Source organism: Lactuca saligna, chromosome 8, assembly GCF_052625555.1.
Source record: "Lactuca saligna cultivar CGN05327 chromosome 8, ASM5262555v1, whole genome shotgun sequence".
In the NCBI taxonomy this organism is placed as follows: Eukaryota; Viridiplantae; Streptophyta; class Magnoliopsida; order Asterales; family Asteraceae; genus Lactuca; species Lactuca saligna.
Genome location: NC_136424.1, coordinates 74,673,353 through 74,745,441, shown reverse-complemented (window position 1 = coordinate 74,745,441; position 72,089 = coordinate 74,673,353). Strand labels below are relative to the sequence as shown.

At 36.1% G+C, this 72,089-nt stretch overlaps 5 protein-coding genes across 7 annotated transcripts; all 5 read left to right on the top strand.

Moving 5' to 3' along the window:
• The first annotated feature begins 11,153 nt into the window (after positions 1 to 11,153).
• LOC145008173 (ethylene-responsive transcription factor-like protein At4g13040) lies at positions 11,154 to 13,670 on the top strand. 3 transcript variants are annotated; one of them, XM_078966796.1, is made up of 7 exons: positions 11,154 to 11,301; positions 12,004 to 12,060; positions 12,454 to 12,569; positions 12,697 to 12,781; positions 12,890 to 13,064; positions 13,144 to 13,265; positions 13,358 to 13,670. In XM_078966796.1, the coding sequence occupies exons 2-7, from the start codon at positions 12,021 to 12,023 to the stop codon at positions 13,489 to 13,491; spliced, it is 672 nt and encodes a 223-aa protein (XP_078822922.1). In that variant the 5' UTR covers positions 11,154 to 11,301; positions 12,004 to 12,020; the 3' UTR covers positions 13,492 to 13,670. The 3 variants fall into 3 exon arrangements, with proteins under 3 accessions (XP_078822922.1, XP_078822920.1, XP_078822921.1); XM_078966794.1 differs by lacking the exon at positions 11,154 to 11,301 and adding an exon at positions 11,344 to 11,573; XM_078966795.1 differs by lacking the exon at positions 11,154 to 11,301 and adding an exon at positions 11,549 to 11,573 and having other exon boundaries at positions 12,700 to 12,781.
• Positions 13,671 to 14,809: 1,139 nt separating this feature from the next.
• Positions 14,810 to 17,381, top strand: LOC145013307 (Pentatricopeptide repeat (PPR) superfamily protein). The gene has a single exon (XM_078972110.1). The coding sequence runs from the start codon at positions 14,863 to 14,865 to the stop codon at positions 17,305 to 17,307; it is 2,445 nt and encodes an 814-aa protein (XP_078828236.1). The 5' UTR covers positions 14,810 to 14,862; the 3' UTR covers positions 17,308 to 17,381.
• Positions 17,382 to 18,253: 872 nt separating this feature from the next.
• Positions 18,254 to 19,836, top strand: LOC145008283 (Mitochondrial import inner membrane translocase subunit Tim17/Tim22/Tim23 family protein). Its single transcript, XM_078966908.1, has 4 exons — positions 18,254 to 18,394; positions 18,900 to 19,013; positions 19,172 to 19,276; positions 19,364 to 19,836. Exons 1-4 carry the CDS (start codon positions 18,310 to 18,312, stop codon positions 19,630 to 19,632), a joined length of 573 nt encoding a protein of 190 aa, XP_078823034.1. The 5' UTR covers positions 18,254 to 18,309; the 3' UTR covers positions 19,633 to 19,836.
• A 2,119-nt stretch (positions 19,837 to 21,955) lies between these two features.
• Positions 21,956 to 23,395, top strand: LOC145008172 (DNA-directed RNA polymerases I, II, and III subunit RPABC5). Its single transcript, XM_078966793.1, has 4 exons — positions 21,956 to 22,112; positions 22,210 to 22,268; positions 22,683 to 22,777; positions 23,094 to 23,395. The coding sequence occupies exons 1-4, from the start codon at positions 22,077 to 22,079 to the stop codon at positions 23,117 to 23,119; spliced, it is 216 nt and encodes a 71-aa protein (XP_078822919.1). The 5' UTR covers positions 21,956 to 22,076; the 3' UTR covers positions 23,120 to 23,395.
• A 4,021-nt stretch (positions 23,396 to 27,416) lies between these two features.
• On the top strand, positions 27,417 to 29,725 carry LOC145011766 (uncharacterized). Its single transcript, XM_078970497.1, has 2 exons — positions 27,417 to 27,913; positions 28,151 to 29,725. Exons 1-2 carry the CDS (start codon positions 27,660 to 27,662, stop codon positions 29,451 to 29,453), a joined length of 1,557 nt encoding a protein of 518 aa, XP_078826623.1. The 5' UTR covers positions 27,417 to 27,659; the 3' UTR covers positions 29,454 to 29,725.
• The last annotated feature ends 42,364 nt before the right edge of the window (positions 29,726 to 72,089 follow it).

The following is a 72,089-nucleotide window of genomic DNA, read 5'->3' as shown; positions in this document are numbered from 1 at the left end:
GAACTGCAAAACAGAGGAAACGATCATCTTTTTAGAGAGAGAAAGAGAGAGAGAGCAAAATTCAAAATAAGGTATGGATGATTGTGACCTTCAGAGATGGCTGTACACTTCTCTAAACCATATCAGGGTGAACCCATACCATCTAGAACTGCAAAACAGAGGAAACGGTCATCTTTTTCTCCAACCCATAATAAGGTTATTGTATTTTGAAAAGACATTAAGAACAGTACCACAACTCCGATGCATCCTCCCCTCAGCCTTAAACTCTATTCTCTCTCTTTCTGCTCGTTTTTTCTTTTTCTTTCCCATTTTCTGTTCAGTCTTGCCGTGCATACACTAAGACCATCTGGGAAGTAAGGTGATGTCAACGATGGTGGAGGTGATAGCCAGCGGTGGCTGGTTTAGGGCTTTTAGAGAATATGAGATATTTTTGTTTAGAGAGAGAAAGTGGAATCGATGAGAATGTATGCTTCGGTTACTGGATACCAAAAAAACCGATGTAAGCTTGAATGAAAGTAGAATCGATGAGACTGTAGAGAGCCCCAAATTGAAACCTTGTCCACTAGAATCGATTTGAGAGTGAGTGTTGGATTTATTGCTTCCCTTTCCCGGTTCGCTTAACGTTTAGTTACCCTAGTCGATCGATTCAAACTTTCACGAAAAACCCTAGGTAGCAACCGATAGAGACAAGAAGGATGGGGAGAAGGTAGTATTGGATCCGATTTCAAAGAGTAACAGTAGATTTCACTGAAAACCCTTTCCCGGTTCGCTTGACCTTTGGTTACCTCAGTCGATCGATTCAAGCTTTCAATAAAAACCCTAGGTAGCGACCGAGAGAGACAAGAGGGAAAGGAAGGAGCAATCGATAATTAGGGCAGGAGGGAAAAAAGAAAAAGATGCAGGGTTTTTAATTTTTTAGGATTTCATTTTCTACAGGATGGAACACGCGTTCCATTAAAATTTATAAAGCGACATCTTTAGACGACGCATATTTTATTATAGGTGCCTTCCGTGTTTTTTTTAGACACTAATTTAAGGGCACGCAATAATGCGTGACATGAATCCTTTAATTTTTTGAAGAGACAACACTTTTTTGATGTCACTCTCTCTTACGTAACATAAATTAATGAGTGTCGTTGTTTGCGCGTCGTAAAAGGGTATTTTTCTTGTAGTGAAACAAAGTCAAAATAGAGAAATATAAAGACCTCATTAGGCCAACACCAGACCAGATTAACAAAAATACATATTCTAATTTCAAAATGGCTATAAATACTTATCGATGGATATCATGTGCAAATGAATGGATGAAATATTTAATTCAATCATTTTAACTAACAGTTGGTGGACAATATTTAGATACCTTCTGAATTTTAGAAATTACATTAAAAAGAATGGGTCTTGCACTGGGAGTCTTTGGAGCTATCCTAAACACTAAAAAATGAAAATAGCTGATTAAATAACTGTCTATATTTGCTTAAGATCAACAACTAACATAAGGACCGTCTCACCGGAACAGTATGTGTCACCGACCTCCATGGTGGTGTCGACAGTTTTGGTGGTTTTTCAAATGAATTCTGTTCAGATAAGGAAAAGAACTACCTGAGGTCGATTGAGAAGAAAGGAAAAAAATGACTGGGATCTGTTTGAGAGTCAGATAAATTGAAGGCAGGGAGGAGAACGGGTGAGGGCCACTGCTCCTTCTTCTTCAGTGAACTGTGCTGACAGGGCCTGCTTAGGATTGGGGGTTGCTTCAATTGGACATGATGCTGATTGGGCTAGTTTGTCATCAAAAATAGCAGGAAGAAGAGAGGTTGGGTTGGAGATAGCAACAATTTCGGTTGATGTTGGGCTCTTTTTTGGTGATCAGGAGGAACATGGGGATGAGGGAGTTTAAGGAGATGAAAGGAGGCAAAGGTATATCGATGATGTACTGAACAGAACGATGATTTTTAGGGTTTAAAACAGTGTTTTAAAAACCGGTTCGAATCGGGAACCGGAGGTGAGGGCAGTTCGATTTGGACCGGTTTTATAATGATTTCCTGACCGGATTGAACCGGCCGGTTTTGGTAAAAAACTGGTTCAACCGGATGAATTGAACCAGAATAGACCGGGTTGAACCGGACATTCTTGGATTTTTGTGTTTGTTTTGTTCTTCTTTGTTTGATTTTGACTTCTATAATGATTGTTTTATATGTTGCATTCTATTTACGTTTGTAATACTAAAAAGATGACAAGTTTTTGTAATCAATGTATGCAGGATAATTAAAAACATATAAAAATATAGAACCGGTTTGACCATCCGGTTGAACCGGAAAACGTCACTCGACCGGTTCAATTAAAAAACCGGTTTTTAAAACATTGGTTTAAAATTGATTTCCTTTATTTAAATGGGGTATTAAATGTTTTCAATAATTACTAAAATTAAATAAGTAAATATTACTATTATACCCCCAAAACAATTTATTAATTATTTAATATTTTCTGAATTTTGATTGGTTCTAAGAGGCACACAATAGTTGCTAGAAACATTTGAACCTAACTCTCTCTCTCTCTCTCTCTCTCTCTTTCTTTCTTTCTCTCTCTCTCTCTCTCTCTATATATATATATATATATATATATATATATATATATATATACACCATCTTCCTCCTACGGGAGATTCAAGCCTAAATATTATTTTTTACCGGATGTTACAACTGATTTTGTATATATTGTTCAATAATCATTCACATGAAAAGATTAGTCTCCGACTCACTTTTACCTAAAAGATTATAGAAACAAGAGACATAATAACATTATTGATTTTCTAATGCCTTCCAGATCCCTTTAGCTGCAGTTTCTGGCAATAAAGCCTCAAGCTTGATCATTCTTTTATTAGATCTATACACTTCCATTTTATGTTAGTTTTTAGTCCAAGATTGATAGTTTTTGGCAAAGGACCGATATTGGTGGGTATTCTTCCGGATCTAGTGCCTAGAGGGGCTATGATGACATAAAGGTGCAAACTTTATGCCCTTATAATCCCCATGCAAGTGCCAAGGACGTTATAATGGCTTTTTGAGCTTAAAAAGGCCATGCATGGAAGCAAGCTTGAGACTTTTCGTGGTTAACTGGTACCTAGGCTCTAGATCTAGGTTTGCATGTTTTGGTTTGAGATGCAAGGGATTTTTGGACAAGATTTATGTCCTAAAGGAATTAGGGTTTTGTCTAAACCCTTCAAGAAGAGCTATCAACGAGTAAATTTGGAAACTTTACCCTTAGAAAGGTCATTTCGAGTGAAAAATCGAAGTATGGGCTTTAGATCTATAGAACAAGGGCTTAATTTGTTAAGATGGCCAAACAGACAGGAGGACTCGTCAAGTCCATAAGGGAATTCGATGAGTCGGGTCGCGTTGTCCCGTTCCAATTTATGGTAGAACTCGACGAGTCTGTAGAGGGACTCAACGAGTTGATTCGCTAAATCATGACTATGAGCAGCACGGTATGACTCGATGAGTTGGAGGATGACTCGGCAAGTTGAGTCGCGATTCCAGGATTTCTGAGTTATAGAACTCGACGAGTTGAAAGGTTGAATTGGTGAGTTGGTCAACCCAGAGTGTTGACTTTGACCAGAGCATTGACTTTGACCGGGGTTTAAATGGTCATTTTACCGTAGATGGATTTTTAGTTTTCTGACTAAGTATTGTTGTATAGAGTTAGCCAGGGAGTTGTAGGAGCAGCCAACAGAGATTCCTCACGCACGAGATCAACATCCATTTTGAGAGGTGAGTTTTCCTCTAGTAGGAGCGGATTGAAGGCACCAATGTCGGCTCGTTCATGTATGTTAGGGTATGCAAGACTTAGGTCCGATGTCGGGGATAGACCAATGCAATTTATATGTTTCGGACTCCGGTCTGATGTCGAGGCCAACCTAAGGAAAGTTGCATGTTTGATGTCTTTATGATTCTTACATGTACTTGTTTGTATGATCCGGACTTCGGTCTGATGTCTGGGCAAGCTCGATGAAGATTTAGCTTATATGTTATGTGGTATGTGTTCCGGACATCGGTCTGATGTTGGGGCAAGCCCGAGGAAGCTTTACATGTTATATGTTATTTGTTTATGTGTTATGTGTTGTTGTTATGATATATGTATATCGGACTTCACTTCGATGTCAGTCGACGCCCGATACCGAATTTTGATCCGATGTTGGGCAGGGCCTGATGCCGGACTTCGGTTTGATGTCAGACGGGGCCCGATACTGGATTCGTCCGATGTTGGGCGGGGCCCGATGTAGTGGGCAAGGCCCAATATATGCTATTATGTATTATTGTATGGTATGTGGTGGTTTAGGGGAGCTCACTAAGCTTCGTGCTTACAGTTTTCAGTTTTGGTTTCACGTACTTCTGCTAGTAAAGGGAAGGGCTCAGGATGATCGCATGATACATCACAATCTTTAGCCTGGGATATTTTAGACTCTGATATTCTGATACATTATTCTTGATATAATATTTGAGATACATGACATGTGATTTTATTATGTTGTTTGATGAGTTATGAGTTTTCTTTAATGATTTAAAAAGAATTTTTTTGGGATGTTTCAAAAGGGTTATCTACAATAGTTTCAACTATAGATTAGATAATATATTGGTTTTATTTATCTATTATTCTGTTGTATCAAATCCTATTCTATAGTATCTAAAGAGTGTAACTATATATATATATATATATATATATATATATATATATATATATATATATATATATATATATAGACACACACACACATACACACACATCCTATCTTCCTCCTACAAGAGATTCAAGCCTAAATATTATTTTTAACTAGCCGGATGTTGCAACTGATTTTGTATATCTTGTTCAATAATCATTCACATGAAAAGATTAGTCTCCGACTCACATTTACCTAAAAGATTATAGAAACAAGAGACAAAAAAAACATTATTGTTTTTCCAATGCCTTCCAGATCCTATTTATAGCCTTCAGAATTCTACAAATGAATAACTACGTCTTCACGGATGGGAGTATGGTGGATGACGATCTCTTGCCTAAATACAATTTCAATGCCTAGATTAGCGAAGAAAGTCGTCAAAAAGATCATGTGGGACCTCTAACTCCAATTGATGGTGAGAGTCCATTCACCTAAAGGCACTATGTAGTAGACATGAATATCTCACTTGTTGAGTCCATTTTCCAGACTTGGCGAGTCTGCCAGTCTGGATGAAACCCTAAACCCCATGGTTTTTACCCTATTTAAACATTGTTATAGCCTCCCATTCCAGCCTCCATCACCTCTAGAGCATTTTGTTGTAAACCCTAGTCCCCATTGTTGAGCTTGATTGTTTTGTGCTAGCTTGGAAGTTGTAGAAGAGAAGGAAGGTAAGAAGACCAATAGAAGAAAAAGGAGATCCAACAACTAGTTTCCATTTGCTACTTATTATGGTAATAAAGTTATCACCTTGCTTATTCTCCCATTAAACCCTTTTTTATGCTTATTCATGTTTCTCTTGGAACTTTATATGATTCAAACTCGAGAATTGAACTCTCCTTAGGATGGAGACCATAGATCTGGATGTCATTGAGCTCCATGTAGCTACCTTTATACAAATATAGCCTTGTTCCAAACCCTAAGTGCTTATTTTTTGGATGATTTTGGTGTTTAAGCCCCATTCTTTTGTGCATACACGTAAAGTTGAAAACTTTACATGTAAAAACATCCCTAGAAGCCCAGATCTATGAATTGGATGCACTTAAATCAACTAAAATCGACTGTATAGTAATGACATGCATGAGACTCGATGAGTCGTCTTTAGGACTTGACGAGTCGGTTCATGCCTTAAGAACAGACTCGACGAGTTGTTCATACAACTCGGCGAGTCACAGACTGGATGTGTTCATATGATGAATGAGGACTCGACGAGTTATTCATACAAATCGGCGAGTCGAATTAAGTTAGACTCGTTGTTAGTATCTAAGAAGGACTCGGCGAGTTCGGTCAACTGAAAGTTGACTTTGATCAGGAAGTTAACTTTGACTAGAATGTTGAATTTGACCAGGGGTAAAATAGTCATTTTAACTTGAGATTAGTTATCAATATTTGATTTAGTGTTTATGGGATTTGTAGCCCGGGAGTTCCGGAGCAGCAGTCAGACAGTTTCAGATTTAGCATCTCAGCAGCCAACGTTACGAGGTGAGTTTTCCTTCTAGTAGGAATGGGTCTACGACCACAATGCATGCTCGCTTAGTTAGCAGTAGTTCCGGACTTCGGTCCGATGCAGTAGTTCAGTGTGCTTGATGTCTTTGTGATTCAAGCATGTCTTTGTGTTATGTGTTCCAGACTTCGGTCCAATGCAGTATGCAGTATATGTGTTATGCTAGTAGTTATGATTATGCTATACTATGTTCAGTCAGTTTCCGGACTATGGTCTGATGCAGAGGGCAAGGCCATGGTTAGTTCCGGACTTCGGTCCGATGCAGTTTCCGGACTTCGGTTCGATGCAGTGGGCAAGGCCTAGTAGTTGCTTTAAATGGTATTGTATGGTATGTGGTAGTTTGGGGGAGCTCACTAAGCTTTGTGCTTACAGTTTCAGTTTTTGGTTTCAGGTACTTCCGCAAGTAAAAGGAAGAGCCCGAGATGATGACATGGCACACACCACAACTTCAGTTTATCCTGGGAGTTTTATTTGGATGTTTTTGATATGTTTTGACATCAGTTAATTTGACACATTCGCTTTTACATTTGAGACATGCGATTCGTGGTTTTATTATATGATGATTGATTTCACGATTTTAGTAATATTTAAAAATATATATATTTTCGGTTGTATTTTTGGGATGTTTCACAAATCCACTATAAAATCCATTGAAATGTCTTCCCAAACACGTGTAGGAACAGGTAAGGGCTGGAGCAACCCTGCAAGAGATAAAGTTTCATACTTTTGCTGTTGGCAGGTCACACATTGTTGAACAAAAAGACGAACATCCTGCTTCATTTTGGGCCAAAAATATTGGGCTGATAGACATTTTAAGGTCTTCAAAAACCCACCATGACCACCCATTGGAGTTGCATGAGCCTCATGTAATAATTTGTGTCTGAGATCGAAAACATCAGGAATCACCAAACTTTTTTTTTTTTTTTTTTAAATAGGAGTTGACCAGTGAAAGAAAATCTAGGAACTGAAGTCGGATCAGATGCTAGTTGGTTGATTATGTTACTGGTGTAATGGCAAGAATGTAAACTATTCTTGATATTAGCCATTTCAGAACAATAGGGCACTGATAGTGTAAAGAAATCACCTGTGTGGGGTCGACGTGATAAAGCATCAGCTCCTCTGTTCTCCTTGCCAGCACGGTGAGTAATGGAAAAGTCATCAGCTCCTCTGTTCTCCTTGCTTGGTAGTTGTAATCCGTTGTTCTAACAAAAACTTTAGAGTGTATGATCTGTGCGAATGAAGAAATGCGACCTAGCAAGTAATGGTTCCATTTCTGAACATCCAACACCAAAGCGAGTAATTCACGATCGTAAGCAGATTTAACACGGTTCGCAGGTGAGAAACCCTTACTGAAATATGCTACTGGGTGATCCTCTTGAGAAAGTATAGCCCCCACCCCGTTTAAGGAGGCGTCATATTCCACCGTGAAAGCTTTTGAGAAGTCAGGTAAACGGAGAACCGGAGTAGACATGAGAGCTTGTTTTAAATTCTGGAAAGCTATCAAGGCATCTGGGGACAAAAAAAACCATCTTTCTTAGTTAGAGCTGTAAGTAGACAAGCTATCAACCCATAGTTACGAAAAAACCTCTATGGTATCCCGTGAGCCCCAAAAATCCCCAGAATTCCTTTACAGAAGTTGAGATAGGCCATGATTGAATCGTTGAGATTTTTTCTTGTTCCACCTGTACACCTGCTGAAGTAATGACATGACCCAAAAACACAACTTAGGATTGATCGAAGCAACATTTGGACAGCTTGGCGAAAAATTTATGGTTATAAAGCAGTGTAAGAGCTTGCTCTAAATGATCAATGTGTTGCTCCATGTTGTGACTATACATTAGTATGTCATAAAAAAACCAATATAAAGCGCCTCAAATATGGTCTGAATAGATCATTCATTACTGGCTGAAAAGTCGAGGGAGCATTTGTCAGCCCAAAGGGCATAACATTGAACTTATAGTGCCCCAAATGAGTTCTAAATGGTGTCTTTGCCACATCGGGTGGATTTACCCTTATTAGGTAATACCCAGCTCTCAAATCAAGTTTGGAAAAAACTTTTGTCCCATACAATTCGTCCAATAATTCGTCAATATTGGGTACTGGGTACTTATCGACCATTGTAATTTTGTTTAGGGCCCGATAATCTACAAACATACACCATGTATTGTCTTTTTTCTTAACCAACAAAATAGGACTTGAAAATAGGCTCGTGCTAGGTTGTATGAATCCGGCTGCTAAGAGTTGCTCAACTTGCTTCTAAATTTCAGTTTTTTGAGAATAAGGGTAATGGTATGGCCTGATATTAGGTGGGGTGGATCTAGGTAATAATGGAATAGAATGGACATTGAACGGAATGGAGGAAGGGCAGTAAGTTCTTTGAAAACCTCTTGATAGCTAAGTCTTGAAAAGAGGCAGATTTTTTGAGAATAAGGGTAATGGTATGGCCTGATAGTAAGTTCTTTGAAAACCTCTTAATTTATTCAGTATGACAGGAGCGGTGTCTGTATCGATAGCTAAGTCTTGAAAAGAGGCAGATTTTTGAGGACGAGAAGAAATACCTTGTAACTTGTATTATTTACCATCCACAGTAAAAATCATGAACATCTCATTGTAGTTTGCTTGAACCGTATTGAGAGTTGCTACCCATTGAACACCTTGAATAAGATCTGACCCCCCCCCCCCAATAGAGAATGGGTAAAAATCTTGAGTAATCTTTAGATCAAGCAATTGCACCAGAACATCATTGCATAGTTGATTACATTTGATGATATCTCCATTCCCAATTTGGACGCCAAAAGGGTTAATGAATTTGGTGGTCATCTTCAATTCACGAACCAAAGTATTGGATATAAAATTATGGGTAGACCCACCATCTATCAAGATCAGTACTCCAGTCGTCCCAACGATACCATAAAGTTTCATTGTGGTTATCTGTGATTTGCCAAAGATGGCGTGTAAGCTTATTTCAACAAAGCCCTCTTGATCACCTGATTCCTCTTCTTTATTGGTATTGATGGGTTCATCTTGTTCTTTCGAAGCTTCCGATAGTTTGAATGTGCCAGCATTGCAGCGATGATCCAATCCATATTTTTCCCCACACCCCAAACACTCTCCTTTAAGAAATTGGTTTTGTTTTTCAGTATCAGAGATTCGAAGGGGTGTTCGTTGGGATATAGGTTTTTGCGTGTTAGGGTGAACGATACTTTTGGTATCATTTGAAAAAGGTTTTGGGCTTGGGCTCAATATAGTTCCTCTACTGGGTTTGGAAACACCCGCTTTAGATTCATACTCTAGGGCTAAACTCGATGCATTATATACAGTACGTGGTTTTTGAATGCGCACGTCGGCTTTGAGCTCTTCTTTGAGACCGTTTAGGAAAACTCCCAATAAACAATTTTCTGGCCAATTAGAAACCCTAGCAGATCGTTTAGCAAGTTCTTGTCTGTATTCTTGAACAAATCCTGTTTGTTTGATGCTACAAAGGTATTCATTTGGAATTCGGAACTCCGCTGGCCCAAAGTTTTTTGGAATGCGAGAACTAATTCTTCCCATTGAGTAATGGTTTGATCCGCTGAGAGCCATGAGAAGAGATCTAAAGCATCACCCTCTAGATGCATAGAAGCTACATCTACTTTCTCGGCATCTAGAATTTGGTAATAACGAAAATATTTTTCTTCTTTTAAGACCCAACCACGTGGATCTCCCCTATTATAAGCTGGAAAATCAATTTTTGTAAAAGTCATGTTATGTTGAAATCTCCATGAACTATCCCTTTCATCGTTTTTCCCAGAACTGTTGTATGATTTCCCTCGTGGTGTGTGGACTTGATTTTTGAGGGCTGCAATATCTTCTTTGAGTGTTTCTATGGATTCCAACCGAGCAGAGATCTCAACCAATTAAGATGCAATTGGATCGACATCTCCTTTATTTGTCGAACCCCGGGTGTTAGGTGCCATTCGAGTTTCCCGATAATGGAAACAATGATAAAATCTGAATAATTAGCAGATAAATAGCACTTGAATTAAAAAGATAGGGCCCAATTCGAGAGGGGCTTAGTCTCCAATTACATAACTAAGTCTGAAGATGATCTAAAACAGAATGAATGAAAACCAAATTACGAGGCCTGCTGAGTCTCATAGCTAAACACAATTAATTAACTGATCCTAAAAAGTTGCTAAAAAACTGGTTGTCCACTACTTCTGTTTTCCCGCCAGAGAATGGTCAAATAAATAAGCTAAGAATGAATTAAATTGGTTCTTTTCGGCTGAAGCTTTGACCTAGTTCTTTCTTCGTGAGTAGACCTGTAATGAGGTTTCATCAGAACACTTTGAAAATATAATATTTCGTAAATGCATTCTTCCAATAGTAAGACTCTTAGGTGTAGGTCACACCCATACCTATACCACATCATCATCTTCTTTCTATTTATTTACATCACATTTTTTGGGGTGGTCTTCTAATCCTTTAACGTAATTGTGAGGCCAAGAAAGAAGAATCACAGAGGAAGGAAGAAAGAAAAAACGGGTGTTCCCTTCGTTACCACGCTTGCCTTATACTTTAACGGGAGTTAGGGATGATGTTCCCGATGTTGTGGAGGTGCCAAATAGGTATAATGGGCTTTGCTATTGCCCACACCGTATAGTATAACATCCGAAATATTACCCTCAAAATTTTACCATATTTTCCAAATTTATGGAAATGTGTTTGTAATTTTTGAAAATTGTGGTTATCAAGTAAGATGAGTTTTTTTTATATGGTAAATGGGGTAGATATCAAATATACATAACATAAATTTAAAATAAAAATAATTTTATTATAAAAAAATAATGACATAAATGTAAATTAAAAACAATTTTATTATAAAAAACCGACACAAACGATACTACATTAAAGTTTGCAAAGAAAATGGCCGAAGTGTTTGCCAACTTGGGGCACCCCCTTGGCCCCTTCGGATGTCAATTTAAACCTATATCTCAACTTTCTCTCTCCAACCTCACCACCTTAACTTTGTAATCCAATTACATTAAAACCCAGTTTTCTCTTTGGTTTGTTCGCTTCTTCTTTCCTTTCGTCACCTTGACAATCACAGGTAACAAAACTCACCCCACCCTCTTACTCTTTACTCTGCAATGGCTTCTTTTGTCGCTCCTATACAACTCTGTTTTACCTTATTCGCCGCAAGGGTTTCTTCATAATTGTTCTTTTATCCTAAATGCATTCGTTAACAGATGCTGTGATTATGTATTTGGAAGTTCTTTTTCTTTTTATCGTGTTGTTATGTGGGGTTTGCTTGATCTATTGGTAACTAAAGGGTAAAAGATTGGTTTCTTGTATTACCCCGGCTTTCTTCCATGAAAGGTGGTAGGTTGGTGGCAGGGTTGACTTACTTTTCGAACACAATTTGGGTTTTTCTTTACTTGTAGCTCTTCTAGTTTATCTGATTGACATCTCATCTGGATTTGATAGTGTATTTGGCTTTAGTTATTGGTTCATTCAAGTTCAGAAATCCTCCCATTCTTTTCCATTTGGGTGTTTGAAACTTATAATTATGAACAGATGTAGAGATTCAGCCACATTTCCTGTTATGATCTTGTAATTATTTTGGGGGTTTTGTTTCTCTTTAATCTTGATTAGGGATAAATCATTCATAAAATATCAGATGATTATTGGGTTGACTTTGAATATTCTTCCTCTATGGGTCTTTTTTATTTCATTAGATAACAGCCATTCACTCCTGTGCATCTATTATGTGTATATATGCTTATCTTCTTGTTTTTTTGGATGATTGTAGGATCATCTAAAGACACTATGGTGAGCATCCGTAGACAAAGACTCATCAAACTCTATGGTAAGACCATGTTTTTAAAAAAAAAAAAATACTGTGTTGATAAATGATAATTAAAAAATCTGAAAAAGAATAAAAGAGGGTAAATTTGTAAAGAGTTATAAGGGAAGCATTGTTTCCATATTAAGTCGGTTTTTCTAGATTAAGTAAAAAAGCAATATGCATATATATACTTTTACCAGATTAAGGTTATGTTTCTTGTTTCCCCCCATTAAATCCAATATGGATAAAGTGGTAGAACGCGTGGTGTACATAAAGTTTGTTTTTTATTTTTCTTTGAACTGAATGACACACTAAATGACCATTTTACCCTTACACCGGATATTTAGTTACATCATATATCGGTTTTCTTGTTTGTTCTTTTGTTTATTGATGATAGTGAATGGTAAATTTTAGGGAGAACCCCTTTTCTTGATTTTCTTTCATCATATGGAAACGGGAAATCTCCTGGATGTTGGGTGCAAAACACAAGATCTGCTGGCATGCATCTTTCACCTTTGGTTGACCTTGAGGTAAGCATGGAAATCATGGTTAAATCTTTATATTGGAATCCTTTTGAGGAGTGATGGAATATTTTTATTTTCCATTTCTTATTTGCCACTTGTTATTGAACAAGATTCACATTCTGCATGTGTTTAGCAGAAAAACACAAAATCCGAAGAACCTGAATCCTCAATTGTGAATGAATCTAGCTCATCTTATAAGCAGCCCGTTTCTCATCCAGGTTAATTTGTTTACTTATTTACATCATCTTTTCTTATTTTGTTGAATGCAATGCACATAGTATAATCATATCATGTGTAACAAAATCTTTTTTGTTATATATTCCCAGAGTTCAAGAGACGAAAAAGACACAGAAGAAAGCATTTCGAGAATCAAGAAGCTTGTGTGATGAGAGGGGTGTATTACAAAAACATGAAATGGCAAGCTGCCATTAAAGTTGAGAAGAAACAGATCCATTTAGGCACAGTCAGCTCTCAAGAAGAAGCTGCTCGCTTGTATGACAGGTAATCATTGATTCTAGGATCACAAATAGTAACACCTGTTAAGGGCAATTTTGTCATTTTTGAATTCGGGTCCATATAGGGCTGCTTTCATGTGTGGGAGGGAACCGAACTTTGAGCTCACTGTTGAAGAAAAGGATGAACTGAGTCAACTCAGTTGGGACGACTTCTTGGCAAGGACTCGCTCTGCAATCAACAGCAAGAGTAAATTATATATATATTTTTTTGTATTTATTATTTATGATGCAGAAAATGAGCATATTTTTTTTAAGGTATTTTTTCAATGATTTTATCAGAAAGCCAAAGAAGGGTGAGTTCAAGGATGAAGTTTGAGAATCGGCAACAGAACAACAGTGACTCAGAAGCAGAAGCAATGGAAGGAGGAAATGGTTTCTCGGGTTCTGATGATGCAGATGCATCAGTAGCTTGATGATTTCTTTTATATTTATTCTTTAATTATTATTATTCTTTATCTGGTGGAAATGATGTTGGAATGTAAAAATTCATAACATTGTTTGAAGTGGGAAAATTCTCGCTCATTTATTTGTATATAGAGGGAGTGTATTGTTACTTGTTATGATGGTGGTATGAATATTGATGTTTCTTTTATTTTGGTGACCCATAAACATAAACTGATTATCTAAGTAATATGATTTTAAGATGTAATAACAAGTTTTAGTTATCGGGTAGTTATAATTGTATTGAAGATTATATGATTATATATATAAGGGTCAGAATTGGATTTAAAATAAAGGCAAGGGTCAGATAATAATTTTTGAATAATAGTTCTAATATTAATTGTAGCAAAATTGATGTTTCTTTTGATTCGGAAAGGCAGGTTACATCCCAGTGGCATAGTTTTTATTTGGATTACTGAAAGACAATATCAGAATGGGGGAAAAATCTTTGTAAAGAAAGATTACATTTTAGGGGTGTTTCCAAGTGCTTTTTGAATTTTAAAGGCCTTTTTAGACAAAATTGCTTATTGAATTAGAGCGTGTTTGAGATTATTTTTTAAAGTGGTTTTTTTGGACTTTTGGCTTTTTTAAAAAGCTATAAAAGTCTAAAAAAGTGTTTGACAATTCTGTTTTTTGGAATGATTTATTGCCAAGAAAAAAAAATTGTTTTAGAAGCCAATAATTTATGATTTTGGGTGACTTTTGTTTTTTTTAATATTGGTCTCCTTCAAAAGTTATCCGAACACATTTTAAAAGCTTCTTTTGAAAAAAACTATAAATCAAAAAAATATTTCTATCAAATTTTTTAGATTAAAAAGCAATCCTAAACACCTCCTAATAATGGTTGTAAAAAAAATTTAAAAAATGTTTGGATTAACTTTTTACGGTGAAAAAATCAATAACTCAATAAGTTAAAAAATATATTTGGTTTAAAAACTTATTTTTGAATTATTTTGACTAAAAAGTCGTAAAAAGTTTCAAAAACCAAAGTTTTACATACTTTTCGAAAACAGTTTTTTTAAATTAAAAGAAAAATAAGAAATTAAATATATACTTATACTTTTTGTTTCTATAAATCTTCTATCCAATTAAATGATTACATGTGTAATATTTAATGTTCATTTAATAATATTATAATATATTAATGTGATACATGTAATCGGTTAAATAGATAGAAGGATCGGTAAGAATAATAAAAGATAAAAATATATTTAATTTGTTATAAACTCTTTTGATAAGTATTTTTAAGTTTATCAAACATTTTTTTTTACGTATTTTCAAAAAGCCAATAAATACCCCCTTAGTTCTTTACGAAGCAACTTCATACGATCATCGTCTTTCATATGAGACTTTGCAGATCGGGTACAACAACTACCGCATATCGGAAAAGAAGATGGTTACCATTTCCATGCTCCCACTACACCACAAACACCATGGACACTACAAGAATCAAAACAGGCTTCCACCCAAACACATCACGCTCCAACTTCCAACTCAAAGATCTTGTGGCCAATGGCCAACTAGCCCAAGCACACCAACTGTTCGATCAAATGCGCCATAGAAACACTCACTCATTTTACACTCTGATTTCTGCCTATGTCAACTCAGGCAATCTTGCTCGTGCAAGAGCCTTGTTTGATGACATGCCTGTTAGAACCGAGGTGTCATGGACGATATTAATTGGTGGCTATTCAAAGCACAATCAACCTGTGGGCGCCTTCAAGCTGTATGCTGAAATGTGCAGATGGGGAACACCTCCCGACGATGTGACCTTTACAACGCTCTTCTCTTGTTGCAACGAGACCCTGATGACAAAAACAATAACTCAAGTGCATTCCCATGTTATCAAACTGGGGTTTAATTACACCCTTAAGGTTTGCAACAGTTTACTTGATGCTTACTGCAAAACTGACACCCTTGAGTTGGCTAATCAAGTTTTCACAGAGATGCTGACAAGGGATTCCGTGACATTCAATGCAATGATTACCGGATACTCAAATAAAGGCTTGAACAACCAAGCGATAAACCTCTTCATAGAAATGCAAAATTCGGGTGTGATCCCATCTGAGTATACTTTTGCAGCAGTTATATGTGCCACCATGGGTCTAAACGATGTTCCTTTAGGGCTTCAATTTCATACTCTTGTAATCAAATCCAACTTTATTTGGAACATATTTGTGTCAAATTCCTTTCTTGACTTCTACTCGAAACATGATTCTATAGACAATGCGAAACAACTGTTCGATGAAATGACTTTGTTGGATTGTGTTTCTTACAATGTGATCATCACTGGATTTGCATGGGCTGGAAGATTGAAGGAATCACTTAATCTCTTCCATGAATTACAGTTGACTAGCTTTGACCGGAAACAGTTCCCTTTTGCAACAATGCTAAGCCTAGCAGCAAATGAAACTAATCTCAAAATGGGGAGACAAATCCATGCTCAGATTTTAGTGACAGAGGCCAATTCGGATATCCAAGTCAGCAATGCATTGGTCGACATGTATGCAAGATGTAACAAATTTGAAGAAGCTAACGTCATCTTTTCATCCCTCCTCAACAAAAACTCAGTTCCATGGACTGCTATAATCTCAGCATATGTTCAGAAAGGATTCTACAACGAAGCTCTTGATATTTTCAAACAGATGCGTGAATCCCATGTCTATGGCGACCAAGCAACTTTCGCAAGCACGTTAAGAGCTTCTTCAAACCTAACGTCTCTTTCACTAGGTAAACAATTACACTCTTGTATGATCACATCCGGTTGCATCTCAAATGTCTTCTGTGGTAGCTCTCTCCTTGACATGTATGCAAAATGCGGACACATAAAAGACGCAATCCAAGTGTTCGACGAAATGCCACTTAGAAATATAGTCTCATGGAACACCATGCTAACAGCCTACGCACAAATCGGGGATGGTGAAGCCACAATACAAACCTTTAACAAGTTGGTCAACTCCGGGGTCAAACCCGATTCGGTTAGCTTCCTCGAGGTTCTAACCGGTTGTAGTCATAGTGGGCTTGTTGATGAAGGTCTTTCTTATTTCAAATCCATGACTCAAATTGTTGTGAAAAGAGAACACTACGCATCGATAGTTGATTTGTTGTGTAGATGTGGACGATTTCATGAAGCCGAGAAAATAATGGACGAAATGCCGTTTGACCCAGATGAAATCATGTTGACTTCGGTGTTGAGAGCGTGTAGGATTTACAAAAATCAAGATTTTGCTAAAAGGATGGCGGATGCTTTATTCAACATGGAGGTTTTAAGAGATGCGGGTGCGTATATCACCATGTCTAGTATATATGCAGAAGCGGGTCAATGGGAAGATGTTAGCAAAGTGAAAAGGGAAATGAAGAATCGCGGGGTTAAGAAGTTACCCGCGTATAGTTGGGTTGAAGTTAACCATGAAGTTCATGTTTTTAGTGCAAATGACCGAATTCACCCTCGAATTGGTGAAATTTGGGAGAAGATTGATGTTTTAGGGAGGAAGATGGAAGAGGAAGGGTATAAGGCGGATACGAGTGTGATTGTTCAAAATGTGAATGAGGATGTTAAGTTGGAATCTTTGAAGTATCATAGTGAGAGGCTTGCGATTGCGTTTGCGCTTATTAGTACACCCGAAGGGTCGCGTATTGTGGTGATGAAGAATTTGAGAGCTTGTGTGGATTGTCATAGTGCAATTAAGGTTATTTCTAAAATTGTTGGGAGGGATATTGTGGTGAGGGATTCGAGTAGGTTTCATCATTTTAAAGATGGATGTTGCTCATGTGGGGATTATTGGTGATTTTATTGGTTAATAAGATATAGCAATTTAGTTTTTGATGTTCTTATTCTATCGTTATACATATATTTCTTCTTGTTAATTGTTATACCGTTGTCCTTTGAAAAATCTATCATTTTATGGGTATCATCATTACTTCGATAAAATGATGGATCTTCTTTAGACATGTCTAACTTATGTAAACAAAAATTATGATATTTTGTGAGCATGTTTGATTTATGAAAGTAGTGATCTTTTGTACAGATATTTGATTTACTGTATTTTGCTTTTAATTTGAATAAATTCGATAGTAAAATAAGAAATAAGTGTCTCATAAAAAAAGTTTAACAAAACATTGAAAGAATAATATTTTCGCCACCTCAGCAATGCATTACATCTGGATTTCCAATTTGGACAATCATATTGCATAATTAAAAATTATAATAATGTAATAAGACTAAATGAAAGCACAATACATTGATAATTCTTACATTTATCCTAGTAACAGAGTTCAATTTAGACAAAGCCAGGTTCAGCTAATTGCCTAATTTCCACTTTTTTTATTTATTTATTTATTTTTTTACATTTTGATTCCTAGAATCCTAGTCCGGTTCAATTACAACGACTATATGACATAGGTTAATGTTATCATGATTAAAAAGATATTTGTTTTTCTATTCAAAAACCATGTTTTTTTTAATGCTATTGAGAATGTAACCAACTAAAAATTTATCTTCGTAAGATATCATTATTAAAAAAATAAAGAGTGTTAACCATTTACAATACTTTATTAAATGCTAATTTCTTATAAAAAGGAAAAAGAAAAATGATTGTTGCTTGAGTTGAGCCGGCCCACTTTACACTAGCAATATCGTGGGCTAGGATTTAACGAATTGAACCGGCCCACTTTACTTTCCACTTGTACGATTATTAAACCGGTTTACTGCTTTAGTAGACCGATTCGAGCATGAAACCCGAAGCACCTTTTGATCGATATTGAGATTTGAGAGTCGAGTATGCTCAGAAATGGAATCGGCCGATGAAATTAAAACCCTAGAAGAAGACGGTATTAATTGGAGAAGTCGCATACTGTATCCTACTCTCATCGGAGGTTTTTCTCTAAGTTTATTTGCTTTATTTCCATTTTTTTTGTAGAATATGAGCAGCAAATGATCGACACAAAGGTTTTAGATGTATTTGATTATTTATATTTTATATGATAATGTTTTCATAGTGTTTTTCCGATGCCGAAACTAGGTACGAGGTATCATAATAGTGAATTTCATTTTGCATTTACAGTTCTTAGAGTTGGCTCTTCGTCATTCAACTTCTAGTTTCAAAATTTGAGATAGGGTTTTGATCAAACTGGCGACGAGAAACTGTTCCATATCATGTATTCATGCCGTGTCACTGTTAATGCTCATCGTTTTTTACTGTATTTATACCATGAATTCATAGAAAGTTCCCAGTTTATGTATCGAATTTATGCGTCTTTGGAGTTCATTTACTTGAAAATTTTGTATTATTGGTCCAATTCTAGTTCTAATCCATGATAGAATAACAACATCAAAAAGTACAGTCTGTAACTGTGCTGTAAATATTTGTTTGTTGATTAGGGATCGTTGGAGGAGGAATTGGAGCAGTATCAAAACATCGAAAGGTTCACGGCCTTGCAAACATGTCTGCAACTTATGCCACTAATCTTGCCATAGTCACCGGTTGCTATTGTGGTAAACCATCACTCACTATTCACTCCTCCTTTTTCTATTTATTTCTATATCAACACCTCAAACCACTTCAAGTATCAACTATTGAGTAAACCACTAAACTGTATACATCATGATCATAGCTTATAGTCATAGACACTTATGATCTTGAATGATGACAGGTGGTCGGGAGATTGTAAAAGCTAGCCGACATTCAGGGCCTGATGATCTCCTTGACTCAGCCATTGCTGGATTTGGTACTGGTGCTATTCTCGGGAGATTGCAAGGTTAGTAAAAGACATGAATGCCCTTCTCATTCTCACAATTGAAAATACCAAAACTAACAGAAGATCTTGTGAAACTATTGATGGCAGGTGGGGTTAGGGGTGCGATTCGTTACTCGATTGGGATTGCGATTGTGGGAACTGGGGTTGATTATGCAGGTATCAAGTTAAGGCCTGTTTTGAAGGAGATGTATGAATCAGTAGTAGGTGGTGAGAAGAAAGACAGCTGGTTGAGATGGCCAGAATGGCTGCCAATCCAAGTTCTTGATGAGGAAGCTATTGCTGCAAAGCAGGCTCGAGAGGAGCAGTTGCGGGCCCGGATCCGAGATCTCACAAAAGAAGAGTCAGAAGGACAGTAGGTTTTGGTGGTTATTGGAGATATATTTATTGATTTTCATAATACTTGTGTACTTTTGGTTAAGGTTTTGTTACCATGTTCTATAGGATTAGAGATTTTTCATTGGTATTCGAGGTAAGGATATAACCATTTTTGGTTTAAAGTTTAAAACACGAGTTTGTTGTTATATTCAGGCAAGCTACTTCAATGGTTGTGGTTTTATGTATTTTAGCCTTATGGTTTTTTTTGGTGACTACAAAATAGTTTAGTGGTTAAATCGATAAAATATTGAAGGTGTGTATTGTTTTTTATTTTTATTTTTGTATTTTCTCACTTATCAATCTCATAGGATCTTATTTTTTCAATTGCATGTGATTTACGAAGCAAACAATGTTTCAACATCATCAATAGGGTTTTTGACATTGTAGCACAAGAAAGTTTAACGAATTTACACATTTAGTCACTCAAGTATTTTTTATGCACAATAGATCCTTTACGTTGCATTTCACATGTTAATTAGGTGATTGAACCTAAAATTAGCCGGTTACCAAGTTAACCAGGTTTAGTTGGCATAGTGATGTGGCAATAAGTAGTCCACTTCATATAGATATTGATATTCTAATTCCTTTTATTTTCTTTACAATTGAAAAAACAAAAAAGCCCTAGATTGTTCTGCCTCAATCACATGCATGTGGTTCTTCTCCTTCGCACATCATTATTCTTTTCTTATGAAACCTAAAAAACCATGGATTCCACCTCCTTCTCATGTTGTTCTAATGAACCTTAAAAATCATGGCTTCCACGTGGATGTTACTCATGATAAAAACGATTAATTAAGAGGGTAAAAATCAGTTATAGAATTCCACATGAAAAACACAATCAAACAAAAATAATCGAAATAAATGTATGTTTTGACATGTTTTCGCATACAATCCTTCCTAGTTTTTTTACCACATGTCTCCTTCATTTTGCCACATGATTTTTTTTGTTTTGTTTTTTTTTTTTAATTTTTTAATTTTCCACTTGTCATTTTTTGAGGTTTTTCATTCTTACATTAAATTTTCAGAATTTACAGTTATATACGGAAGGTTCTTATTTTATTTATGTAATGTTATCATTTTATTAATTTGAGAATAAATTCATATAAATGTTACAAACTCATTGATTTATTTTATTTTTTCAATTACTTTATAAAATGTTTAATATTTACATATTGATATTAAGCTTTTTATCTTTAATAAAGCTGTGTAATACACGAATCTCATATCTAATCAATAAATATAAAGGATATGTATGTCATATCTTATTTTTAGTTGGTTATTTCTCTTAAAAAATTACAATTTGAATTTTTAGCTGGTTATCCCTCTTAAAAATTTACAATTTGATTTTCTTTGAAGCATAAATAGGGATGGCAAAAGAAACCGAACCCGATGGTGAAAACTGAAAACCGACATATTAGGGTCGGGTTTGGGGTCGGTTAATTGGGATCGGGATCGGGTTTGGTATGCTTTTAGAAAATTTTTGCGGGTTTGGTTACGGGAACGGTAAACAAAATACCCGTCCCGATTACCCGAAATCAAAACCAAAACCGAAACCCGTTACCTGAAACCGTTAATATATATATATATATATATATATATATATATATATATATATATATATATATATATATATATATAAATTTATTTGAGTTATCTTCTTTGTTGTGAACGATTTAAAGATAATTTCTTGAGATAGCTTCGTGTTTATTTGTAATGCTAGTGTTTTGACACTTTTTTATTCATATTACTTAGAGTAATAGTGATATTATGGTTTATGAATGCTAGTGTCTTTATTGTTTTTGTTGCTACTACTAACCACTTATGTATCAGAACAAATATGTATGCTCTTAGTAGTTTTGTAAATTATCAAAATTATTTTGGATATGAATTTATGTTTGCATCACTAAGTCTAATGGTTTGTATTCTCATTTCATCAAAAAAAAATTTAATTTGAATGTTAAACGGGGATCCCCATTACCCCGTTGGGATACCCACAGACCCGATAGTGTTTGGTAAACGGATACCCGTTGGGAATCGAGCCGGTGATGGGATCGATTTTCATATTCGGGGATGGGGGCGGGATTACCAAAACCCGTCCCAAACCCGCCCCGTTGCCATCCCTAAGCATAAATAATAATATAAAGTTTCTTTTTTTTTTTCCTAAATATACAGAATATTTTTCTGTATATGCATGATTATGCTTTTATACGTATATCCCAAAAAATTAATGATTATTATACGATTCACCCTTAATTAATTATTTCCCATATCGGTTATTTTGATTTTTAATTTGAAGGGATTTTCACAGTTTCTCCAGTTTTAGGGCTTTTGCCTAATTCGAGGAGTATATAGTCCGCCAACACTATATTCGTCTCTGAAATCGCAGCTTTGAAATTGTGAAAACGAAAGTTTAGGGCAAACAAAAATGATCATTCCGGTTCGTTGTTTCACCTGCGGCAAGGTAAAACCCTAATACATCACCATCTATTTCCTCTACATGCATAGTGTTTCAAAGTTTCTTACATCTTCTTAGTATTTTCACCAATTTGTGTTTTCAGGTGATTGGAAACAAATGGGACACGTATCTTGATCTTCTCCAATCCGATTACACGGAAGGGTGAGTCATTTTATGTATTTTTTAGCTTCGTTCATGAATAAACAATTTAAAAGAAACCGAAAAAGCTAGGGTTTACAGTTTTTTTCGTACAGCAGATGGTTTAGTGTTTGTCGACTATTATTGCGTGTTATTAAATTCCATTGCTTTTTCTTGTTGCATCAAAGATGATGAACGTACGTATTAGTACATTTTTAACGCTTCCTTTGTATATCTTCCTCTTCATTGTTATTTCTTTTCTTGTTGCATCAATGGAACTTCATAATATCTTGACCTTTGGTATAGATTGTTATACATAATATGTTTACATATTGGCCAGTGGGTGAGGAAATTATAGTGTTTTTTTTTTTTTTGTGACTTTGGCTGTTCTTCCTTCTTCGTTCTTTAATTGCCATTTTTACCACTTGAGCTGTGCAGAGATGCTCTTGATGCATTGGGGCTTGTTCGTTACTGTTGCAGAAGAATGCTGATGACTCATGTTGATCTCATCGAGAAGCTTCTGAACTATAATAGTAATCTATCTTTTTCCATCCCCATCTCTCTCTAAAATCAATACACACTCACACATAATGTCTAAAAGTATTGAGAAAATGACTAGATACTTGGGGAAATGGAAGGAAAGGACACATTTATTAAAAGTTAGAACTTCATGGGCAAACCTCTTTTTCCTAACTTTCTCTATTAAGTCGTTCTTTATGTATCAAGTTAAAAAGAAACACCCATATGTAGCTTACTGGGTTAAGTCATGTCTCATTTAAGCCAATGTCAAAACGAAATAGCACCATAGACTTTCTACTTTTTAACAATCAAAGTGGTTTTTTGTTGCAGCATTGGAGAAATCTGATACCAGTTGAGAGGCTTGGCTTTATCAGAGAATGTTAATTGATGGAGTAAACAAGTGTGTACTTGTTGGTAAAAATGTTGGTGTTTCTTTCTAGAAGTATTGTAGAATCTTATTTTAAACTAATAGGCTAATGAAAAAGCAAATCTCAATTTTCTGCACACTTTCTGTGTTGATTATAACTTTGTGTATGTATGTCTACATACATACATACATACATGCATCCATCATATATGTATGTTTGATTTGTGTATGTTGCTTATAATGAATATGAATGTGTACTCTGCAATTCATGGGTGATGCCAAAAATTGGTCCTGCCTTCAATAATCGAGGTTGAGGTTATGAAGGTTTCTTTTTTGTACAATTATTGACATTGGCTTTTGTGGGTGGGTCCCTTGGTCACGTGACATGTTTGACTTGTCTTGTGATAATGATATTCTCTTCATTTTGGTAAATATGAACTGAGAATTTGCCTTCACGTTTACAATTTGAAGGTTGAAGGAGTTACATGCTTGATTTGCAGGAATGGAATTCAATTCCATTCCAGCAAAACCAATCATAAAGTGGAACTTGGATTCCGATGGAATTGGTTCTGTTTGCCTTTAGAGTTTTACTTTAATTTACGTAAAACAACAGGTTAGATAACAAGTTGATAATTTTTTTATTATGTTAGTTGGAGTGTAAATTACTCTTCAACGTATTAAACATCATTTAAAAAATCTATATCCCTACATGTCTAATTTATTTTAATAAAATGATTAAGAAAATTTATGTGTTTTAAAAATATATTTTGGTTGACTTTCAACCTAGTTGATCAAATTCTGTCAATTAAAAGATTAATTTCATAATCAGAATCAACTCATATAGTTAAATAAGTTCAAATTATTGCTGTCATTAATTTGTAGGATATCGTTTGAAAATGTTGTATATTTATATTTTCACGCTTACATTTTAGCCTAATTAAAAAAAGACACGATCAACAAGCGTTTATCGATGAGAATTCACGAATTAATGTTTAATATTGTGATTATTTAAAGTGTAGCGTAAAAAGGGAAGGCAACATGGGTTGCTTTTGAGTTTAATATTGCAATATCTAAAAATGCGTTGTAAATTAATTTAAAATTACTTTCCAGTAATGATCACTCTTTATAAGCCTGTAATTACATGTAGAATTTGTATAGATACCTGACTTGTTAGTTGTATAATTAGACACAAAATCAGTGTTTTTGTCCCTTCAGAAAAGATGTTGACAAGTACTTGATTTTTTCAACAGTTATTTTGAATAAATTTAGATATTAAAATTTTAATTTATAAAACTAAATTTGGTATAATTTTTTGATAAAAAAATTATAGGTACGAAGGAATTCATTATGGTAAACGAAATAAGCAATTGACATTAAGGGGTATTTAGGATTTCTTATATAAAGTGCTCTGGTACCTTATATAAAACACCTTATATATCGGCTTTTTCCATGTGCTTGTTTTTTTGCCATTTGATATCTCTTTGATTTAGTGTCAAGAAGAAAAAAAAAATCATACTAACTTGGAGAACAATTTATATATTCATTTTGTTCATATTTAGATTACTTTGATTTTATAAATGATTGACCAATAAACTTGTTAAAGTTTTCAAATGTTGCTAACAAGTTTTAAAATGTTGCTATTGTGACCGACTATCTTATATTATAACTTACTTGACATTTAGGTGATAAATTAAAACGAAATAGTAATTTATGGGGGTAATTATCTACTTGTTTGTTCATATTTAGGCAAATATATATATATATATATATATATATATATATATATATATATATATATATATATATACACACACACATGATTGACCATCAAACCTGTTAGAAGTGTTCAAATGTTATCGTTTGTAATTAATATACATTTTTTTATAATTAAATAACTTTGTAATATATCTTATAACTTACTTTTAAATTTACATTTACTATATTTTTTTTATATACTGTTATGAATAAATTTGATTGTGTTGAATCTTCCTATAGAAAAAGTAGCTGCGAATTTGCTATGGAATAAATAGCATAAAATTTGTTACGGAAAAATAGCTATGTAACTTGCTACAGAAATATAGCTATGAAATTTGTGATGGAAAATTGGTTACAGAATTTGCTATGAAAATTGCTATAGAAACAACTCTTTATAGATTAAGAACATTTTTAATTAAAATTGCAAGTCCAAAAACTATCAAAAAAATCTCAAACAAAATAAAACATTGTTGAAAAGTAATATGATTTTAATCACAATCGATAGAATGACATTTATTCATCCAATAAGTCTCTAAGCTATTTCAAACCTGATTAATGACATTTTTTTTATGTTCATGTGACTATCTTTTCTTCTAAATCTGCATCATGATATATGTTTCTCACATGAGTCTATGTCAAAATAATACTTCTGAATAATAAACTTAGTAAGTCATAAAAGGTTTAGGCATCTTAAAAGCATATATAAAAGAACATTGAAATATATTAAATATAACCTCTTTCCATCAAAGTATAGAATTTTTTTATATTATAACAATCTTTATAGAGAAAAATTGCATATATACAAGTATGTAGTCTCTTCACCTTTGTACGAGCATAAATAAATGAAAGAGGATCATGATTTATGCAACGTTGTATATATCTTCAAACTCTTTTATCTCAAAATTGTTATACTTGTAAAACACACGAATACTACATATTGTAACAAACAATAAATGATATAGATCGCCACAAAGCAAATTGTGGTTATTGAAATATTATATGAAATGAAAGAAAAATGAGTACAAAATAAGCAAATGGATAATTTTTTTTTGCTATTATTAGATAATTCATTATTGATGATAACTGGTTTATCAAAAAAAAAAAAAACCCATTGTTCATCATACATGACATTGAACACTTCTAAACGTTCGATAATCATATAAAAAAATAATTGTTTGAATGTGAACAAAACAAATAGATAATTACCATGATAAGTAAATTTTTTGTTTTAATTTGTCATATAGATGCCACATATGTATCAAATAATTTTACAACCTACGATAACATATCACAATAGTAATATTTGAATTCTTTTAACAAGTTGGTTCAATCTTGTAAAAAAAATAAGACTAAATATGAATAAAATAAACAAATAATTACCCTTCTAAATTATATTTTCTTAAAACAAAGACTAAATCTGTCAAATTTAATAGAATTTAATTGGTAGGGCAGGTTCTTTTTATATTATGAAACATGCATGATGCATTAAGTTCTCTTCGTATAAGTACTGACATGTATTGAACACGAATGTTATGCAAGGCATCGTTTCTGAACAATTTTTCTAGTATTTTCTTTATCATTATTGATATCATTTTTGATGAATGATATTTTTTTTTTTAATATTAATGATATTTGAGCTTATATATTCTATCAAACAATAATTATTTTTAAAGAATCTAAATAGAAATCAGAGTAGCAGTATTTTTTTAAATTTTATTTGATATTAAATTTCTGTCAAATTTTTTTATTATAAATGATGAAAAAAACTGTTATTAAAAAAACAAAAAATTCAATAATATGTAACACGTCTTCCATTTTATTCGTATAAACAGCATTTGTCAAATACGAAAAACTACTTTTCATTTTTTTACGTTTTAATATCCAATAAACTTATATTTTTTTTCCTAAAAATATATTTCGACACCACATGAGTTAAATATCTAATAAAATTTATCCTAGTCCTGAAGGTATATATATATATATATATATATATATATATATATATATATATATATATATATATATATATATATATATATATATATATATATATATATATATATATATATATATATATATATATATATATATATATATATATATATATAGGAAGTGAAATTAAATGCAACTGGTTGTGCTGGTATTGCAAATCTGCACATGGGGTGATGGAGCATCATGGTGGCATTGAAGTTGTGAGGCTTATTGCCATTTTTAGTGGAAAAACATAAAGGGGTTGTTAAGATTCTATATTTTTTTAGATGTTTCGATGAAAAAAGGTTTTAATAATTTCTTTATATTATTATATTTATAATTTATAATCATATTAATAAAACACAGTTTATTTGGAACTGGCCAAACTAAATATTACTCTTTTATGATCTTGAGCAAAAAACGATTATTATCAGGAACTAAATCAAACACAACCAGTTAGATTTTAGTCTTGATTTTATGACTCACTTTTGCTTTACTTTTTGGAAAAAAATAAAAAATAAAAACCGTTATAATTAATAATTCATCATTTCTCCTTAAATTAGCTGGTTGAACGTTGAAACTTTGTGCAGCATTCAATTCCCTTCTAAGAATTTCATGAGCTTCTCGTCCCCTTCCTTCATCCCCCATAGCCACCATTAACAACCCGTAAGAAGCTCTTTTCAACTAGCTTACACAAAACGTCATAGCCAAAATCTCCACATTTACTCATTCCTTGTCACACCCAAAATGTTTTCCCTACATTCCAGCTTCTGAAGGTCAACAGTTAAGGATTCAAAGCAGCAATGAGGGTTTTAGGGGAGTCATGGTGTTTTTGTAACGGTGGCGGCAAGTCGGAGAGAACAAAAGCCTCCATTTTCTCCGGCAAAGGTCCTGCTATGGCTCGAATTTCCACCGACGGATTGGTTTCCGGTACCGGATTCCTTATCCACCGGAACCTTCTCCTTACAACACACGCCATCCTTCCGTCGGTAGCTGCCGCCGAGGCCGCCGAGATCCGGCTTCAAAACGGTGTCGGCGCTTCCCTTTTCCCTCACAGGTATATATGCAGCTAATGCCTCAAATTGCTCTGATGTTAATATGCGATGTATATGTGGGTTGTGTACTATCTGAATTCGAAATTGGCGATGTAGATCACCAGATCGAATGTAGTTCGTAATTAATAATCCTAATTAGCTCAATTTTGATAGAACTAGATTCATTCCCCCTCAATTTTTCTAACACCGGTATCATTATAACTTATACTTTGCTCACACGCCATCAAATCGAATAACAGGTTTTACATAACTAGCTCTGTTCTGGATCTAACAATAGTGGGCCTAGACTCCATGGATGGAGACTCAAATGCACCATATCAGCAACCTCACTACCTGAAAACCTGTTGTAAATCAGGTCTAAACCTGGGTAACATAGTTTATATTCTAGGCTACACCGATAAAAACGAGCTAACTGTTGGTGAAGCAAAGGTGGTGATAGCAACCGACAATCTCATAAAGGTCTGCACCGATGGAGTCACATGGAGCCCCGGTTCGGCCGGGTTCGACCCACAAGGTAACCTCTCTTTCATGGTTTGTGACCCAATGAAGCTAGCCACCTCCCCAAACACAAAATCCTCTTCCACAACCACCACCTCATCATCTTCTTCATCATGGAAAAAAGATCTCCCATTGCAATTTGGCATCCCGATTCCTGTAATCTGTGATTGGTTAAACCAAAATTGGGAAGGCAACCTTGATGATTTGGTAAACAAACCAAAATTACCCCTCATTCGATTAATGTCCACAGGTCAAAGAAGTGAACAATCATGTACTTCCTTCACTATGCGACAAGTTTTTAAAACAATCGATCCTCACCAACCCGAATACATAACCTCAAAATCAGAAGACCAACCGGACCCAGACCCGGACCCCAGTTCCAGTTCTTCCATTGGTGAAACCCCGACCCGTGATCAAGGAATCCGGACACCCGAGATATACGAGTCGCCAAAATTGATCTCAGGTCCTTTCGGAAATTACCAAAATACCCCTCAGATTCAGCTTTTGGATATCAACTTCCCTCCTAAGAATAAGACCAATAAGATTGCTAATCCTAATCCTAAACCATCTGGGCCGGTGGTTAAAGAGCAATCAGAAGCGGAGATGGGTTCGGTGACCGGGCCCAGGAGTGAGGTGTCGGTGTCAGAGGGGCAAAATGGGTATATCAGTGAAGGGGAAACGACGATGTATTCGGCTGAAACAGCTGAGAGCCGTAACTATCCGAGTCCTAAAGAAGAAGGGCGTTTTGGTCAGAAAGGAGTTGGGATTGGGAGGAGCCAAAGCTGTGTAAACTACAACCGAAAATGGGTGCCGGTTCAGGGGAACACGGTGGCTCGTGGGAGGTCGCTTGAAAAGCAGAGAAGCTATATGCAGCAGGGTAGAAAGGTCTTTTCACAAGGGGCAACCTCTCATAGGAGTAATGACTATTATAGCCCTACTGTGTCTTCGATTATGAAGAAACGGAACAATGAGCAGTGGCCTAATGCTAATAGGTCTCGAAGTAGGCCCAGTGCGGTTCATTCTTCACCAAAATGGGCGTTTTAATGTCGTTTTGAGGTAATAAAAACTTTTTTTTTTTTTGAAAAAAAATAATATCTTTGGTCTCATTTTTATATATTGTAACTAGTTTCTAAATGTGCAGTTTGAGATAAAGATTTAATAAATCTAATTTTTTGGGATATGTTCTTGTATTTCCATCTAATCGGTTTAATTGTAAATTTTTTGTGACGAATTTGGAAAGCCAGAATTATATGTTTGTCCTTTGTAAAGATACCTGTTCATAAGGATTTCTTTATTTATTTTGTAATTTGTAATGATACTCGTTCATAAGTCATAAGTTGTGTATTTATTTGCGACTTATTCATTGATCCTTTGAAGTTTTGTAATTATAAATTAGACAAAATTGGTCATTGTGGCTTGCAAAATATCATACTTTGAGGACTTTTATAAAAAACGACATGCCGTTGATCCATGTGGTTTGTGAAATTTCATAAATGGTCATTCTGACGTTAAATCTAACTTTTCAGCTTTTAGATTTTTATGAAATGACTATTTTACCATTGTAGCAAATCTGCAATATACAAAAAACTCATGGGCCATTTGTATAATTTTGTAAATTTAAAATTTTGTTTATATAAAATTGATATATTTATATTAATTTTTCTTATTTGTGAATTGAATCGTTAATATTTTTTAAATTTTATGTAGTTATGGTTCATGTTTTTTTAATTGGATGCTTGATAAATCGTTAGCAATTTTAAGTTTGCATTTTATCATTATAATTATTTTATTTTTTGATTTATATTTTTTTATAATTTTAGTTATTTATTGTTTTTATTTATTTATATTCAAGTAATGAAAAATACAAAAAAATACAAAAAAATACAAAAAAAAAAAAAAAAATCAAACATCAAAACTGCAATATCATAGAGAAATAAGGTTTAATTTGCAAGTTACATATTAAAAAATTTAACTACTTTTTCTATTTTAATAATTATAAATCGCAAACATTAATTATAAGATACTCTAATATATACATATATTTTACACTTTTTGAAAAATGTTAAAAAAAAATTATCAAATTGATGAAAAATAAATTTAAAAGACCAAAAAATTTAAAAATAACACGAAAAAAAAAAAAAAAACCAAAAAAAAAATGTATGTATATATTAGAGTATATAACAATTTTGGTGTTTGAGGTTTTTTTTTGGTTTTCTATTTTTCATTACTTGAATCAAAATAAATAAAAACAATAAGTAACCAAAATTATATATTAAAAAAAACAAAGATGAAATAATGATAATGATAAATGCAAACTTAAAATTGCTAACCATAATAACGATGAAACATCCAAGTAAAAAACATGAACCATAACGACGTAAAATTAAAAAAAATATTAACGGTTCAATTCACAAATAAGAAAATTTAACGATAAAACAGTTTCAACGTTGTTAATTGAATTTAAGTTTATTTACTTGATTCAAAATAAATAAAACATCCGAAAAACCATAAATAATTAAAATTATAAAAGACAAAATTGCAAAAATGGTCCCTGTGGTATGCAAATTTTTGGGGTTTTAGTCCAAACAGTGACTTTTTTGGTTTCGTAGTCCTTTTGGAGTGGTTTGTATGTGAAAATGGTCCCTCCGAAAATTGAAATGACTATAATACCCTTGGGGTATTTATTTTTCATTTTTCTTTCATTATTCTTAAAATTTAATATTTATTTATTTATTTTAACAATTAAAAAAATAAAAAAGGTCCCACCTCTCTCTCTCTCTCTCTCTCTCTCTCTCTCTCGAGTTTCAATACCCAAAGATACAACCCACCATCATCTTCTTCATGACCTTCGTCTTTTTCAAACCCTAACTCGTCACCACCATCTCTCCTTCTAGTCACCAAAATACACTACCAACACCATGATCAGAATTCAAGACTTGTTCATGTTGCAGATTCGGTGAGTTCCCAGTTTACCCACCTAGATCGTATAAGGATATGGTGGTGTCGGAGATCTACAGTATCAATTAGCATTTACTCTCGTTCCCTCTCTTCCATTTTTGGGACACTTTTACAACAATCTTCAAATCTAAGTTTTACAATACAATAAGCAGTAGTGCTTTATGGAATTGCTTTATGAAGTTCTGGGGTATTATATGCTTTCTGAAGTTTCTGGGTTTTCTCAAATCTTAGGAATAGAACTACTTTATAAGACTTGCGGGAAAACAAATACAGATAGAAATGGGTTTCAAGTAAGAAGATATTCAACATTCTCGTCTTTAGAAAGAAGATATTCAACATTCTCGTCTTTGGAAATGTGTGTCAGATGTATGTATTTTGTGGCAGGACAACACCCAGATCGTGACCTCTAATCTCCCGCACCCTCTTTCGTATCTTTCTCCCTTTGAATCTGCTACCTTCAGTAGCCTCTGTTTTCACTGTCTCACAATATTCCTTCTCCCCCAACACAAACAGATTGACCACCACAACCAAGAAACACCTTAACACCTCCCTCTGCAAGGACATCACCCATCAACACAAACAGAACCCAGTTTTTGATGACTAAGAAGATCACGACTCAGACTCTTCCCCCCTCCCCCTTCATACACTCCGTCTGAAAACAAAATTCAGACTCGCAGTTGAACACGAGCGTATGAAAACCAAACCCAAGGGAAACTTCAGCGATCGATGTTTGTAAATGGTTGTTGGGGGGATAAAGCTCGATTGAGCATATAGGATACACAAGTGAATTCATTCTGAAAACCCTAAAGTCTCTCATCTTTGATTTCAAATCAAAACCACAAACCCTTTCTTACCCGATAATTCCTATATGAAAATCCTAGGGCTCTTTTGCACTGTCATGACCCAGATTGAAAGCGAATCAACACTCTGTTCTTGGTATAAACAATGGGGTATTTCAAGTTTCCAACTGCTTCATCCCTTGCTGATATAGGTGTTCATATGTCCTCATTGGTGTGTGGTTCTTGTATCTCGGGATTGGATTGTGCTGACCACATACTAAACAATTTCCCCTTTGCTATATCAGTTAGAGAGAAGATATTTTTCATGGTGCAATATGGATGTTTTTCACCAAGAAGATATACACGAAATAAAATGAAAAGAAGTGTGAGCTGTTGGACTTGTGATTGAACGAGAGAGAGAGAGAGAGAGAGAGAGAGAGGTGGAACCTTTTTTATTTTTTTAATTGTTAAAATAAATAAATAAATATTAAATTTTAAGAATAATGAAAGAAAAATGAAAAATAAATATCCCAAGGGTATTATAGTCATTTCAATTTTCGGAGGGACCATTTTCACATACAAACCACTCCAAAAGGACTACGAAACCAAAAAAGTCACTGTTTGGACTAAAACCCCAAAAATTTGCATACCACAGGGACCATTTTTGCAATTTTGTCATTATAAAACAACTGGTCGAAAAGGTAAAAAAAATGGCTCTAAAGGTTTGTTGTATATTGCAGATTTTGTATAAGGGTAACATAGTTATTTCATAAAAATATAACAGTTGGAAAGTTAGTTTTAACTTTAGAATAACCATTCATGGAATTTTACTAACCACAGGGACTAATGAAATGATATTTTCCAAAGAAGTTCTCAAAGTATGATATTTTGCAAACAATAGGGACAAATTATGAAATTTTGTCTGTAAACTAAAAAAAATACAATCTTTCCCACCTTGCATCAGACTCGATTTAAATACTAATCGACGGACAACCCTATTGCTGCAAGCTTTAAACAAAACTAGCAATGGAAGATAAACGAAAGACTTCAAATGGCTTCAATATCTATTTATATGGAAAAAAAATTTAGTATAGCAACTTTTATTAATGGGTCCTGATTTTTCTACCAAATGATTTTATCTTTCCACTTAAAAAAATAATATATTGACATTTATACCCTTAATTTTAATTTATAAATATTTAAAAGAGAGAAATATCTTGTTGTTTTCAAAGACTTACCACGAAACCAACATTTTCCTCATTCCTTCAATTCAACAATAAATTAGTACCTCTTCCATGTTTTTAATGGTGGACATGACGTCTACCTTGAGCATTTGCAAACCTCCATTGTAATAAGTGATTGTTCATCCATTTTGAATAATTTTCATTAATATTGTTTGATTTGGATATCAATACTTTACAAAGTCCATTTATCTTCTTTGTCAACATTATCTCCAAAAGTTAGAGAAAAACAATAAAGTAGAAAAGTCAATAAACAAATTACTTCATCAATCGTTTATTGATTCCTAATCTCACATAACATAATACATAAATTATCACCATATAGCACAAGCCATTGAAAAAAAGATTAAAGTTGCTTTCTCTACTTTACTATATTTATGTTTAGAATATTACACATATACCAGTAGAAAACTCAAGGTCATCAGGATCAGAGCAGAAGTTAAGCCCATTAAATGGTTAGTGGTGATTACAACAAGCTTATCACCAACAAAAACATTAACAGATCTAACAAGGGAATCGAAATTGAAAGTGAAAATTTATGCTCCGCTCTCAACATCCCATAACTTGGTTGACCGATCGTCACTCCTGGTCATCAGTCGCCTTGAATCTCCTACACAACTAATACCAATGCTAATGGTTAATTAGTTCAGTTGTTATTATCTACTGATATGCTTCTTCCCACACAACACTTTCTTTGCCTACTGACTTCTAAAGCCTTCTTTTTACCCTTCGAATTAGTAATGCCACTGGAACGAGGACGATGATCAATTGATATAAATCAATAACTAATCGCTTGAGTCTAATCAATTTATTTTAAGAGTAAAGCCAAGCTAACAACTTTCAATTCCAGCTACTGAAAAACCTCAAAAGGATAAAACCCAACACTACCAAAATCGAATTCGAGAAAAAATATACATAATCAAATGCATATAAATCCAAATCAGAAAAAAAAAAATTCTAAGAAGAAGAATATAAGAATGATGTTTCTCTTTAGCCCCTTAATGCAAAATCCTTATCATTTTGGTCCTTAGCTAGTACGCGAGGTGTATTATATGAGCATGCTTAGCGTACTAGCTCTTTTCTGGACATGGGACTCACCCACGTACACGGGGCATACGTGGAGTACGTATAACGTACGTGGTGCAGGGGTAAACCCTAATTTTTGGGTTGACTTCTCTCGGGTCTGGGACATATCTTGGGCTTTTAGGGTTTGGGCCTTGTTGGACCATTAGACTTCTGACTTTGGGCCATAGATAGACTATTGATTTTCTTGGGATGAGATCCATGATGATTTTTGGGCCCAATTTGGAAGTTGGGCCTTATTGGGCCTTGTGATGCCATTTAGAAATTTGGGCCTTTTGAGCATACGGGTTGGGCCTTGGTTTTGGGCCAAGTAAGAAAAAGGGTGAAATGGTCTTTTACCCTATATATTGGACAAGTAGCTTATATACTTGATTATGGGTCGAGATCCAATTATTTATTGGATATTATTGTTGGATTAGGTGTCTAAGACCATAACTATAATTGGTATGTACTTGACCCGAGAGTAGCATGGTCTATTTCGAGTTGCCTTCACCAGAACAATCTGATATGATGGATATTTGTGAAAGAGGTTATTTGTGATTTATTAATATATTATAAGTATAATATATTAATTGAGAAACATATTATTTAATTGGTATTGATCAAGAATTAATTTGGAATTAATTTTGTGATCAAAAGAGACTAATTAAATTAATGGGGACTGATTATGTAAATCAGTGATACATATGGTTTGGGCTATTGATCCATGATAGACTAAGTTTATGTGAGCATCCATGAAGAGTTAGTCCATATGAGTTATTGGATCATAAGCCTAAGTGTAAGAATTAGGGTTCGCATATGACTCTTGGAATTCTACACTATATATGTATTCCCTAAAACTTTAAAATCGTGACTAGTATATTCCATGAGGAGGATAGCCAATTTTTGGTGTGTCTAACCTCTCTCTCATATTCATCCAAATTTTCATGGTGTTTGTGACTTGTTGGAGGCATCACACTTGAGGTGCTAAGCTCTTGAAAGGCCAAATTCTACAAGCTACAATTAAGAGGTATTCATCTAACGTGATTTTATGTTGCAACTTGCAAGTATCAAAATGTATGCTAGTTGTAGGCTTCATGCTTTGGATAATTTTTGTTTCATGTATAACTAGAGAAAACTTAGATCCAAACCATTTAGGGTTGTATGTGCACCATAGGAGTGTTATAGTACACAAAACCCAACAGTGGTATCCGAGTCATGGGTAGTTTTCTGTTATATAGTTGCATTTTTGAATTGTTCAAAGCTAGAAAAATGAAATTCTACACTCTGCCAGGGTGAACTCAGCGAGTCCACTCATGAACTTGATGAGTTCATCATGAACTCGACGAGTCCATTATCTGACTTGACGAGTTCAATAGTCTATTAGCAGATTTTCGGGTTTTTTTTTGCTAGAATTGGATTTGGATAATTATCTTAAACTATTTTGTATCATAAAATTTGTTTTTTCTGATATGGTAATGATTATCCCATTCAATTAAAAGATAAATTGTCAAATCTTGAAATTATTAGTAGTTTATATGATAAGCTAATTGTTTGTAATATTTTGATTTGAAGTTATCTTGTCATTATGTCAAATTTGTAAAAGATAAAATTATGATTATTTTATTGGTTTTAAAACTTGATCTAAATTTTTTTAGGAGTTACAAAACTTGTCATCAAGTTTTGGAAATCATAAGTTTTTTTTATGGAGTTACAAATTTTGTCATTAAGTTTGGAACTCAAAAGTTTTTCAAGAGTTACAAAACTTGCCCTCAAGTTTTGGTATTTGAAAAGTCTCAAATTATTAAACATTGATTTTTAAAACTCTTATAATTAAAAGGTGCAACTCTTAGGTTTATAACCTAAAAATTAATTAAATAGTTTTTAATTTTGAATTTTTATATTTTGAACCTTGATGATTTTCTTTTGAATAGTTAAAGTTAACCCGTATGGATTGTATTAAATTAATTAAAGTGTTTAATTAAAAGAGAAGATTAATAAATCCATAATAATAACATGGTTTAAGTTTAATTACATTAAGAGTATAATTTATTAATTAAACCATCAAGCATTTTAAAAGTTTAAAATACACCATTATACTATATAAAAATTAAAGGTTTAATATATTATATATGTATAAGTAAAAGGTCAGTCTTACTGTTAGTATGCCTCATTCACGAAACTAGTCTATAAGGGGTGTTTAAGGAAATTGCCTATAAAATGGCGATGGAATGGGTATCCACTCTTACCCACCACACTCTTGACTAGTGGATGGTCGTTAGCCGAATGGGTTTGACAGAAGATTTAAATCCTCATTAAAAGTATGATGAAATATTAAGTAACTAAAACTTTTATAAATTCACAATCTTATTACTTAAGAAAAATGTAAATTTGATGTTAACCCATGCAATTGCACATTGCACCTTATTAGTCGTTAGTGGAGCGTGTGTGGTTAACCGACACACTAATATGGGACTAATGAAGGATGACAATGGGTAACTCGTAGTTTTTCATAGATCAATGGAGTGTGTGTGGTTAATCGGCACATTGATTAGGTGATAAATGACTTCGAGAGTACCAATCTAATTTGCATGGTTATTCACACCTTGTTTGTGATCCTCGGCATCCCAGTCACAAACTTGAAGGGCATAATCGAGATTAAACATGCCATTGAAAAAGTTCAATGAATCTCAAAAGATCTAGGAGTTTCATTTACAACTTAATTCGTTTAAAAATTTTCGTTTTTCATGGTGGAAATTGGTAAATCGTCATTTACCAACCTTCAAATATTTTACAATTGGATTATGGCATCCCTCTTCCGAATTGTAGAATATTATGTTGGGTCCTAGCCTTAATATTTCATTTTGGGTGTTATATTAAGGACTTAAATCAACTAACTTGAATTTCTCCCTCATTGATGTCTAGTGTTGACAACCATGGTCCTCCTGGACCTTTTGGAAAAAGCTTTCCTCATGAAGATGATGTTCCCAGAGATCATACTTCACTTTTTCCACCTCCTCCAGTAATTCTACCTGACCTACATGTTCATCGACTTGAAAAGTTCAAGGTCACTAAATCCCTATTGGCAAGCAAACACCAAGATGGAAGGTCTGTGTGTGCACATGTCTTGGAGATGAAGTTGATGGGTTTTGGTCATAAGACATCCTATGTGCTTATACAAACCCTAATGCTTGGATCTAGGTTTCTCTATTGTACATGCTTTGAATCCAAGACTATAAACCCTAATTCTAGCATGCAAGTAATCATATTAACATGTAATTAGGTTTAAGATCATACCTTGATTGTTATGTAGCAATAACAATCCCAATTCCTCCTTGTATTGACTTTGGAAGGCTTAGAGTCACAAGTGTCACTCCTCTAATGGTTCACAAACACCATAAGAAAGAGGATGAAGAGGAGAGAGGATGGAGGCTGCCAAAGACGTGTGTAAACCCTTACAAGAACATTAGCCACGTTTTTGAGCCTTAAGGGGTCTTTGTATAGTTGGGCTATTAGGGTTATCTAAAAAGGAAACCCTAATTTGGATGCTTAAGCCCTAAGCAACCCATAGACTTCTTTTATCAAGCCCTTGGACGATTTCCTTATGGGCTTCCCCATAGAATTCGTCCAACCCTTAATACAAGGCAATCCATGCCCCAAATTGCAATTATCTTATAATTACAATTCCAGTCCCTTAAGTTTAATTAATCTCTTTTAGTCACAAAACTAATTACCAATTAATTATTGACTAATATTAATTAAACAATATGATTTATCCTTTAATATATTATTCCCATAATATATTAATAAATCATATTTAATCCTTACTCTCCATAATTCATCCTATCAAGTTGCTTTGGTGAAGGCAACCTAAAAGGACCATGCACCATCGGGTCAAGTACATACCAAAATAGTTATGGACTTAGACACTAATCCAACAGTCTCCCACTTGGATAAGTCTAACAACTATTCTGCGTATGACTTCAGATCCCGATCTGCAATCGTAGCTTTCCAAAGCCGCTGTCAACTCTGATCATATCAGATATGTGTGTCCTTAGATAAGGGATCATATATTCCTCCATTCTAGATATCATATGAGATATGATTTCAAATCATTCTCTTTGTACTATATCTCGATTTCCAATTTATGACGACAGACTAACTGAACAAATCAAATTAGCCCTAGCCCAGCCGAGCATTTACGTATGTCATCACTAAACCATCGAGGGGCCCAAAGATATCGCTTTTATTCTTTGAATAAAAGGAACGGATAAACTTTGATACAATGCTTGCTTGCACTCACTAACCAAATCACACACAACAATATGTTTTATAACACCAAGTTACTAGTGCGTTTACACATTATCAATGTGCAACCGATTAGCAAGATACAACTCACACATCTCAGTTTCAAGAATATAAGATGTTATCATCTCACTAATCACTCGAGACAGTGATCCAAGTGAGCGTGGGTTTAATCCAATGCTCAAATCATATTCATAAGCACTCATGAACGTTGCAGCAAACATTTGCTTATGTCTAATACTCTTTTAGACAATCCACACACCAATTCATGACAGTCTTCATTCATATCTACTTCCAACATATGAACGACTGTGGCCCGTTCGAATAATTCGATTATTCTTAATAAACTCAATTATTCTGGAAGTCAAAACATGCAAGGTGAAACACAAGAATAATACTAATCCCATATGGCCTCAAACCTTTGAGTATAAACAAAACACGTTTTATTTATCACCATATCGATTACTCATTATTTGTCGTTTCGGGTGATCAACTTTATACTTGAATTATTACACTTGTCCCATGCTCCTAGCATGCACACAATGTTTACCTATGGTTCTTACTTTTGTGAAATAGACAAATTGAACACATTTCCAATCATTCTCATTTTACAACTCCAAATCCATTTTCTTAAGTGTAAGAATATCAAATTCTCGCTACTTATAGAATATGCTAGATTCTAACACTTTATGCAACGATCCTTTCATAATGTCACTGCACCAAAGTCACAAAGACTATTGCCAATGATATTACAAAGTCCTCTATCGGAGATTGTTACAAGACAATTCCTTAGATACGATGTCTCTCACTCAAAGTACATTCCTTTGAACATCCTTTTGCATAAAGGTTTCTAATCTAGTCATAGATTTTCAATATTTACTTCCCAATATGGACACACTTCCATATTTTCCATATGACAACTAATTTCTTAATAGAATCTTATCTATTCGTAATGATGTCGATATTGTCCATCCAATATGGAAACATTTCCATAATTTCCAATACTATACTTCCAACTATTCACAAGCGACCAATTCTCGTCGAACTTCGAATCGTCCTTTGATAGTTGTTTAATTATTTTAGTCAAAACCAATTCTAGTCCCTTTTCCCTCTAAATGCGATGGACATTTGGAAAATTTTAGAATGGTCAAAATTCACATTAATGTGAATTTTTTAATTATTTTATTAATGTGAATTGTTTAATTATTTTAGTCAGAACCAATCCTATAATTAATGTGAATTGTTTAATTATTTTATTTGCTATGTTCTCAAAATTCGAATTGTGAAGAGGAATGCCGTAATCATAATTGAAATTTTAAGAACACGCTATGCACCTTTGACTAAATTTATTAACATTCCACAACCTAATCCTTTAGATTTGAAATGAAGCATAATATTCTCTCCCTTAATTATAGCAAAACAACCATTCAACTCTTACAACTTTGCAAAGTATGACTCTTGTTTTCTATAATTAATATTGCCAACTATGCAATACGTGCCTTAATAATCATACAATCATAACATTTATTCTCCCACTATCATGATGATTATTATAAAACATAACACTTATGCTCCCACTAGCTTCGACATATATTAATAAACATCTTAACTTTCAGAAAAACAATACCTATTGAATTTCTTAAGTTCATGTTTCTAATACTTAGTGCTTTGATAATCTTTTATCAAGGCTTCTTGAACTTATACACTTTTGCCTTAGATAGTTCATATGTGTGTCTTAACAATTAAGACTAATTGCCAAACCTCACAATTCAAATTATGGAAAGGGATGCCGTAACCATGATCGAATTCGAGAATGCAATTTTACAATCACTATCTTTTAAAATCTTTCTTAGTGAAAGCATTTTCTCACAATCATTTTCATGAAGGAGGAAATCTTATGACACTTAGATTTAAACAGTGTATGTGTTCCTATCCATGTGAATTTGCTAAAAAAACAAAGTTTACGACAAATTCAAACTCATATGGATCGAACTTTCTTAATCTTGATTTCTTGCCTTATGGTAGCACAACTGCCCACCACGTTTTCCAAGTAGTTAAGCAGCTCACCTTTTCCTATCAATGTACTTTCCATTGATTAAGGTCCTTGCCTTTTATGCATTCAAATGAGAACTCATAGGACTCACATGCATAATTAACTCGATTGGATTGGAACAGAAACAAAATAATGTCTTCACGATAGGTTGTAAACCTCAACTCGTGTGCTAGTGATGATCGATAAGGTTTATTTGATTTGTTCTTGAAACTTTTCAAGACTATTAAGACTCCCACTGACTCCTTGACATATACGATTCTCTTATCAAAACATTTCTTGACAAACAAATATTCAAAAGTTAGTGTAGCTTTTATCAAAACAAAACACTTCATAATTTTGGTCTTAGTTGGTCTTTGTCTTATCCAAGACATCACAACTTTCCACAATTGATGAATGTTATAAACCTTCTTAATACTATTCACTCAATGTCACAATCTTGACTTCAAGACTTGTTTTGGAACGTAGTATGATTGACTTCTTGATTTGACCATTTCTTCAATCTTTGAATCCTCTTCTTGGACATACAATTGTACCAAGACTCACGTAGAGGATCAATTGAGATATGGTTCTCAATCATTAAGACCTATCATAAAGCATAAAAGGTACTCTCCCTTCTTCTTAGAATGGAGAAACTTTTATCTCTCTGCCCACATGATTCTTGTTATTCGTTCTACTATTGATCTAAACCCTTTAATCAATTCAGAATTACACTTAATCTTATAAGTATAATCATATTTACCAAACCTTTAGTAAATCATGACGAATATATTTGTTACTCTTATGGTGAACTTGATCAACACACAACTTTGTGTACTCGATCTCCTAGTCCTTCACTTGACACTTTGTCAATGAATTAGTCTAATTTCCAAATACGAAATTTCTCATTCATCGTGCATCCACGTTGCATGATTCCAAGTTTCTGTCCAATTGAAACTTGGGCGATGAAAACTCTCCCTATTTGGTAAATTCTTGACATTTCCATAAATAACATAACTAAGAATCATATCCATTCGTTGTAGAAATATTCAAACATCAATTTTCATAACGATTTCATTGCAAGGAAATAAACAAATAAATAAGTGAGTCAAAATTTATTTTATTTATAAAAGCAGCGGAAAAACATTTGTCCTTACAAGGCAAAATCCATTGAAAACTATGTAAAAAATGAAGAATTTCTAACAACTCAATCATAACTATCTAAGCTCAAAATCCAATCTTCAAGTCCATGCGATCAAGATCCATCTCTTGTAATTAGATTCATCTTGCTCTCTTATCAAGCTTCCTTTCTTTTCACCGATCCTTCAAAACATTCAAATGCAATCTTATCACATCATGTATTAAGAATCAATGAATAGGAACTTAATGGAGTTAGATAGTGGATTCTTACCTAAAGCGTAGTCATACTTTTGACTCTCCCATCTCTTAGATCTCTTAGGTAAATAGGGCAACTTCGTCTCCAATGCCCCTTCTCTTGGCAATAAAAGCAAATTAACTCCTTTGGAACAACATATGGAACTACTTCAGACATCGCCTTTCTCTTATGATCAAACTTTTCGATCATTGCATGTCTTTCATTGCCATTTTCTATATCCATAGAGGTCTTGAAGGCAGATTCACCAATCAACTTTGCTTTTCTATTGCGCCAAACCATTGTTGATTCAGCAGCAATAAGCATGTAGGTGAGATCTAAAAGGGTCACGTCGCGGTTCATCATATAGTACTCTCTTACGAACTTACTATATGAGTTAGGAAGTGACCGAAGAACCCAATCAACAGCCATCGCTTCACCGACAACGGATCCCATCATTCTTAATCTATCAATGTGTGACTTCATCCCTAAGACGTGTGCACACACCGACTTGCCCTCTTTATGTTTACTTGCCAAAAGGGCTTGAGTGATATTGAACCTTTCAATTTTACAATCTTGTGGGTTAGGGAGAATAATTGGAGGAGGAGGAGGAAGTGAAGCATGATTTCTTGTTCCTCGATCGAATCGTGGAATGTCATCTTCATGTGGAATGCTTGTTCCACGGGATTTGAGAAGACCATAGTTGTCGAACTTTGACATCGGGAGAAAAACGAATTCAAGTTAGTTGATTGATTGAGTCCTTGGTAAATCACCCAAATGAAATTCCAAGGCTAGGACCCAACACAATATCCTACAACTCGGGAGAGGGATGCCGTAACCCAAATTGCAGAACATTTGAAGGTAAGTGAATGACGATTCACTAATTTCCACCATGAAAAACAAAAAAGAAATTTAAGTTTTAAATCTATGTAAACTCCTAGATCCTTTGAGATTCATTGAACATTTCAATGGCATGTTTAAATCTCGATATGCCCCTCTTGTTTGTGACTGGGATGCCGAGGATCACAAAGCGGGTGTGAATAACCATGCAAACTACATGGTGCCCTCACATGTTACAATCACCTATTCGATGTGCCGGTAAACCACACACGCTCCACCGAACTATGACAAACATTGAGTCACCCTTTGCTACCTTTGCTTAGAACCATTTAGTGTGCCGGTAAACCACACACTCTCCACTAACATCTTCGCAAGGGCACAAAGTATAATTTCATGGAATTGCATCAATTCACTTTTGCCTAAGTAACTAAGATTGAGAATTTGAAAACATTTAGTTACTTTGTATTTCATTATACTTATAATGGAAGGTTTCGTCCTATCTTACCCGTTCGGCTAACGACCCTCCACTAGTCAAGAGTGCGGTGGGTAAGAGTGGATACCCATTCAATCGCCATTTTATAGGCAATTTCCTTAAACACCCCTTATAGACCAGCTTCGTGAATGAGGCCTACTAACGGTAAGACTGACTTTTACTCATACATATATATAATGTTAGACTTTTAATGTTATATATAGTATAGGGTGTATTTTATACTTTTAAAATACTATATGGTTAACTTTAACAATTACACTTTTAATTCAATTAAAAGGTTAACCTAAACCTTTATGGATTTATTAAATCTCTTTTAATTATACTCCTTAATTAATTAATAAAACCATAAGGGTGTGATTTGAACTTTTCAAAACATTACTAGGGTTTTAGAATTTAACATTTCTAATTAAACTTTTAATCAACTTTTAAATTCCAAAACTTGAGGGCAAGTTTTGAAACTTTTTTCAAAACATTAGGGTTTTAACTATTTTAAATTTCAAAACTCCAAAACTTTTGGGTTCAAATTTAAACTATAAAACCTAAAGGGGAAAATATGAAACCTTTCATAACAACAAGGATCAAATAACAAATAATTTTAAATTAACATTTAATCACATAATTATCCATATTTGATTTATTTAATGATTTCTTGCAAAACAATTTATCAATTTACTCAAAATAATTAATCAATTATCTTATAAGGAAACAATTATCTTGTTAATTGATAATTATCTTTAATTAGATCAAGAATATAGTCATATATATCATAAAATCGGATTTATATTGATCTAACATGATAAGGTAACTATCCATATGCAAAAACAGCAAGAAATCCCGAGATAAGCATTATCTGACGAGTTGACTCGTCGAGTCAGGCATGGACTCGTCGAGTCTACATGGACTCGGCGAGTTCAGCTATGGACTCGGCGAGTCCAGCCTCCACAATCCAAAAAATCGAATTTTTCAGTTATACTATGCATCAATACAATTGAAACCAAGCTGGGCTCTGATACCACTGATGAGTTTTGGTCATAAGACATCCTATGTGCTCATACAAACCCTAATGCTTGGATTTAGGTTTCTCTATTGTACATGCTTTGAATCCAAGACTATAAACCCTAATTCTAGCATGTAAGTAATCATATTAACATGTAATTAGGTTTAAGATCATACCTTGATTGTTATGTAGCAATAACAATCCCAATTCCTCCTTGTATTGACTTTGGAAGGCTTAGAGTCACAAGTGTCACTCCTCTAATGGTTCACAAACACCATAAGCAAGAGGATGAAGAGGAGAGAGGATGGAGGCTGCCAAAGACGTGTGTAAACCCTTACAAGAACATTAGCCACGTTTTTTAGCCTTAAGGGGTCTTTATATAGTTGGGCTGTTAGGGTTATCTAAAAAGGAAACCCTAATTTGGATGCTTAAGCCCTAAGCAACCCATAGACTTCTTTTATCAAGCCCTTGGACGATTTCCTTATGGGCTTCCCCATAGAATTCGTCCAACCCTTAATACAAGGCAATCCATGGCCCAAATTGCAGTTATCTTATAATTACAATTCCAGTCCCTTAAGTTTAATTAATCTCTTTTAGTCACAAAACTAATTACCAATTAATTATTGACTAATATTAATTAAACAATATGATTTCTCCTTTAATATATTATTCCCATAATATATTAATAAATCATATTTAATCCTTACTCTCCATAATTCATCCTATCAAGTTGCTTTGGTGAAGGCAACCCAAAAGGACCATGCACCATCGGGTCAAGTACATACCAAAATAGTTATGGACTTAGACACTAATCCAACAGAAGTCACGCATTGATAGACTGGGAATGTTAGGAGTTGTTGTGTTAAGGAAGTTGGTTGTTGACTTGGTTCTTCAGTCACTTCCTAAGTCATATAGTGAGTTTGTTAAGGACTACAATGTGACAGATCACGACGTGACCCTTATCGATCTTACTTATTTGCTTATTGCTACTGAATCGGAAATGATTTGGCGTACTGGTGAAGCAAATTTAATTGGAAGGTCAATCTCCCAAACTTCCATGGATATTGGCAATGGCGACATTGGAAGTCCAGAAAAGTCTTCTCTTCCCAATGGAAAGGGATCGGCCATGGTCAAGTTGTTTGACCAAATGGTACAAAGAAAGAGTAAGTCTGAGATTGTCCCGTGTGCCATTCCAAAAAAATCTACTTGCTTCTACTGCCAAGAGAAGGGGCATTGGATGCGAAGCTGTTGTATCTACTTGAAGGACCATAAGTATGGTAAGGTTAGAGTGTATGACTCTGCTTCAGGTAATTCCATTATGTAACTCTACTAAGTTCCTATTTAGAGATTCTTAATACATGACGTAATGTAATTACATTTTGATGTTGTGTAGAATCGAAGAAAAGAAAGGAAGCTTAAAGGAAGAGTAAGTTGAATCTGATCGCGAAGTAATGGATTTTGATCGCCTGATTCGATGATCGAATTTTTGAGCTTTTGCTTAGGAGTTATGATCGATTGCTTAGAAATATGTAGTAACATAGTTTTCATTTGTAATTTCATTGTAAGTAAAAAGTTTTTTGCAATCTTATAAATAAAGAAAATTTTTATTTTATCTTATCTTATATCTCCTTGCAATGAAATTTGTGAAAATTGATGTTTGTATGTTTCTATTGTTAGCAATGTTGAAAATGGATTTGATTCTTTCGTTTGTGGTATTGTCAAAATTTACCAAATATGGAAAGATTCTCATCATCTAAGTTTCAATTGGACAGATTCTTGGAATCATGCAACTTGTATTGTATGATGATTTCGTCTTTGGGAAATTATGGCTAATTCCTTATTTACATGCATATGTGAGTCAAGTGAAGGACCAGGGAATCTAGTACAAATTGTTATGTAGTGGTCCAGGTCCACCACAAAGAACGATAAGACTATTCATCATGATTTACTAAAGTTAGTAGATATGGTTATACTTACAAGATTAAGTGTAATTCTGAATCATTGAAAAAGTTTCAATGTATAGCAGAACAAAAAAAAAAGTAAGAATCAATTAGGAAGAAAGATAAAAGTTTCTCCAATCTAAAAGGAAGGAAAGTACTTCAGTATCGTGTTTTATGATCATCTTATTGATTATGAAAGACATATCACAGTTGATCCTCTAAAGACACCTTAGTGCATTTGTATGGCTAAGAAGAGGAATCAGGAATTGTTGAAATGGTTAAATCGATTAAGGTGATTACTACTTCATTCCAAAACTGAGTCTTAGAGTCATTCTCCAAGATTACGACTTGAGTGACATATCTTAAGTAGGTTTATAACACATTATGAAATATGGAATAGAAATGTTTTCTAACTCTTGCATATTTCAAATTGGTAGTTGTGATGTTTTGGTTAAAACAAAGACCAACTAAGATCAATTATATAAAGTGTCATTCTTGATAAGAATCCACACTAACTGTTGAATATTTGTTTGTCAAGGAATAGTTTTTGACAGAGAATCTTATATGTTAAGAGGTCAGTGAGAGTCTTAAAGATCTTGAAAAGCTTCAAGAACTAATCAAGAATAAAACCTATCGTTTATCGCTAGCACACGCCTTGAGTTTTGTAACCTATCATGCTGACATATTATGTGCTAATTCCAGTTAAATTTGACTATGCATGTGAGTTCTATGAGTTCTCAATTGTTTGCATAAGGCAAAATGCCTTGATTAGTAAAAGTTCATTGATCAGTAAGGGTGATTTGCTAAACAACTTGGAAGACATGGTACGCCCTTGTGCTACCAAGTGGTAAAAAATTAAGATTGAACAAGTTTAGTCCATATGAGTTTGAATCTGCCATAGACCTTATCTAATGATAATGGTTGGAAATGTCAGTTTTACATGGATAGGAACACATACACCATAAAATCTAAGTGACATAAGGTTTCTCTCCAATTCGTGACAATGATTGTGAGGAAATGCTTTCACTAAGAAGATTTTGAGGAGATAGCAGTTTTGTAAATTGTGTTCTCAAATTCGATTATGATTATGACATCCCTCTTCATAGTTCGAATTATGAGAAGTGGAAAATAGTTTGAACATTCGGGACTTATTGCTGTCAGTTCTGAAATAGTTTAGACACACATATGAGCTTTCTGATAAAAGGTGTATGAGCTTAGAAAAAGGCTTATCGAAGCATCTCTTATCAGAAATATGAACTTTGGAAAGAAATTCAATAAGTATTGATTTTTAGAAGTCCAACTGATTTCTGAGTACATATCAAAGCTATTGGGAGTATAAGTGTTATGCTGGTAAGAATATAAATATCATGATAGTGGGAGCATGATTATTATGTGAAGTGTTGCAAGTTAGCAATACTAGTTATAGGAAATGAAGATTACAAATTTGCAATGTTACAAAATATGAAAATTTGTTTCGCTATAATAAGGGAGAGGATACTTATACTTTATTTCGAATCTAAAAGCTTAGATTGAAGTATTGATCAAACTTAGTCATGGATACATATAAATACCATGTTGAAGTGCTTCAACATGGGAATTATATATGGAAATATTATAGCAAAAGATTGGTCAAGTATCATGTATTTATGTAAGAAATTATGAATCGTATCCCATATGCTTCGGGTATAACATCGATTACATATGCTATAATATTCGCGTGTTCTAAATTTCCAAAATGCCTAGGGCATTAAGAGAGAAAAAAGGACTAGAACCTGATATGACTATAGTGGTTAAACAACTGTCAATGACAATCTAAGGTTCGCCAAGGATTGGTCGCTTATGGCCAGTTGGAAGTATATTATTGAATGAACCATATTAACATTATTATGAATAGCCAGGATTCTATTTATAATGAGTTGTCATATGGAAAATATGGAAATGTTTCCATAAATGGGGATTTGTGTGTAAGTTAGAAACTTTTGTGCAAGATGGATGTTCAAAGGAATGTACTTTGAATGTGAGACTTCACTTCCATGGAATTGTTTTGTTATCAATCTCCAGTGGAATACTTTGTAATTTCACTGTCCAAGTCTCTGTGACTTTGGTGCATTGACATTACAAAAGGATCATTACATAAAGGTTAGAACCTAACACATTCTAATAGTGACAAGAATTCGGTGTTCTTACATTGGGGATAAAGATTCGGAATTGTGAAATGGGGATCATTGAAAATTTTCAATTGATCTATTTCACAAAAAAAGGACCATAGGAAAAACATAGTGTGCATGCTTGGAGCATGACATAACTATTGTTTTAATTCAAGTATTAATTTGATTATCCAAAACATTATACAATGAATCATATGCAATCAATATGGTGATTAAATAAAAGGTGTTTTATTTATATTCAAAAGCTTTGAGACCATATTGGATTCAATTATTCTTGTGTTTCACTTCGCATGTTTTACTTCCCGAATAACTAGGTTATTCAAATATCCATAGTCAAACATACTTTGGAAGTAAGTAATGAGGCAAGACTTTCATGAATCTGACTGTAGATTGTCTATGTGTTTTAGACATCACACAAGTTTGCTGTAGTGTTCATGAGTACTCCTGTAATATGATTTGAGTATTGGATTAAACCTACGCTATCTGAATCACTTCATGGATTTTATCACAAGTGATTGTAAGACGATAATATCTTATATTCTTGAAACGGGTACATATAGTTGTAGTTTGCAAGTTGGTTACACATTGATGATGTGAAAACGCACCAGTAACTTGGTGTTATAAAATGTATCATTGTGCGTGATTTGATAAGAAAATAGAGAAAGCATATGAGTCAAAGTTTATCCGTTCCTTTTACTCTGAGAGGGATAAAAATGATATCTATGGGCCCTTGATGATTTAGTGATGACAATCCTAAGCGCTTGGCCAAGCCTGGACTGATTTGATTTGTTCAATTAGTTAGTCATCATAAATTGAAAATTGGGAAACAACACATGAACAAAGAGAATGATTATAATCCATGTCTCAGTTCATACGATATCTAGAATGGAGGAATATATGATCCCTTATCTAATGGACCCGTCGCTGATAAGATCAGAGTTCAACAACGGCTTTTGAGAGCTACGATTGCTAGTCGAGATTTTGGGGTCATACTTGAAATATTAATAGTTATTAGACTTATCCAAGTTGGAGACTGTTGGATGAGGTATCTAAGACCATAATTATAATTGGTATGTACTTGACCCGAGAGTAGCATGGTCCATTTCGGTTGCCTTCACCATAACAATCTGATAGGATGGATATTTGTGAAAGAGGTTATTTATGATTTATTAATATATTATAAGTATAATATATTAATTGAGAAGTCATATTATTTAATTGGTATTGATCAATAATTAATATGGCATTAATTTTGTGATCAAAAGAGACTAATTAAATTAACAGAGACTGGTTATGTAAATCAGTGATACATATAGTTTGGGCTATTGATCCATTATAGACTAAGTTTATGTGAGAGTCCATAAAGAGTTAGTCCATATGAGTTATTGGATCATAAACCTAAGTGTAAGAATGTAGCACCCGGTTCCTGATACGTATTTTCATTCAATTAATTATAACATTTTGGCCTGGGAATCGGCGAGTTAAAGATCCAACTCGTCGAGTAGAATCGACTTTGGATGCGGGAGTTTATTGACCTACTCGACGAGTCGGCAAACCGACTCGACGAGTACGTGTTGTTTCGACAAAACCATAAATATGAGGGATTGCACCATATTTAAACGTCTTAATACAACCTCCATCGTCCCTTATTCTCCCAGAACACCTCATACTGAAACCCTAATTGTTTTGTGAGATCTAAGGCCCTTTTTGGTGATTTTGGTAGTTTGTGATCACAAGAAAGAAGGAAAAGCTTGAGAAGCCAAGAGGAAACCAGGAGATTTCGAGTTTATGCAGCATCTACAGTTCCTTAGAGGTATAAAGCTTTTACCTTATTCATTCATGTTCTAGATCCAATTTTGGGGTGAATTAGGGCTTTTAGGGCTTTTAGGAACCATTTTTGGTGACCAATCATGAGAGCAAGCATGGTTGGGGGTTAAGACTCCAAATCCAGGGTCCTTAGGGGACTACATGGCCTAAAGTGGCCAACTTTGTAGCCTTAGAGAGCCACATGCACCTTTAGACCTCATTTTTGTGTCCATTAACCTTATACTCCCATGCATGCACGTAAAGTTCATAACTTTACGTGCTAGATCAATCTTAGAAGCCCATATATGTCTTTTGGATGAGTGTTGTACATCAGAAATCGAGATATAAAGACTTGGATAGCACCGACTCGTCGAGTTGTTCTTGGAACTCGACGAGTCCAGGGCTTGAGTCCCCCATCTGTTGACATTCAAAGGAACCCAGTTGAGTGTTAGAATGGTCTTAGAGGGGTCCAGGGGAGTGACTCAACATATTAGACTTAGCCATGGACCTGGGAATCATAGGACTCGAAGAGTGTATGAACACACTCGGCGAGTCCAAGGCAATCTCCCAACCCTTTGAAGATGGACTCGATGAGTTGTTCATACAACTCGGCGAGCCGAATGAAGATTCATTCGGTGATATTATAGAAGGAGAACTCGTCGAGTCTTTGCTAAATTTGACGAGTAGAGTCGGGAGAGGGTCAGATGAAAGAATAGGGACTCGGCGAGTTGGCAGCCCAACTCGGTGAGTCAGGTCAATTGGAAGTTGACTTTGACCATGATATTGACTATGGCGAGGGCTAAAATAGTCATTTTACCCTAAGAGTAGTTATCAGCTTCTAACTAAGTGTCTTTATGGAAATTATAGTCGGAGATTCACTGGAGCAGTAGATAGAGACTTCTCACTCGGATTGACAGCATTCATTCATACAAGGTGAGTTACCTTCAGGTAGAGGTGGGTCTACGACCACAATGCCGACCCACCAGTAGATGATTTATGTTAGATGATTGTCTTTGTGATGTTCATATAGGTTTGATACTACCTGATATGTTATATGCTAGCAAGATATGTTATATGTGATAGTGGTAGTAGGAGTGGAATAGTCCCCCAAGTCGGTTGTTAGGACCGAATGGTAGGTCGGACACCCCAGATATGTCTGACAATATGTTTATGTTATGATATATGTGATAGTAGCCGTAGGGGGTGGAATAGTCCCCGAGGTTCGGTTGTTAGGACCGAAGGGTAGGTCAGCACCCTAGAACGGCTTGACACGGGTATGTCAGCACCCCCAAATGGCTTGACGCGCACCCCAGAATGGCTTGACATGGGTAGGTCGGCACCCCAAAATTTCCGTACCTGGTAGATCGGGCACCCCAGAATTTCCCGACAGTATGTATGCTTTGTGATTGTATGGTATGTGGTACGATGGGGGAACTCACTAAGCTTTTTGCTTACAGTTTTCAGTTTTGTTTCAGGTACCTCTTCAGCGAAGGGGAAAGAGCCGATGCGGTAGTTGCACATCATACACATACATTGGATTTCCGCATTACAATATTTCTTGGGATTGTACCCTGATAATGTTACTACTTTTATGATATGATTTCAGACACGAGATTATGGTTTACAAATGATATGACTTAATGATGTTTTCTGATAAATGTTTTTCCAAATCGTTATATTAAAACTGAAATGTTTGGACTTGGAATTTAGGATGTTACAAAGAAATAGGTGTTTGCATATTACTCTTGGAATTCTACACTATATATGTATTCCCTAAAACCCTAAAATCATGACTAGTGTATTCCATGAGGATTATATCCGATTTTTGGTGTGTCTAACCTCTCCCTCATATTCATCCAACTGTTCATGGTGTTTGTGACTTGTTGGATGCATCACACTTGAGGTGCTAAGCTCTTGAAATGCCAAATTCTACAAGCTACAATTAAGAGGTATTCATCTAACTTGATTTTGTGTTGCAAGTATCAAATTGTATTCTAGTTGTAGGCTTCATGCTTTGGATAATTTTTGTTGCATTTATAACTAGCAAAAAACTTAGATCCAAAGCATTTAGGGTTGTATGTGCACCATAGGAGTGTTATAGTACACAAAACCCAACAATTATTTGGTGAGGTTAGCATGGGGATTTTCTGGACCAGTAGACTTAGATTTATTTGAGAGATTCAATAGCTAGAGGTGAGTTTCCTCACTTTGTTTAGCGGGCTGAGGGCACCAATGCCGACCCATGGTTTGATATGTTAGGATGTTACTTGTTTGTGTGACTCTTGCATGTGTTATGTGTTTATATGTTTATCGGGCGGGGCCCGATGACTATCATGTATGCTATTTATCTTTATGATTATTGCATGTGTTTGTATGATTATATGTTTATATGTTTATATGTATACCGGGCAGGGTCCGATGCCGGGCGGGCCTAATGACTGACAGATCTATTTACCGAGCGGGGTTTATGGTGGGCTGGGCCCATTATATGTTTGATATGTATGGTATGTGGTATTTTGGGGAACTCACAAAGTTTTGTGCTTACGGTTTTCAGTTGATGTTTCAGTTCTTCTGGTTGCGAACCATAGAGCCCGAGATAATTGCAGTGCACACACCTCATCGTTCCGCATTTATATATTACTCTGATGTACTTGGATGATATTGATACACTTTGATTCGCCATGGTTTCTATGATTTTGTTTGGATACTAGTTTTAATTAATTTAAAAATCGAAATTTTTAGTCTTAATTTTTGGGACGTTACAAGTTGGTATCACAACCTTAGTTTGAGGGATTCAGACATACTCTCGGGTGTGTCTGAACTGAAACTGAGGGTTTCATAGGATTTTCAAAAAGAAATATTTTATAAAAAGGGTTTTCTAATAAAAGAAAAAGGGTGTGGTGCATGAAATCGACCGAGATCAAGTATGTTTTCCCAAAATACCCATATGTGTTTATGATATGCTTTGATTTGTGAATCTGTAAATTGCATGCTAGTTAGGGCTTAGGATATGCTCTGGATTTGCATGATAGAGTGCTAGGAGAGATGCCTTTATATACCAATTGTATGAACTTGTCGACTTGCTTGCTAGTACTGCTCAGCAAGTGATAGGATGACCTATGTGAGTTATGCTTGAGTCTGATTACTCAATGCTTGAATACTGCTTTTTATGAGTTCTCAGTAACTTCGACTAATCAGTAAGTGAATATGTTAAGTTACATATTGCAGAGGGCAAATAATTTTAGAATGTTAGGTTTTAACTCTATTACGCAACTCTTGTTTGAGTCCAACAGTTGTAGTGTGATACCATTCAATCAAAGAATTATCTGGTGTTGGTGATATGTAATTGTATTCGTGACTTAGTTATAGGGTGCTAGTAGGAGTTCCTTCTGCAGGTGATGGCGGAGAGTGGCGTGGTGACCGCCCTAGGAAAACCTAGGAAAATATTTAGTGTTGGGATCCTTGTCTTGTTGAGGATTGTATGTGTATATAAGGAGTGACTTGGAGGATTCAAGGTGATCATTGAGGAAAGTACGGATAGATGTAGAAGGTAGTATGGGCCTGTACTACTGGAAGCAGAGGATCCATACTCGAGACAAGGAAAGTTGCGATGATACCAAGAAACTTGTAGGGTATGAGACTCCTCGATATATATATTGATGCTTATTTTGATGGTTTGTATGGTCTATTTTTAGTAGAGACTCTTCAAGGCAGACCGATTAGTGTTTCTAGTGTTGGTGAGAATTTGGGCTCGAGTTTTGGAGTCGGGCAGTTGGATGATCAGACGCGGGAGCTCATTTCGTCTGAGATTACCTGCAACATACTTGAGCAGACTCATGTGATATTTGGTACGGTCAAGGAGGTAATTTTGGAGATTTTGGATGAGCGTATAAGTAGGGATGAGCATAGGCGGGTACCCACCTCATTTGGCGAGAACCGGAACTGGAACTGGCGGTTCCTAGAAAGTTAGAACCGGAACCGGAACCGCTCTAGGCAGTTCTTAAATGTTTGGAACCAGTCCCAGAACCGGCGGTTTCGGTTCCGGGAGCGGATAACCCGGTCGCATTAGTTTTGTTAACTTTTTTCGATAAAACCGCAATTTAGTTCGATCTAAATCAAATCAATTCGGACCAAAGACGGACAAAATCGGACCAATATATTCTAAACCGGTCTAAGTAACACACATTTATATGAAATTATATATATATATATATATATATATATATATATATATATATATATATATATATATATATATATATATATATATATATAATCGGTTCCGGTGGGTACCCACCTGGGTTGAAAAAACGAAAACCGGAACCGGAACCGCTTAAGGTGGTTCCATAACTTTAGGAACCGGAACCGGAACCACCTAAGGCGGTTCCAGTTCCAAAACCGGCAGTTCCAAGGCGGTTCCGGTTCCAAAAGCAGGTACCCGGTTCCGATGCTCATCCCTACGTATAAACGCTTTCTGGTATGAGATACTGGCATTTATGGGAGCTCGCACGTTGACCTTTCGGGAGTTCCGAGCATGTAGGGCTTCATAGTACTTTGGGGAGAAGGACCCAATACCGAGAAAACGTTGGTTAACGGGTGTTGCTAACGCCTTCCGCGCTAGCAGTTGTCCCGATGGGTCAAAGGTTAGACTTGCTTCCTGTCTTCTGAAATATAGAGCTCGAGATTGGTGGGAGGAGGTTGGGCTCCCTGTGGGTGATGAGGCAGTTAATTCGATTTCATGGGATGAATTTGTGACTACATTTCGACCTGAGTTTACACCGGTGATTGAGGTGTAGCAGTTGATGAGGGAGTTCCAGGACCTTCACCAGACTACTGAGACGGTGGTTGAGATCACCTCTATGTTCCGCGAGAGGGCGTTGTTGGTTCTACAATATGTGACGGATGAGGAGATGAAGAAGGTGAGATTGTTGGATAAGGTGTCTAAGTCCATAACTATTTCTGGTATGTACTTGACCCGACCCGGCATGGTCCATTTGGGTTGCATGGCACCATGCAATTGGATAAACTAAATGAGAGAAATAACGCTTGGAGATTATTAATATATTATAAGTTCTAATATATTAATAATATTATTTGATTAGTTTGATCAAGAATTAATTTAGAATTAATTAAGTGATCAAAAGATAACTAATTAAATATATGGGTTGATTAAGTAAATCATCCATATCTTGTATAGTGGGCTAAAAGGCTCCATGGATCATCAAGTTGGGTTCCACCCATAGGATGCTCCATGGATGCTCCATGGGAGTTACAAACCCATGGGTCATGGAAATGAAGAGTCATAACACATTAGGGTTTAACCCTAGATGTGTCAACACTATATAAGGAACATAATCTCCACCAAAATCGGTTGCAACAAAGAAATAGAGGGCTTGGCCGATTTGGAGAAGTGAGTATTCTCTCATAAGTTCTTCCAAGAGTATTTGGTGTTGTGTGAAGCATTTGAGGCATCACCACTTGAGGTGCTAGGCTCACAAGGTTTCAAGGAACACAAGCAACAACAAGGTAAGTTATTCTATCTATACTTTATGTTAAAATTGTTCCCCATGTATGCTAGATAGGAATATAACCTTGGAATTCAACTTTGCATGACAAATTAGACAAACATAGATCCAAGGTTATTAGGGTTGCATGTACACTTAGGAAGTGTTAGTATGCTCAAAACCCATCAGTGGTATCAGAGCCTAGGCTTGTTTGTTCTTATTTGTTCTTAAAAGTTGAAAACAGAATCGAAAATTTGCTGTCTGCGATCGGACTCGCCGAGTCCATAGGGGGGACTCGCCGAGTCCATGTGTATCTTCAACCAACTCGGCGAGTCATGTTCATGCACTCGGCGAGTAGGGTCGAATGAGTGCAGAATTTCGATTCAGTTGCTGGAAAATGAATTAGAAACATTACCCTAAACTGTTTTAGTAAATATAAACTTGTTTTTGGTGGTGTAATGTTTTGCTAATTCATTTACAACAACTAGTTATCAAAATTACAAAGTTTTATGTAATTTTTTGATTATGTTCATATTCATGTTCTTGTTCTTATGAAGTTTTAGATGATCATAGGAATTATTTGTAACCTATTTGGTAGTTTAATTCTTGATCATAATGTGTTTTAATGGAGTCCATAACTTATCCTTAAGTTATGGAAAACCAAGAGTCACTTGAGTTAAAAACCATTAAGAAAACACAAGAGTTATAAAAATGAAGAGTCTTCATTTTATGACTCTATTAAACTCATAAGTTACAAGAAATGAAAAGTTTTGAAAGTTACAAAACTTGCCCTCAAGTTTTGGAACAAGTAAAGTTAAGATAAAACTTTAGTTCCAACCCCTAGAATTTTAAAAGTTAAAATTCAACCCTTATACTTATATTATGATAATTTAATAATTATATATATATGTATAAGAACAAGTCGTCTTACCGCTAGTACGCCTCATTCACGAAGCCGGTCTATAAGGTGGGTATAAGGTTTTTGCCTATAAAATGGTGACTTAATGGGTGAATATTCTCACCCACCGCTTGCTTGACTGGTGGAGGGTCGTTAGCCGAACGGGTAAGACAAGGACTTATAAATTCTCATTCAAAGTATGATGAATATATAAAGTAACTAAACGTTTTATTAAATTCCCAATCTTAGTTACTTTAGGAAAAATGTGAATAAGGTGCTAATCCATGAAATTACACTTTACACTTTGTCTGAGTTGTTGGTGGAGCGTGTGTGGTTAACCGGCACACTAACTTGGACTTAACAAGGTAGGTAAAGGGTGACTTAAGGTTTATTATAGTATCGGTGGAGCGTGTGTGGTTTACCGGCACATCGATTGAGTGATAAACTTTAAGGGTACCAAGTGATTTGCATGGTTACTTCACACCTCGTTTTGTGATCCTCGGCATCCCAGTCACAAAACCTGGAGGGCACTCCCGAGATCGAAACATGCCTTTGAAAAGTTCATTGGATCTCAAAGAATCTAGGAATTTCTAAAACCTATAAAAACTAAATATTTAATATTTCGGTTTTCGTGGTGGAAATTGGTGAATCGTCATTCACCTACCTTTCAAATATGGTATAGCTTAGATTACGGCATACCTCTTCTAAGTTATATTATATTGTGATTGGGTCCTAGCCTTAATATTACATTTGGGTGTTTTATTAAGGACTCTCTTAAATCTAAACTAAACTTGTTCTTCTTTTCAGATGTCTTCAACTAATGCTTCTGGCTCGAATCCTAATGGCTCCTTTACTCTTATGAGTCTGTGTGGGAAAGTCACCTTTGATGGATCCAACTTCAATAAGTGGATCAGAAACATCAGGATGATTACTCGCTACGAGGACAAAGAATATGTCCTTGACAAGGAGCTTAAGGAAATTGACGAGTCCACTGCAACTTCCCAGGAGATCGCTGACTTTCATACTCATGAAAGAGATGCAACTAAGGTGGCTTGCATCATGTTAGCCACCATGATAGCTGAACTCCAAAAGTCTTACGAAGACTTCTACCCTTATGAAATGCACCAAGATTTGATGGAAAGATACCATCAAAGTGCACGACAAGAGAGGTACGAAGTCATCTGCTCCATGATAACGACCATGATGAAGGACGGAGAGTCCGTCACGAGCCACATGCAGAAAATGCAAAGGTATGTGGATCGGTTGCTGAAGCTCAATGTGAACTTCCCTGAGGAGCTTGCAATAGATATCATTTTGCACTCCTTACCATCGTGCTATGATCAATTCCGCATGACATATCACATGAACAAGGAAGAGGTCACCCTCAGCAAACTTCAGGGACTTCTCAAGACCGTAGAAACAGGTCTTAAGGGGAAGTCGGTTGCTATCACTCCTACTCCAGAAACAACTCCGGTCTTGGCAATCGGGCAAAGTCGAGGGAGGAAGAGAAAGAGATCTTCAAAGGGTACCAAGGCTCGGACCCTTGATGGCTCTTCTTCAAGTGGAACCAAGAAAGGTTTCATTACTCCTTCTTCTGACCCAAAAGAGGCGGAATGCTTCTATTGCCATGAAAAAGCTCATTGGAAGCGGAACTGCCCAAAGTACCGGCAAGATGTAAAGGATGGGAAAGTCAAACCCAACCATGCAGGTATTTACACTATCATTTCTAATAACTCACCCCATTCGAAATCTTGGGTCCTTGATACGGGTTGTGGAATTCATATTTGCTGTGACTTGCAGGGACTAGGAAGAAGTGAGAATGTGGAGCAAGGAAGAATAAACTTAATCATGGGGAATAGGAAAGTTACACCTGTCACCAAGATTGGAGTTTATACTTTATCGCTAAGTAGTGGATTAAATTTAGATTTGAATAAGTGTTGTTATTCGCCAGAAATGGCAAGAAATATTATTTCCTTTCATGCATTGTACAAACAAGGTTTCACCTTTTCATTTGATAATGAAGTTGGTTCGATTAATGCTTTCTTTAATAATGTACTTTATTTTAAAGCATTACCTTGTGATGGTGTGTATGAAGTTGTATCTATTGTAGATAACTTAGGAAATAATGTTTTGTGTATTGATTCTACTAATAATAATAACTTGGATAAAGCATCATTATGGCATTGTCGTCTTGGACATATAAGCAAGAAACGCATAGGCCAACTCCAAAAGGATGGAGTCTTGGAGTCGTTTGACCTAAAGTCAAATGATAGTTGCGAATCATGCTTACTTGGAAAAATGACAAAGTCACCCTTCACAGGCTCATGTGAAAGGGGTGAAGGTTTGTTGGACCTTATACACACGGATGTGTGTGGACCATTCAAACATGCCACAAGAGATGCTAATCGTTATTATTTGACTTTTACCGATGATTACAGTAGATATGGATATGTCTACTTAATCAAGCATAAGTCAGAGACTTTCGAGAAGTTTAAGGAATTTAAACAGGAAGTCGAGAATCAATTGGGCAGGAACATTAAGATGCTTTGATCCGATCGAGGTGGTGAGTATCTTAGTTCAGAGTTCCTCGACTATCTAAAGGAATGTGGGATTGTCTCACAATTGACACCTCCCAGGACACCACAGTTGAATGGTGTGGCTGAGAGGCGTAATCGAACCTTGTTGGACATGGTTCGTTCCATGATGAGTCGAGCTTCCCTACCAATCTCATTCTGGGGGTATGCCTTAGAGACTGCCGCCCATATCCTTAATCTAGTCCCTACAAAGAAAGTTGCCAAAACTCCTCACGAGATGTGGACTGGTAAAGTACCTAAACTAGACCACATCAAGATTTGGGGCTGCAAGGCTTTCGTGAGACGCGAGACTCGTGATAAGCTCGAACCCCGAAGCGAGAGGTGTATTTTCATCGGCTACCCACAGCATTCCTTTGGTTACCTCTTCTACAGACCTAGTGACAACGTGGTCTTTGTAGCAAGAAGAGGAGTCTTTCGAGAAAGAGAGTTTATAAGCCAAGGAGACAGTGGGAGGCAAGTTGATCTTGAAGAAATTCAAGAGTCAAGTGGTGAAGGAACTTCAAACTCTAGCCCTCAACTTGAGGAGGAAACTCCTGTTGAGCCAATTGACGAATCTGTACCTCTGAGGCGTTCCACGAGAGTTAGGAGTGCACCTGAGCATTACTATGGATTCCATATTACTGCAGAAGGTGAGACACTTATTAGTGATGAGACACTAGTAAGTCATGATGACCCTAACAGCTACGAGGAAGCCATGGCGGGCCCCGAGTCTGCCAAATGGAAAGAGGCTATGGATAGCGAGATACAATCCATGTATGACAATCAAGTTTGGAACTTGGTTGAGAATGTACCAGGTCGAAAGACTGTAGGGTGCAAATGGGTCTTCAAGAAGAAGACCGACATGGATGGTAAAGTACACACTTATAAGGCTAGACTGGTTGCAAAGGGCTTCTCTCAAATTCCTGGAGTGGACTATGATGAGACCTTTTCTCCGGTAGCCAAGATTAAGTCTATTCGGGTTCTGTTAGCCATAGCCGCATTTCATGACTATGAAATTTGGCAAATGGATGTCAAAACCGCTTTCCTTAATGGGAAGTTGGCTGAAGATGTTTACATGAGTCAGCCAGAGGGTTTTGTCAGTAACGAGTACCCTAATAGAGTGTGTAAGCTTGAGAAATCCATTTATGGATTAAAGCAAGCACCTCGCAGATGGAATCTTTGCTTTGATGAAAAGGTCAAGGAATTTGGCTTTTCTAGGAGTGAAGATGAATCTTGTGTATATGTCAAGGCTAGTGGGAGTATAGTTAGCTTTTTGGTATTGTATGTGGATGACATACTACTCATAGGAAACGACATTCCAACCCTGCAGGAAGTAAAGTCCTGGCTTGGAAAGTGTTTCGCTATGAAGGACCTTGGTGAAGCTGCCTATATTTTGGGGATAAGAATCTTGAGAGATCGGAGTAAAAGACTAATTGGACTTAGTCAAAGTACCTACTTGGAGAAGATTCTGAAGAGATTCAGAATGCAAAACTCCAAGAAAGGAGAGTTGCCCATCCAGAGTAGCGCCAAGCTGAGTAAGACACAAAGCCCTAGCACTGAGGCTGAGATAGCAGAAATGAGTCGATTACCTTATGCTTCGGCTGTAGGTTCGATCATGTATGCTATGACGTGTACTCGACCTGATGTAGCCTTTGCCTTGAGCATGGTTAGCAGGTTTCAGGGGAACCCTGGCAAGGCACACTGGATTGCGGTAAAGAATATTCTCAAGTACCTACGAAGGACTAAGGACTGGGTCCTTACCCTCGGTGGGAGTGATGACTTGAGAGTTGTAGGGTATAGTGATGCTAGCTTCCAGACTGATAGGGATAACTTCCGCTCTCAGTCGGGCTGGGTCTTTACCCTAAATGGAGGAGCAATTTCTTGGAAGAGTTCCAAGCAAGAGACAGTGGCAGATTCTACTTGTGAATCAGAGTATATTGCAGCTAGCGAAGCGGCAAAGGAGGCGTTATGGCTGAGGAACTTCATTGGAGACCTTGGAGTTGTACCAGCTATTAAAGAGCCGATGGAAATTTTCTGTGATAGTGAAAGTGTTGTTGCCTTAGCCAAGGAACCAAGGGATCACGGGAGATCCAGACACATCGACAGAAAATACCATTTCATCAGACATCGGATCGAAGAAGGACTCCTCGTGGCAAAGAGGGTATCATCGGATGAGAACCCAGCAGATCCCCTCACGAAGGGACTGACTCGGGTTAAGCATCTCCAGCATGCTCGGAGCATAGGGCTGAAGGATGATATTAGATTTAGTAGTTAGATAATCTTGAAATTTATAAAGTGTAATTGACATTTGATGATGAATAAAAGTGTTTTATTTATGAGTAAAGTGTTGCTATCTCTTGTCGATCGTTTACTATATTTCTTTTGCATGTTTTGACTTCCAGAATAATTTTGTTTGGTTTAACATATTATTCAAACCTCCACAGTCGGTCATATGTCGGAAGTAGGTATGAATCAAGACTGTCATGTTTGATTGTAGAGGTCTGGGACAAGGCTACAACAATCATGAGTGCTCATAAGTTCTGAGCATTGGACTCAACCCACGCTCACTGGAATCACTTCATGGAATTCTATCTCGAGTGATCGTGAGACGGTAATATCATATAAGTCTTTAAACCTAGAGATATGATTTGTTACTTACGAGTTGGTTATGCATTAATTGTACGAAAAACGCATTGGTAACTCGATGTTATAAAATCGTGCTCTTATGTGTAATTCAATGAGTAGTAGAACAAACATATGAGTCGAAGTTTATCTGTTCCTTCTTGGATTAGAAGCTGATATCTGGGCCCCTCGATGATTTTGTTTTGACCTATGTACCGGGCCCGGTCAGAACTAGATTGATGTGTTCAATAAAGTTCTTTGTCAAACAAATCGGAAATCAGGAAACAAATGTTGGACAATAAGTAAGACATTGTTCCATGTATTTGTCCGACTGATATCTAGAACAGAGGATTATATGATCACTTATCTTAAATGGCGTACCATCATCTTCTCAAGTTTCGAGAAACCTTGTAAAGAGCTACGATTGCCGATCGGTTCCTGAAGTCATACTTGCAGTAATAGTTACTAGACTTATCCAAGTGGGAGACTGTTGGATAAGGTGTCTAAGTCCATAACTATTTCTGGTATGTACTTGACCCGACCCGGCATGGTCCATTTGGGTTGCATGGCACCATGCAATTGGATAAACTAAATGAGAGAAATAACGCTTGGAGATTATTAATATATTATAAGTTCTAATATATTAATAATATTATTTGATTAGTTTGATCAAGAATTAATTTAGAATTAATTAAGTGATCAAAAGATAACTAATTAAATATATGGGTTGATTAAGTAAATCATCCATATCTTGTATAGTGGGCTAAAAGGCTCCATGGATCATCAAGTTGGGTTCCACCCATAGGATGCTCCATGGATGCTCCATGGGAGTTACAAACCCATGGGTCATGGAAATGAAGAGTCATGACACATTAGGGTTTAACCCTAGATGTGTCAACACTATATAAGGAACATAATCTCCACCAAAATCGGTTGCAACAAAGAAATAGAGGGCTTGGCCGATTTGGAGAAGTGAGTATTCTCTCATAAGTTCTTCCAAGAGTATTTGGTGTTGTGTGAAGCATTTGAGGCATCACCACTTGAGGTGCTAGGCTCACAAGGTTTCAAGGAACACAAGCAACAACAAGGTAAGTTATTCTATCTATACTTTATGTTAAAATTGTTCCCCATGTATGCTAGATAGGAATATAACCTTGGAATTCAACTTTGCATGACAAATTAGACAAACATAGATCCAAGGTTATTAGGGTTGCATGTACACTTAGGAAGTGTTAGTATGCTCAAAACCCATCAGAGATATCATGAGATGTTGAGGAGTGATATCCGGTAGCTCGTGATCCGATCCAATTGCAAGACACTGGAGGATATGATTGCGAGAGCTAGAGAGAGGGAGATTGATCTTGAGATGGAGAGTAAGAGGAAGTCGGATCAGGCTCAAGTTTCAAGGGGTTTAAGCAAGAGGCCCAAGGTATTTGATTCGAGATCGAGAGGCCAGAAGGGCTAGAGCGGTTGTGGCAAGTGCGGCAAGATGCATGATAAGGGTGCAAGGTGGGTGGTTCTGGCTGCTTCAAGTGCGGTCGGACGAGTCATATTAGTAGGGATTGCACTGCTACTACCACCACGACTACCCCAATATCTAATCTGATTTACTTCCATTGAAAGCACAGGGGCCACAAGAAGGCCTATTGTCCAAGTTTAGCACCAGCAAAACCAATGGTAGCACCAGCTTCAGTGACTCTACAGATCACTGATGGCCGCCAGGGAAAGGCGGATGCGCCTGTGGCGAAGAGCAGGACTTTTCAACTGACAGCCGAGGAGGCTCGCTCAACACTTGATGTGGTGACGGGTATGTATCTTCTCCTTATATCTTTATTTATATTGATTTTTCTTCTTATATTTGTTTGTTTTATCTTAGGATCGTTCCTTGTGAACGATATCTCCGCATTGGTATTAGTTGATTCAGGGGTTACCTGATCTTTTGTATCGCTTGCGCTTAGCAAGAGGTTTGTTGGAGCTCCAGGGGAGCTGGATTTCCCCTTAGATGTTAAGATTGCAAATGATCGACATGTCTGAGTATCGAGGGTTCATCGGGGTTGTGTTCTTGAGATGTTCAACGAGCAGTATTTGATTGATTTGTTCCCATTCGTTTGTGCGGGAACAAGGTTATCATAGGTATGGACTGGTTGAGGTCCAATGGGGTAGTGATTGATTGTGATCATTAGTTGGTACATATTCGAACCCCGAGTGGGGGAGAGTTAGTGGTTCAAGGAGAGAGAGCTTGGTGTGGGCTGATTCTATGTTCAATAGCTAGGGTCAGATGCTATCTTCATCAGGGTTGTTCCGGATATGTAGCCTATGTTATGGATATCTGGGATAAGGATAAGGAAAATGTGGATGATGTGTCGATTGTACAGGAGTACTCGGATGTGTTTCCAGAGGATTTTCCTGGGATGCCTCCGGAGAGGCAGGTGGAGTTCAGGATTGACTTGGTTCTGGGTGCGGCTCTGATAGCCAAGGTACCATATCGGTTAGCTCCTACAAAGAAGTAGGAGTTGTCTACACATATGCACGAGCTATTAGAGAAGGGGTTCATTCGATCGAGCAATTCATCATAGGGAGCACCTATCCTATTTCTGAAGAAGAAGGTTGTGTCTCATCGGATGTATACTGACTACTGGGAGTTGAATAAGCTAAAGGTGAGAACCATTATCCACTCCCGAAGATTGATGATTTGTTTGATCATCTTTACGGTCTTGGTTTTCCAAGATTGATATGCACTCGGGTTATCATCAGATGAGGGTCAGAGAGGAAGATGTGCAGAAAATGTATTTTCGACTCGTTATGGTGATTATGAGTTAGTAGTGATGCCCTTTGGGCTCATCAATGCTCTAGCCACGTTCATGGACCTCATGATCCGCGTATGCAGGCTAGTGTTGGATCGGTCTATGATTGTGTTTATTGATGATATCATAGTCTATTCCAAGATCCATGAGCTGCATGAAGAGTACTTGCATGAAGAGTACTTGAGGGATGTATTGGAGACTTTGAGAAGGGAGAGACTTTATGCGGAGTTCTACAAATGTGAGTTCTAGTTGTATGAGTATAGTTTCTAGAGAACTACGTCAACCATAACGGTATTCTAGTCGATCCGGTCAAGGTCAAGGCGGTGATGAGGTGGGAGGTTCCGAGGTCTTCATCTGAGATTCAGAGTTTCCTTGGGTTGACAGGTTACTATTGGAGGTTTGTTCAAGATTTCCCTAAGATAGCGCTTCCTATGACTCGGTTGATGAAGAAGACTATCTCTTTTCACTGGGGTCCTGAGCAGCAGGAAACTCATGAGACCCTAACACAGAGATTGTGTGAGGCACCGATTTTGACCCTGCTAAAGGGTGTTGAGGATTTCATGGTTTACTGTGATGCGTCATATCCTTAATCTAGTCCCTACCAAAAAGGTTTCCAAAACACCTCACGAGATGTGGACATGGAAGGTTCCCACATTAGACCACATCAAAGTTTGGGGTTGCAAGGCTTTTGAGAGAAAGGAAACTCACGACAAGCTTGAAACTCGTAGTGAGCGTTGTATTTTCATCGGCTACCCACATAAGTCCTTTGGATATCTCTTCTATAGAACGAGTGACAATGTTGTCTTCGTTGCAAGGAGAGGAGTCTTTCGAGAAAGAGAGAGAACTCATATGCTAAGAGGACAGTGGGAGGCAAATTGAACTTGAAGAGCTTCAAGAGTTAAGCGATGAAGGAACCTCAAACACTAGCACTTAACTTGAGGAGGAAACTCCAGTTGAACAAATTGACAAGTCCGTAGCTCCGAGGCGTTCCAGTAGAGTTAGTGTTCCACCTGTGTTATATGGTTTTCATATAATAGCTTAAGGTGATACATTTATCAGTGACAACACATTGATAAAATTGGATGAACCTAACAACTACAAGGAAGCCATGGCAGGCCTCGAGTCTGCTAAATGGAAAGAGGTTATGGACAGCGAGATTCAGTCCATGTATGACAATCAAGTTTGGAACTTGGTTGATAATATACCATGCCATAAGACAGTCAGATGCGAATGGGTCTTCAAGAAGAAGACCGACATGGATGAGAATGTACACACATATAAGGTGCGACTGGTTGTGAAGGGCTTTAATCAAACTCCAGGAGTTGACTATGGTGAGACCTTCTCACTAGCAGCGAAGATTAAATCTATAAGGGTTATGCTAGCTGTAGCTACATCTCATGACTATGAAATATGGAAAATGGATGTCAAAACCACTTTCCTTAATGGGAAGTTGGTTAAGGATGTTTACATGAGGTAGCCAGAGAGTTTTGTCAGTGCAGAGTACCCTAATAGAGCATGTAAGCTTGAGAAATCCATATATAAATTGAAACAAGCATCTCATAGATGGAATCTTTGTTTTGTTGAGAAAGTCAAAGGGTTCGGATTTTCGAGAAGCGAGGATGAGTCCTGTGTATATGTCAAAGATAGTGGGAGTGTAGTTAGCTTTTTGTTGTTGTGTGTTGATGACATACTACTCATACAAAATGACATCCCAGCCTTGCAGGAGGTCAAATATTGGCTTGGGAAGTGTTTCACTATGAAGGACCTCAGAGAAGTTGCCTATATCCTAGGGATAAGGATATTGAGAAGCAAAAGTAAAAGACTAATAAGATTTAGTCAAGGTACCTACTTTGACAAGGTGCTGAAACATTTTAGCATGGAGAACTCCAAGAAAGGTGACTTACCTATCCAAGGAAATACCAAACTGAGTAAGACTCAGAGTCCGATTACAGAGGCTGAGATAGCAGAAATGAGTCATATACCATATGCTTTTGAAGTTGGTTAGATCAGGTATGCTATGACTTGTACTCACCCTGATGTGTCCTTTTCTTTGAGCATGGTCAGCAGATATCAAGGGAACCCTGGTAAGGCTCATTGGACTGCAGTTAAGAATATTCTTAAGTACGTGCGGATGACTAAGGATTAGGTTCTTACCCTCGGTGGGAGTGATGACTTAAGAGTGAAAGGGTATAGCGATGCAAGCTTTCAGACCGACAAAGATAATTTTCGCTCTCAGTTGGGCTGGGTGTTTACTTTGAATGGAAGAGCAATGACATGGAAAAGTTCCAAGCACGAGACTGTAGCTGATTCAATGTGTGAATCAGAGTACATATCAACAAGCGAAGCAGCGAAGGAGGCGATATGGTTGAAAAACTTCATCGAAGACCTTAGAGTTATTCCATTCATAAAGGAGCATGTGGAAATTTTTTGCGATAAAGGGGCGGTTGCCTTAACTAAGGAACCAATAAATCATGGAAGATCCAGACATATCGACAGAAAGTACCATTTCATAAGACATCAAGTAAAAGAAGGGCACCTTGTGGTAAATAGGATATCATCAGAGGACAACCTAGCAGATCCCCTTACAAAGGGACTGACTAGGGTTAAGCACTAGCAGCATGCGAGGGGCATTGGGCTAAAGGACGATATTAGTTTTAGTGATTAGATAAACCAAAACTTGTAATAGCTAAATTGTAATTGACATTTGATGATGAATAAAAGGAGTTTTATTTATAAGTAAAGTTATTGTCTTGTGTCAATTATTTACTATTGTTTCACTTTGCATGTTTTGACTTCCAGAAAAAAAATAAGATTTAGACAAACTATACACAGTCGTTCATACTTTGGAAGTAGGTATGAAAGAAGACTGTCATGAGTTGGCCTGTAGGATTGTCTAAGGAGTTAGGCACTGCAACAGGTTTGCTGCACCATTCATGAGTACTTATGAAATAAGAATTGAGTATTGGATCAACTCGCGCTCACTTGAATCACTTCATGGAATTTATCACGAGTGATTGTGAGATGATAATATCATATATATGTCTTCAAACCTAGATATATGAGTTGTTGACTATGATTTAGTCATGCACTGATGGCACAAAGATGCATCAGTAATTTGATGTTATAAAACGTTTCATTGTGCATGATTTAATGAGTAGTTAGTACAAGCATATAATGTCGAAGTTTATCTATTCCTTTTATCCTAAGAGGATTAAAAGCGATATCTTGGGCCCTTCAATGATTTTGTTTTGACTTATGTGTCGGGCCCGGTCAGAACTAAATTGATGTGTTAAGTTATGTTCTATGTCAGAAAAATCGAAAATCGGCAAACAAACAGCTGGACAATAAGTAAGAAATTGTTCCATGTATTTATCCAACTGATATCTTGAGAATAGAGGAATATATGATCCATTATCTAAAGGATACGTCACTGACTGGGTTAGAGTTGACAGCGACTCAGTGACGTATCCTTTTGGAAGCTTATGATTGCTAAGTCGAATCCTGAAGAACATAAGCATCTATAGTTAGTAGAATTATCCAAGTAGGAGACTATTGGATTTGGTGTCTAAGCTCATAACTATAACTGGTATGTACTTGACCCGATAGTAGCATGGTCCTTTTGGGTTGCCTTCACTAGTGCAATTTGATAGGATGTTTTATGAGAATAAGCTTATTTACGATTTATTAATATATTATAATTATAATATGTTAATATGGTTATTTAATTAGTATTGTCCAAGAATTAATTTGGAATTAATTTTGTGGTCAAAATAGACTAATTAAATATGGAGGGATTGATTATGTAAATCAATGATACTTATAGTATAAGCTAAGTGATCCAGGATTATGTAAATGGGTTAAACCAATAATATAATCCATGGATAGTCCATGGAGGTTAAACCCATGGATCATAGGAATATGGAAAGTCATGGATCATTAGGGTTTAGAAAGTGTAACCCTAGCACTTGCCACAACTATAAATAGATCACTCCAAGCACCGAAATCGGTTGCACCTTAAAAAGAGATAAGTAACTTATTCTCTTAGAACCACCTATTGCATATTGGTGTTTGTGAACCATTAAAGGCATCACACTTGAGGTGATCAAGCTTTCAAAGGTCAAGAACTCTACCCTACTCAAGAGGTATGTATCCTAATTATGTTTTGATTATATATAGCTTCAATTGTATGCTAGCTAGGGTGAATGCTTTGGAAAAAGAAATTGCATGTATAATTAGAGAAAATATAGATCAAAAGCATTTAGGGTTGCATGTGCACTTAGAAAGTGTTATAGTGATCAAAACCCAACAAATGTGTTATCCAATTCAGGAAGAGCGGTAAGTTGGGCCCCAAGTACATCGATCCTTTCATATTTTTGGCTCGAGTGGGCCGGGTTGCTTATCGCTTGGATCTTCCATAGCACGTTCCATGCCTCTCATTTGCGGAAATGTTTAGTGGATGATTTCGCGGTGATTCCATTAGAGGATATTCAGGTGGATGATCGCCTGAATTATATCGAGAGACCGGTGGCGATTCTTGACTGGAAGACAAAAACCTTGAGGAACAAGGTTGTTGAGTTGGTGAAAGTTAAGTGGTAGCATCCCAAGGATTCAGAATGGACGTGGGAGTCGCAGGACGATATGTGGGAGCACTACCAGGAGTTATTTGGGGCAGCGGACTTTGAGGACAAATTCTGATTCAAGTGGGGGAGAATTGTAACATTCATACTTTGGTATGTTTCCTTTTAGACCCTTAATGCAAAAACTTTATCATTTTGGTCCCTAGATAGTACACAGGGCGTACTCTATGAGTACACTTAGCGTAGTAGCTATTTCCTAGATGCAGGACTCACCGATATACTGTAACACCCAAAATTTCAAATTATTTTTCACGTTTTAAAAACACACTTTCATTCATAATTGTTATAAAAATATCATTGTATCACATAACAACCCATAACATCACATCCCAATATCATAATATGTAAAAAATCCTTGTGTGTGTACTGATCAAGTCGGTGCCTTCCTGCGATCCTCACTGGTACCTGAAACACATAACACAACACTGTAATCATAAATGCTTAGTGAGTTCCCCAAAATACCACATATAACACATAATAGCCACTCGAGGCTATAACTCTGTGGACCCTTCGGTCCTAACTCTGTGGACCCTCTGGTCCTAACTCTGTAACATACATAACATAAACCACATAGAAATATCATCATGCAAAACCATACAATTACTTTGCCACATAACTCTAATTACCACTCTGATAAAGTATAGTGAGAAGACTCACCTCGGGTAACTCGGTAATCTCGAACTCTGTAAAAATATGGTCTAGCCTCTGCCTAATCATATGAAATAAACACTCTTAATCAATACATCTCTCAAGGCTAGACTATTCCCTCTCTTAATATTCTCAGAAAGGTAAAAGACCATTTTACCCCTCTCGTGGCTCAAAGACCCTAAAGTTGACAAAACCCTAAAAGTCAAAAAAAGTCAACTCTCCGGGTTACGTTGTGCGTACCAAACATGTACGCTAGGCATACCCGACGTCCTCATAGAAACAGGGTACGCGACCCCTTAGGCCGTGCGTACTGGGATTACACCCTGCGTAACTCCCAGTTTTAGACTATTAAGCTCTTGAGGTCTTAAATAGTTAAAACACACGTCAAACTTCTAGATATGACCATTTCTAAGCCTCTTAATCCATAAAGTTGGTGACTTTAAGCCTTTGCATGGTTGGACAAGTCACTAACACCCATAACATTCCATTTCCAACCCTAGCAAGCTCATAACTCAAGCATGACCCCATAACAAAGACCAGGTTGGGATTTTTATGGATCTATAACACAAATATCACTGAAATGGGACAGATCTAGGTCCATGGAGTCCATTACACTCATAAAGTCTCCACCTTTGGGACTTTAAACCTTAGAAATGGTCCATGCAACATCAAACCAAATAAAGAGGAAAGTTTTAAGCTTTATACCTCTAAATGAAGCTCCTTCCTCTGAAGATCTCAGATCCAAACTTGCACTTCAAGCCCTAGCCTCCACAAGCTCCTCTCCTTCTTCTTCACTAACACACCAAGGCACTTTTAGCTCCAAAACACTCACACTCAAGCTAAGGACGATGGAAGGCTCTCTTAGGGTTTCACTCTCTGATATGGAGGCTGAGAAATGAGCCTTAACATTCCTTATATAGTGCACAAGGCAAATATTAGGGTTTGCAGCTGGGCCTGCTACACCTAGCTTAACCCTGGATACGCCCAGCGTACCCAGGCGAGTCCGCATCCAACTTAAGCGCATGAGTACGCCCAACGTACTCCCCAGTACGCCCAACGTACTCATTTGCTACAAGAACTCACTCAAGGGACTAATCTTGACAACTTGACAAAAAGGAAGCTTTAAATAGCTTTACCTGAATTTCGGGATGTTACACGTACGCGGGGAAAACGTGGAGTATGCATGTCATACGTGGTGCAGGGGCAAACCCTAACTTTTAGGGTTTGCACCCTATTTAAGCATCATAAACCACCTTTGGACATTCTATTGACCAACCTCCATCACCTTATGCCTTTATATCGAAACCCTAAGTGTATTTGGTGAGATTTGAGCCTGAAAGTGAGTTTGTAGGTGTTTTGTGGCGAAGAAGAACACTTGGAGCTTGCTTGGGAGTAGCTTGAGCTTGTAGATCCAGAGTTATCTTCACCTTAGCAAGCCTTTTGAGGTAAAAAAAATCTCTCATCTTGATGGTCCTTTGTGCTAGATCAATTTAATGGTGTTATTTATGCATTTATGGGTCTTTAAAGTCATATATGAAGTTATGGTATACTCCAGAAGCTATGGATGCTAGAACTTTGCTCATTTGAGGTCCATTGTCCATAAAAATGCTAATTGTATGTAATATATTGGTCCATTCAAGTGGTAAGAGTCTTATTAAGCTTCTTTTTTAGTGTTGGGCCCCATTAAGTCATGCATGGGTGTAAAATTGTCAACTTTACGTATTAAGTCGCCATTTAGAATCAGATCTATGAGTTTAGCATGTTGGCTTAACTAATTAAGTGCTTAATGGGTTGGGTTGGTAATTTGGGTTGACTTTCTCGGGTTTGGGCCATATCTTGGGCTTTTAGGGTTTGGGCCTTGTTGGGCCATTGGACTTCTTACTTTGGGCCATGGATAAACTATGGAATTTCTTGGTTTTAGGTCCATGATGATTTTTGGGCCTAATTTGGAAGTTGGGCATTATTTGGACTCGTGATGCCAATTAGGAATTTGGGCCTTTGAGC

Coding starts and splice junctions, on each gene's coding strand:
- LOC145008173 (XM_078966794.1), top strand. Junction 12,570..12,696: donor CACCTTTGGTTGACCTTGAG/GTAAGCATGGAA, acceptor GCATGTGTTTAG/CAGAAAAACACAAAATCCGA. Junction 13,065..13,143: donor GCTGCTCGCTTGTATGACAG/GTAATCATTGAT, acceptor GGGTCCATATAG/GGCTGCTTTCATGTGTGGGA.
- LOC145013307 (XM_078972110.1), top strand. CDS start 14,863: ATGAGACTTTGCAGATCGGGTACAACAACTACCGCATATCGGAAAAGA.
- LOC145008283 (XM_078966908.1), top strand. CDS start 18,310: ATGGAATCGGCCGATGAAATTAAAACCCTAGAAGAAGACGGTATTAAT. Junction 19,014..19,171: donor AGTCACCGGTTGCTATTGTG/GTAAACCATCAC, acceptor GAATGATGACAG/GTGGTCGGGAGATTGTAAAA. Junction 19,277..19,363: donor TATTCTCGGGAGATTGCAAG/GTTAGTAAAAGA, acceptor TATTGATGGCAG/GTGGGGTTAGGGGTGCGATT.
- LOC145008172 (XM_078966793.1), top strand. CDS start 22,077: ATGATCATTCCGGTTCGTTGTTTCACCTGCGGCAAG. Junction 22,269..22,682: donor CAATCCGATTACACGGAAGG/GTGAGTCATTTT, acceptor TGAGCTGTGCAG/AGATGCTCTTGATGCATTGG. Junction 22,778..23,093: donor GAAGCTTCTGAACTATAATA/GTAATCTATCTT, acceptor TTTTTGTTGCAG/CATTGGAGAAATCTGATACC.
- LOC145011766 (XM_078970497.1), top strand. CDS start 27,660: ATGAGGGTTTTAGGGGAGTCATGGTGTTTTTGTAACGGTGGCGGCAAG. Junction 27,914..28,150: donor GCTTCCCTTTTCCCTCACAG/GTATATATGCAG, acceptor ATCGAATAACAG/GTTTTACATAACTAGCTCTG.